General features: G+C 42.2%; 4 protein-coding genes across 8 annotated transcripts; 3 read left to right on the top strand and 1 right to left on the bottom strand.

The window, feature by feature from the left end:
* Positions 1-31,586: 31,586 nt before the first annotated feature.
* cx30.9 (connexin 30.9) lies at positions 31,587-38,856 on the top strand. Of its 2 annotated transcripts, none has more exons than XM_013135439.4 (3): positions 31,587-31,787; positions 36,484-36,929; positions 37,282-38,856. In XM_013135439.4, the coding sequence occupies exons 2-3, from the start codon at positions 36,540-36,542 to the stop codon at positions 37,690-37,692; spliced, it is 801 nt and encodes a 266-aa protein (XP_012990893.2). In that variant the 5' UTR covers positions 31,587-31,787; positions 36,484-36,539; the 3' UTR covers positions 37,693-38,856. The 2 variants fall into 2 exon arrangements, with proteins under 2 accessions (XP_012990893.2, XP_010896369.2); XM_010898067.4 differs by having other exon boundaries at positions 31,587-31,797.
* Positions 38,857-41,698: 2,842 nt separating this feature from the next.
* pef1 (penta-EF-hand domain containing 1) lies at positions 41,699-47,281 on the top strand. The gene is made up of 5 exons (XM_010898068.3): positions 41,699-41,794; positions 42,435-42,843; positions 43,877-44,032; positions 44,984-45,127; positions 46,141-47,281. The coding sequence occupies exons 1-5, from the start codon at positions 41,774-41,776 to the stop codon at positions 46,371-46,373; spliced, it is 963 nt and encodes a 320-aa protein (XP_010896370.1). The 5' UTR covers positions 41,699-41,773; the 3' UTR covers positions 46,374-47,281.
* Positions 47,282-47,407: 126 nt separating this feature from the next.
* smim12 (small integral membrane protein 12) lies at positions 47,408-49,979 on the top strand. Of its 4 annotated transcripts, none has more exons than XM_010898070.4 (2): positions 47,408-47,480; positions 48,492-49,979. In XM_010898070.4, the coding sequence occupies exon 2, from the start codon at positions 48,565-48,567 to the stop codon at positions 48,841-48,843; it is 279 nt and encodes a 92-aa protein (XP_010896372.2). In that variant the 5' UTR covers positions 47,408-47,480; positions 48,492-48,564; the 3' UTR covers positions 48,844-49,979. The 4 variants fall into 4 exon arrangements, with proteins under 4 accessions (XP_010896372.2, XP_010896374.2, XP_010896373.2 ...); XM_010898072.4 differs by having other exon boundaries at positions 47,428-47,480; positions 48,523-49,979; XM_010898071.4 differs by lacking the exon at positions 47,408-47,480 and adding an exon at positions 47,492-47,711 and having other exon boundaries at positions 48,523-49,979.
* Positions 49,980-60,920: 10,941 nt separating this feature from the next.
* Positions 60,921-64,428, bottom strand: cx39.4 (connexin 39.4). Its single transcript, XM_010898073.5, has 2 exons — positions 64,314-64,428; positions 60,921-62,064 (listed from the first exon to the last, which is right to left on the bottom strand). Exon 2 carries the CDS (start codon positions 62,040-62,042, stop codon positions 60,921-60,923), a length of 1,122 nt encoding a protein of 373 aa, XP_010896375.2. The 5' UTR covers positions 62,043-62,064; positions 64,314-64,428.
* Between the last annotated feature and the right edge of the window lie 7,661 nt (positions 64,429-72,089).

Raw genomic sequence — 72,089 nt, 5'->3', positions numbered from 1 at the left:
AACATACGAGAGAGAGTAATCAACGAGGGAAGGTGGGGAGGAAATGACAAGAGAGGTGATGCTGGCTGGTCAGGGTAGTTTGTGTAAAGGGGCAGTTAGACGTGTAAAATCATAGACGTCAGGGAAGGTGTGTTGCATGACACTGCAGCAAAGTGGGTTTATAAATCTCAAAGAGCCTTGACCTGTACATCTCTTTCAAGGGGAGATGGTTTATAATTGATACATAATACAGTGGGTTCATAAAACGTTAATAGAGAGGGTATATAATGCATTATATAGAGGGTTTATAAAAGGTTGATTGAGAGGATGTATAACAGGGTGATAAAGAAGGCTTATTACAGGTTGATAGAAGGGGTTTATAATAGATACATAGTAGAGAAGGTTTATAACAGGGTAATAGAGAGGGGTTATAAAAGGTTGATAAAGGGGGTTTATAATAGATACATAGTAGAGATGGTTTATAACAGGGTAATAGAGAGGGTTTATAAAAGGTTGATAGAGGGGGTTTATAATAGATACATAGTAGAGAAGGTTTATAACAGGGTAAGAGAGAGGGTTCATAAAAGGTTGATAGAGGGGGTTTATAATAGATACATAGTAGAGAAGGTTTATAACAGGGTAAGAGAGAGGGTTCATAAAAGGTTGATAGAGGGGGTTTATAATAGATACATAGTAGAGAAGGTTTATAATAGGGTAATAGAGAGGGTTCATAAAAGGTTGATAGAGGGGGTTTATAATAGATACATAGTAGAGAAGGTTTATAACAGGGTAATAGAGAGGGGTTATAAAAGGTTGATAGAGGGGGTTTATAATAGATACATAGTAGAGAAGGTTTACAACAGGGTAATAGAGAGCGTTTATAAAAGGTTGAAAATGAGGGTGTATAATAGCTACCTAAGCGAGAGGGTTTATAAAAGATACATAATGGAGGGGGTTTGTAATAGATACATAATAGAGAGGGTTTGTAATAGATACATAATAGAGAGGGTTTATTACAGGCTGATAGAGAGGGTTTATAACAGTTTGGATGTAGGAATGTTGTGTTCTGTTAAGGAAGCTCAATTTGTCCACTGCCTTTTGTTAAGTCTTGAAAAGATTGATATTAGCTTGTGTGGTCCTAAAGAGCTTTATAAAGTTCCACTAATAAAAATGTCGCAATTTAATTATTATGTTTAGTGAGACAGAGTGAGAGTTGTGCTGTGTATCACCAAATTATGTTTATGTTGAAATTAATGGCTATTACACAAAATGTTCTGAGAGCCTCTAAAACTGCATTGTCTTTCTCATGCTTTTTTTTGTAAAAGCAGATGCCAGTTTAGTCTAAAATATAATGATAAAACACCAGAGGCACAAAAACTAATAGATCAATAATTATATAAATATCCTAAAGATTCATGTCCATTAGTTGTTTGACAGTGATAATTGTTTCACAGTCCCGGTCAACTGTATTAAGTTAGACCATTAGTACATTGTTGGATTGGTTTATATTCCAGTATGTCTCTGCATCTCTATTCCATCAACATTTTGTAGGTAAATGTAAGCAAATAAAATATAGGAAGTGCAGAATGGAGCTCTTTAAGTCTTCGAGTGTGCATATACTTTAATCATCCATCAACATGAAACAGATTATTTCCTTTTTTCCTCCAAAAAATAAAATGTTAAGATAATATTTAGTGTGCCACTTCCGGACTTGCCTCTCTAGGAAGCATACTGCAAAATCAACTTTCCTAACACTTTTCTGAGGACTCCATTTATCAAAACCTTTGGGTGCCGTGTGATGCTCTTCCCAGGTGTTGAGTGCAATACTTCAATATTGTTTTAGAAGGTGACCCCACAAAATGTTTGCGGATCGATCCTTCAGCTTTGCTGTACAAGCTCTCAGTCTTTAAAAACCCAACTCAATATGCTTCAGCTAAAAACTAGCGACCCATTCCAAATGAACCCAGTTACGAAAGGACCTGTTCCATGTACAAAAGAGTAGTCCATCAGTGTGTTTGAACATATTTAATAAGATGTCATTAAAATGCTGTCAGCTCCCCTTTAGTATAATAGCTTTGCACATATATTTCATGAACTCTGACCTTTAATTAATCAAGAATGGGTCCGGGTGGGTCAAGCGGGTAAAAACACATTTTAATTGCACATACCTGACCCATCACAACCCACTTCAAATCCCACACAGAACAAATCTAAATGTTGCACCCGGATCCACTTGGTTCCTGGGTCGGGGTCTCTGAATGGGTCTGGTGGACCTGAGAAGGGTCTCTGAATGTTGGGTCTGGTGGACCTGAGAAGACCTGCACCTTCAGCAAACCTCACCTTGCTATTAAGGCACAAAAACGTTGACATGCTTGTTAAACTCCAGACTGGACTCACCGTTTAAGGGACATTGGGGGTGGGGAGTTTTCTGGGGACAGGTGCTCCAGTCAGGAGTGGGGAAGGTTTAGGAGGATTGGTCAAAGGGTTGGGGACAATCTACCCTGAGTTTTTGTTCAGGGGTACGGTCTCTGAACGCCTGGCGTTGAATTTGAGTTTTACACTTTGATTAAATGTGTGGATGTCTGATTGCAGTTGGCTGGTGTGTGTTTTCTATTGTGTTCTTTGGACGTTTAGGTTGGCATGCAAAAACCTGGGATTATGTTTTAATAGTGTGAGTTTGTATACATGTGTTTCTGGTGAGTTTGTAGTGCACTGGAATATGGGTTTGTATACTGTGAGATATGTTTTTGTTGTGTGTTTATGGTGTATTATGTTTGTGTATGGACTGTTGTAATACACCATGAGTTGTTTGGGAGGTGGGTGTGTTTGGGGTGGGGGGTAGTTGGAGATTTTTTTATTAATGACCAACAAATAATCAAATCTCTCTGTCTCTCTGTTTTACCCTATCAATCTCAGTGGTGCCAATAAATTAATAATTCTCTCTCTATGTTTCTCTATCCCTCTGACTCTTGATTCAATCAATTTAAAGCCCTTTATTGGCATGGGAAACATTTCTTAATATCTTTCACTCTCTCTCTTTTTCATTGTATTTATAATTTTCTCTCTCACTCTTAGTCAATTTCAATCTCTATTTCTCTGTCTCATTTTGTCTTAGCCTCTCTATCTAATGATGAAGCTAATTACAATCCTCCATTTATTTTTCTATCTCTCTCAATCTCTCTAATTCAAATTCCTTGTGAGTTCCACCAACTGTTAGTTAAAGTAAAACATACACTAGATTAATTGGATTAATTAGCTAACAGAAGATGATCTGTAAAGTTTATGCCAGGGTTCTGGAGAGGAGAATACGGCCGATAGTAGAACCTCGGATTCAAGAGGAACAATGTGGTTTTCATCCGGGCCGTGGAACACTGGACCAGCTCTATACCCTCTACAGGGTGATGGAGGGTTCATGGGAGTTTGCCCAACCAATCCACATGTGTTTTGTGGATTTGGAGAAGGCATTCGACTGTGTCCCTCGCGGCATCCTGTGGAGGGTGCTTCGGGAATATGGGGTCATGGGTCCTTTGCTAAGGGCTGTCAGGTTCCTGTACGACCGTAGCAGGAGCTTGGTCCGCATTGCCGGCAGTAAGTCAGACTTGTTCCCAGTGCATGTTGGACTCCAGCAGGGCTGCCCTTTGTCGCCGGTTCTGTTCGTAATATTTATGGACAGAATTTCTAGGTGCAGCCAGGGGCCGGAGGGCGTTCCGGATGCCTCCTGAACTACTATGTCTCCCAGCTGGCCTGGGAACGCCTCGGTGTCCCCCCGGAAGAGCTAGAGGAAGTGTCTAGGGAGAGGGAAGTCTGGGCATCTCTGCCTAGACTGCTGCCCCTGCGACCCGGCCCCGGATAAGCGGAAGAAGATGAATGAATGAAGATGATCTGTATATTTTTCTGTATGTTTGCTGGTTACGTGCATGAGGGACAGAGACAGAACGGGGTGTTTTAAGGCTCTGAGCTAAGGTAAGCTTGAGCTTAGCCAATTTTGGGCCTCATTTCCAAAGCTTACTGATCAGCCCTATCAGTCCTCACTCTATATCCTTTGCCTGATGCTTTGTAAGCACAGGAGAGAGGTTTGCGATCTGAAAGAAAAGAGGCATATTTTTCTATTTTGTCTTCACCTCTTTTACAGCCTTGTTCCTCTATCTCTCTGGGTCAACGTCTACCCTGGGGGGTGCTGAGGGGAGAACAGTCTGATGAACAGTTGGTTTTTGTGTGCGTGTTTGTGGGGAGGGTTCATCACCTGACCTGAGATATACAAGTCAGATGCTGAGATATTATGTAATACACCTTTGAGCCTGTTCCACAGACATTTACCACTCCCCCTAAAACCAGTCACCACAACCCCCCCCAAACACAACGTCTGCCTCTTCCTCCATGTCTCCCCTCTCTCTCTCTTTCTCTCCACCTACCTATCGCCCCCACCTCCTTTTTCTCTCCTCCAAGCTGTCACCGCCACCTCCCAGTCTTTCTTTTCCTCCCCATCTCTGGCTCCATGTTCTAGCTCTTTCTCCCACACTCAGCCATGCTAAAACCCTGTAATAACATGTTAAAGAAGCCAGCCGAGACGACAACACTTCTTACTGTGTCAGTATGCATGCCAGAACTAACAATTCATTACTATTTTTTTTAACTAACCCTAAATCTTACATTAACCCCAACCTCAACCGCTAGGCCAAAATGTTTTTGCTTGTGAGGCCAAATGTCCTCACATCACCTGACTTCAGGTACTCATAAGTAGAGTAAAACACATAGACACAGAGAACCTCCCACCTGACACTTCCACACTGCTAACTCAGAGACACAGCATCCACATGCCGATCCTCAGACACACACAAACACACACACAAAGCAAGTCAGTTAGTCTGCTCTCTCTCTTGCTCTAACACACACAAACACATGTAAACACACCTATACACACACACACACACACACACACAAACACTCAGTTATCATTTTCAGCTAAAGAGGTACCAGTCCAACTTTTGTTCAACACTAATTGAGTGAATCCTGCCCGCATTCCAGCTCCAGTTCTGTAAGGTGAGTGATACTATTCAATGGGTTCTTGTCCCTGTACACAATGAAAGTGTCTGGACAGTCGCAGGCCTGGTAATGTACTTAGCCCAGAAAGACGAGACCCTTGACCTGCTGTAGACCATAGAAATAGAATGCATAAGACCAGTTAAAGGCAGCCTCTGCAGTTTTAGTCAAGCAGGAATTAAAAGCAGGAAAAGTAGCTGTCTGAGCTGTCATTTGTTAACTCAATGCACCTGTCATTTCATTACATGAGCCATATTAATTAGCATAATCTGACAGAACATTCTACCTCTGGAGTATTCAAATGTTAACATATGGTATCAGGATTTCTGAATAACGAGTACTGATGGAAAGTTTTGCTAGAGCATTGAAAGGCAAAAAAAGGTTTTGCTCATAACTTGACTAATTCCATCCCCACAGGTGGCATGGTGGCAAAAACATCATGCTATGGGGCTACTTCTCAGCGGCAGGATTGGGAGACTGGTGAAGATTTACAGATGTTGTCCTTGAAGAAAACCTGATCCAGAGATTAGAGAACCTCCGACTGGGGTGAAGATTGATCTTTTAGCACGTCAACAACCTGAAGCCCACAGTCAACAGCCAAAGACAGTACTGAAGTGACTTTAGGACAAGTCTACGAAGTCTGTGATTGTAAGTCTGTGAATGTAAGTCTGTGAATATCCTTGAGCATTTTGGCTTTTTGGTTATGGGTTTTGAGTCTAGATTAATGGTCAAAACAATACATGTAATCTATTATATAAATTCAGTCTACTGCACAACAACATTTGTAGAAAATTCACTGAAAAGAGCACATCTTTGACACATTGCATTAATTTGAGTCAGCCACAAAGAGGGCACAACAAACCCCCTCCTGTTAAACTAAAAAGTCATGGTTCTATTTACCAGCATCTTATTCAGCATAGGATGCTTGTAAGACTTTGCTTCAAGCAACATCCATTTGTCACTGAATGTCATACCAATATCCTATTTCATAATAGATTGGTGATCTAGTTGCACAAGTCAGTGCTCATTCTCCAATTGGATGATTCAAACGAGCTAATCAATAAATAGTTCTGAAGCTATTTTTTTCTCACCTAAGCAGACACCCTGTAATTTGCTTGCATAAAGATCTGTTTATCAGATCAATAATAAATTCAAGGGGTTAATTACCACACCGTGTCTCTAATTATCGGTCCTGAACTGGTCCTATACTGCTATGTCTGGTATGTGCCTATTTGAGCTCCATGTCATCAGAACCACTTACATGCAAGATTGTAATTTAATGGCTGACACTGTGACAGTGATTCTATACATATAAACAACATATTACTGTACATATTTAGCCCCAAATTGGACCTTTAAACATCAGTTTGTTAATCACACCCAGACTGCATTTTTTATTTCTTTGCATATTTTGGTTCTGTGAAGCTTTCTGTCATAACAGTATATAATCAACACACTGCGTTGTGGTATCATGGGTCCAGTCATTAGTTCATAGCACTAGTTTTTTTAATGCTGCCAGCTGCTTGATCCGTTTTTCTCAGTGAACATTAAACAAGCAATGTTTGGATGGAGCCCTGATCTGGAGGGTCATGAATGAATCCTTAAATTAGTCACCAAAAATGTAGCCTGTAAAAAAAGACATTAGGAAATTGATAGCATTAGTCAAGGACCTTATTTTTTGTAATTGTTGATAGCATTTATAAAGAAAAGACACCCGCTAAACAGTATAGAATAAAAGTGTAAATTGAATATGCATTACGACCTTAAGCTAATTTCATTTGGACTTTCACATGACATTATACATTGGCATTTAAACTAATATTAGATGATGAAATAAAGCTTTGTGAAAATTTGAATACCGTTATAGGTGACAAAAGCATCTGATTAATTAAACCTGTATCCATGTGAAGATAGCAGCTATCTCACCCCAACACTAATTTCTAATGTTCTTATTATATAATGTTTCTAAAACCAGCAAGCAATGAAAAATGTGGTAAATAGTGTAAATACATGTTCTATTTTACTGAACATGGTTTGTATGAAAAACTAGTTAAAGAAATAATTCTGTGTTTGAGATGTTTATACATGTGGTTTTACCTCAGCAAGCACAACAGACAAACATATCACCCATCAACTCAAATGGCAGGAACCAAATCAAAGCGCAAAACCAGACTTGCCAGCTAATGATAGCATTTTCATCTGTCTGGAAGGACATTTCCTGAAATGATGATGATGGCAAAATAAATCAAGATAAAACATGAGAGAGATTGCATAAAAAAACATGGGTTCTGATTGTCTTTCCTAAACCTACTGGGAGCTAATGCTACAAGGCAATCAATCAATCAATCAAATTTATTTTCTAAAGCCCATTTTACATCATTTCTCACAGAGTGCTTTTATACAGCACCCAGTCTGAAACCCCAAGGAACAAGCAACCAAAGGGTTGATGTCAAGTGGCCCTTTAAAGGGGGTGACCAGTCCTCTTCTGGCTGTGCTGGGTGAACATGAAGAGATCACTAAATTCCCCAAGCACATAAACAAAGACTTTACAGCAAACATAATACATAATAAAACAAAAACTAACAAAGTGTAGCAAAAGCAGCCAAATATTTCTTAGCTTACAGTGGATATAAAAAAAGACTACACACCCCTGTTAAAATGCCATGTTTTTGTGATGTAAAAGAATAAGACAAAGATAAATCATGTCAGAACCTTTTCCACTTTTAATGTGACCTATAATGTGAACAATTCAATTGAAAAACAAACTGAAATCTTCAAGGGGGAAAAATAAAAACCTTACAATAAGTGCTATGCTGGTTGCATAGGTGTGCACACCCTCTTATAATTGGGGATGTGGCTGTGTTCAGAATTAACCAATCACATTCAAACTCATGTTAAAAAGTCATTACACACCTGCCATCATTTAAAGTGACTCTGATTAATCCCAAATTAAGTTCTAGTAGGATTTTCTTGACATTTTCTTAGATGCATCTCAGAACAAAAGCCATGGTTCGCAGAGAACTTCCAAAGAAACAGAGGGATCTCATTATTGAAAAATATCAGTCAGGAGAAGGGTATGAAATAATTTCCAAAGCATATGATATACCATGGAACACAGTGAAGACAGTCATCATCAAGTGGAGAAAATATGGCACAACAGAGACATTACCAAGAACTGGACGTCCCTCCAAAATGCATGGAAAGACGAGAAGAAAACTGGTCAGGGAGGCTTCCAAGAGGCCTACAGCAACATTAAAGGAACTGCAGGAATTTCTGGCAAGTACTGGCTGTGTGCTACATGTGACAACAATCCTCCGTATTCTTCATATGAATGGGCTATGGGGAGGGTGGCAAGACAGAAGCCTTGTCTTACAAAGAACAACATCCAAGCCCGGTTGAAGTTTGCAAAAACAAACATCAAGTCTCCCAAAAGCATGTGGGAAAATGTGTTATGGTCAGATGAAACCAAGGTTGAACTTTTTGGCCATAATTCGAAAAGGTATGTTTGGCACAAAAACAACACCGCACATCACCCCAAAAAAAAACATATTCACAGTGAAGCATGGTGGTGGCAGCATCATGCTTTGGAGCTGTTTTTCTTCAGCTGGAACCGGGACCTTAGTCAGGGTGGAGGGAATTATGAACAGTTCCAAATACCAGTCAATTCTGGCACAAAACCTTCGGGTGTCATGGTGCGGTGAGCAGCAGCGCCACCGTGCCATGTTTTCACAAGTTCCCATATCTCACGAACACATCCCGGACTGTCACATGTTTCCAATCTTCCACACCAGGTCCCAATCTAGCTCGTTTGTATGTGTATATATGTTTCCCCTCTGCTCCCCACATTGTGGATCATTGTTGCTGTTGCTTGTCATTGTTGCTGTCTGTTAGTATACCGGTGAGTGTTGTTAAATTACTGTTGAATGTTGATTGTTAAGACGCGTTGTCGCGCACTTTATTTTCATCAGTAGTTAGTTTCGTTTTCCGTTCGTGTTTGGTTTGTTTGTTGTTTTAATAAAAACCCACGAACGAGAGTACTGCCTGCGCCTGGTTCCTCCAACACTACACCGCGACGAGTTGTTACAGAATGATCCACCAAACCTGGAACCAGCAGGCAGTCCCTCCAGAGAGGGTATATACCTGGAGGGGCGATTGGGGGTCTGACTCCCTCTCCTCAGATGACGATGAAGCGGTCTATGAGAGAGTGGAGGAGGATCCCCTTGGGGAGCAGTGCTGGGGGTTGCCCCAAGACGGGTTTGGGGTGCCGCTGTGGGGCATGGACCAGTATGGAGTGGTCAAGCCCCTCACCAAAGAACAAGGGGAGCTGGTGAAGGGTCTCCTGCAGGACATGCAGGAGGCAGGAGGGTCAGGACGTAGGCGAGGCCGGAGGAAGAAGAGGGCGAGGTGCCCAACGCTTGGTCCGAGGTCCCCCCAGGAAAATTTTAGGGGGGGGCTGAGAGGGTGCCCGAGGGAAGTCCCGACGGCGCCCCCTCTATGTCCGGTGCCTCCTCGACCCCGTGCAGGCTGGCCAGGCTGTAGGCTGGCAATTAGGCGCACACCGCTTCCTGCTCCGCGGCCTTCCGCCGCCCCTGTCCCTGCGCCACGGCGCCGATTGCCCCCTGCTGCATCGGAGCAGCAGCCAGCACCTCCTACCTGCCAGCAGCGGCAGTCAGCGCCTCCTGCTGCATTGGAGCAGCAGCCAGCGCCTCCTACCTGCCAGCAGCGGCAGTCAGCGCCCCCTGCTGCATTGGAGCAGCAGCCAGCGCCTCCTTCCTGCCAGTGGCAGCAGCCTGCACCGCCTGAGGCCGAGGAGGAGTGGCCTGCACCGCCTGAGGCCGAGGAGGAGTGGCCTGCACCGCCTGAGGCCGAGGAGGAGTGGCCTGCACCGCCTGAGGCCGAGGAGGAGTGGCCTGCACCGCCTGAGGCCGAGGAGGAGTGGCCTGCACCGCCTGAGGCCGAGGAGGAGTGGCCTGCACCGCCTGAGGCCGAGGAGGAGTGGCCTGCACCGCCTGAGGCCGAGGAGGAGTGGCCTGCACCGCCTGAGGCCGAGGAGGAGTGGCCTGCACCGCCTGAGGCCGAGGAGGAGTGGCCTGCACCGCCTGAGCTTGCCGGGGTTTGGCTGCCACCGCCCCTTCCTGTCCCGGCCGCCCCGGCACCCCTTCCTGTCCCGGCCGCCCCGGCGCCCCTTCCTGTCCCGGCCGCCCCGGCGCCCCTTCCTGTCCCGGCCGCCCCGGCGCCCCTTCCTGTCCCGGCCGCCCCGGCGCCCCTTCCTGTCCCGGCCGCCCCGGCCCCTTCCTGTCCCGGCCGCCCCGGCGCCCCTTCCTGTCCCGGCCGCCCCGGCCCCTCCTACGGCTCTTCCGGCTACCGACCCACCGTCGGCTCTTCCGGCTACCGACCCACCGTAGGCTCTTCCGGCTACCGACCCACCGTAGGCTCTTCCGGCTACCGACCCACCGTCGGCTCTTCCGGCTACCGACCCACCGTCGGCTCTCCCGGCCTCTGACCCTCCGCCGGCTACCGACCCTCCGTCGGCTCTCCCGGCCTCTGACCCTCCGCCGGCTACCGACCCTCCTTCGGCTCTTCCGGCTACCGACCCTCCTTCGGCTCTTCCGGCTACCGACCCTCCTTCGGCTCTTCCGGCTACCGACCCTCCGTCGGCTCTTCCGGCTACCGACCCTCCTTCGGCTCTTCCGGCTACCGACCCTCCTTCGGCTCTTCCGGCTACCGACCCTCCGTCGGCTCTCCCGGCCTCTGACCCTCCGCCGGCTACCAACCCTCCGTCGGCTCTCCCGGCCTCTGACCCTCCGCCGGCTACCGACCCTCCGTCGGCTCTCCCGGCCTCTGACCCTCCGCCGGCTACCGACCCTCCGTCGGCTCTCCCGGCCTCTGACCCTCCGCCGGCTACCGACCCTCCGTCGGCTCTCCCGGCCTCTGACCCTCCGCCGGCTACCGACCCTCCGTCGGCTCTCCCGGCCCCTGACCCTCCGCCGGCTCCTGTTCTTCAGCCGGTTCTGCCTCCCCGGCCTGTCCCGACGGCTCCGCCACCCTGGTTAGTCGCGGCTGTTCCGCCCCCTCGGCGGGTTTGTGCCGATGGGGGTACTGCGCTGCCCCGCCCCCCCTCCCTTGGGCTGGGGTTCGTCTTGGCCCGTCCGGTGGCCGGGCCTTTGGGGGGGGGTACTGTCATGGTGCGGTGAGCAGCAGCGCCACCGTGCCATGTTTTCACAAGTTCCCATATCTCACGAACACATCCCGGACTGTCACATGTTTCCAATCTTCCACACCAGGTCCCAATCTAGCTCGTTTGTATGTGTATATATGTTTCCCCTCTGCTCCCCACATTGTGGATCATTGTTGCTGTTGCTTGTCATTGTTGCTGTCTGTTAGTATACCGGTGAGTGTTGTTAAATTACTGTTGAATGTTGATTGTTAAGACGCGTTGTCGCGCACTTTATTTTCATCAGTAGTTAGTTTCGTTTTCCGTTCGTGTTTGGTTTGTTTGTTGTTTTAATAAAAACCCACGAACGAGAGTACTGCCTGCGCCTGGTTCCTCCAACACTATACCGCGACGAGTTGTTACATCGGGTGTCCGTTAGAAAGCTGTAGATGAAAAGGAAGATCACCTTTCAGCACGACAACGACACAAAGCACACATCCAAATCCACAAAAGCATGGCTTCACCAGAAGAAGATTAACCTTTTGGAATGGCCCAGCCAGAGCCCAGACCTGAATCCAATTGAACATCTGTGGGGTGATCTGAAGAGGTGCTGTGCACAGGAGATGTCCTCGCAATCTGACAGATTTGGAGTGCTTTTGCAAAGAAGATATTGCCACGTCAAGATGTGCTATACTAATAGACTCCTACCCAAAAAGACTGCTGTAATAAAATGAAAAGGTGCTTCAACAAAGTATTAGTTTAAGGATGTGCACACTTATGCAACCAGGTAATTGTGAGTTTTTTATTTGAAATGTTTCCCCCTCAAAGATTTCAGTTTGTTTTTCAATGGAATTGTTCACATTATAGGTCACATTAAAGGTGGAAAAAGTTCTGACATGATTTATCTTTGTCTCATTCTTTTACATCACAAGAACCTGGCATTTTAACAGGGGTGTTAAAATGCCAGGTTCTTATATCCACTGTATCTGGAAACTTCTTACACAGTGTTGGAAAAGCATTCCAGGTCATCTCCTCATGAAGCTCATTGAGAGAACGTCAAGAGGCTACAAAGCTATTTTCAAGCCAAAGGGTGGAACTTTTAAGTAACTAAAATATAAATGTATTTGGAGTTGTGAAACAAAATTTAAATAAAAAAAATTTTCGTTCACCACACAATGTACTGGATAGTGATGTACTCACTGAAGGCTACGTTTTCCTTCACATTCACTAGAACTTATGAAGAATAACAGTGCCTGATGGGAATTCAGTAATCTTCCTGGACTAGTGAAGGAATTCTGTAAAACAAGGTGATAGAAAAGAACAAATGGGGAAAATGTTAAGAGAATGGGGTGGAGAGATTTAGATAGAGAGAGGTGGAGATGCCGATAAAGATGGATCTGAAGAGAAAGAGAAAAAAGGAATGAGATGGGGAGTGATATTAGATGTACATTCAGAGACAGAAGGAGAGAGAAAGCGAGAGCCAAAGCAAAAGTGAGAGAGAGAAAGAAATTGAAAGAGAGACAGAGAAAGCATAAAATAGAGAGAGCAAAAGAAAGTGAGAGACTGAGCGCATGAAAGATATGGAAGTGAGCAAAAAGGAGACAGAGGCCTTAGATGGCAGCAAAGCAAGTCAGTCTAAAGCATAGAGGATAACAAGAAAGGAGGGAGGACAGCAGATGGAAGCAGGAAAGAGGAGAGGGGAGCAGGAGAGGGGAGTAGGAGAGGGGAGCAGGAGAGGGGAGCAGGAGAAGGAACCAGGAGAAGGAAGAAGGAGAGGGGAGCGGGGGGGAGCAGGAGAGGGGAGCAGGGGTTAAAGAGTGGATCGATAAGGCTTTAGCCAGACACTCCAGACAGTACCAGGATGCTGGTTCCATCCTCCACCCTCACGCCCATTGATCTTCATTACAACTCAGCTACAGAGTAGACCAGAGATGACTGGAGGCATGGGGATATGATCAGGGACACAGAGACGGGATATGATCAGGGATACGGAGAGGGGATATGATCAGGGACACAGAGACGGGATATGATCAGGGACACAGAGAGGGGATATGATCTGGGATACAGAGAGGGGATATGATCAGGGACACAGAGACGGGATATGATCAGGGACACAGAGAGGGGATATGATCTGGGATACAGAGAGGGGATATGATCAGGGACACAGAGAGGGGATATGATAAGGGATACAGAGAGGGGATATGATCAGGGACACAGAGAGGGGATATGATCAGGGATACGGAGAGGGGATATGATCAGGGATACAGAGAGGGGATATGATCAGGGATACAGAGAGGGGATATGATCAGGGATACAGAGAGGGGATATGATCAGGGATACGGAGAGCGGATATGATCAGGGACACAGAGAGGGGATATGGTCAGGGACACAGAGAGGGGATATGATCAGGGACACAGAGAGGGGATATGATCAGAGACACAGAGAGGGGATATGATCAGGGATACAGAGAGGGGATATGATCAGGGACACAGAGAGGGGATATGATCAGGGATACAGAGAGGGGATATGATCAGGGACACAGAGAGGGGATATGATCAGGGACACAGAGAGGGGATATGATCAGGGACACAGAGAGGGGATATGATCAGGGACACAGAGAGGGGATATGATTAGGAAAGGGGGGAACGAACGACTGAAAGGTGCTTGATTGAACAGCAGAAGCTCTACAGTAATATCCCCGGTCCCCTGCCACTGGGCCTGATTCAGTTCCCCTCCGTGTTGGAGAACAAACCACATCAGAAGCTGGGTGGTTGCTTACGCCCATCCTTGATTGTTTCCCAGAAAGACGTTGAGGAGAGACAAAGCCGGTATATTCTCCGTTCCCCCCGCTCACTCAACTCTGTAATTACTTTTAAGGTGTGTGTGTGTTGTGTGTGTGTGTTGTGTGTGTGTGTGTAGACATCTAAAGGACACACACAGTAGCACCAACGAAGTAGAAATAAATGTCTGGACTACAGTACATAAAGGAAAAATCTTCATCAAGACACAAAATAAGGCTTGATGTACACTGGCAGATTCTGTTATTCATTGTTCCAATAGCAACTTTATTTCCATTAACCTAAGATGACCTCTTTTCTAGCTCTTTACAAGCTATGTAGGCTAAAACTAAGAAATTGTTCCACTAACTCAGTGAAAAACAGGCATTGTTGACCTATGTAAAAATGCATTCATTGATTTTTTTTGTTCTTGGAAGGTTTTCAATTGGGTCTTCATTATAATGTTGTGTACAGCTAGTATTATTTGGATGTTGTTCTATTGCTATACAGACATGTCCTCCTCCTCACTCATCTCCTCCCCTCTTCCTCCTCACTCATCTCCTCCCCTCCTCCTCCTCACTCATCTCCTCCCCTCCTCCTCCCTCCATCCTCCTCTGTCCTCTTGCCTCCTCTTCTCTCCTTCTCATCTCCCCTTTCTTCTTCCTCTTGTCTTTTCTCCCCCACCTGTCTCCCCTTCCTTTCGTCCTCCTTTCAGCTCCTCTCTCGCCTTCTCCTCATCCTCTCATCCTCTACTTGCCTACATCGATCTGTTGTTACTTTTCTATCACTTGAACAGAGAAACTAATTAAGAGTTTGTTTCCACAGTGAGTTTCCATCATGCAGTCAGACAGAATGGAAGACAGACAGGAGTTAGATACATGTTGGATAAAAAAACAGCGTCTACTCTGTGTTGTATAGATATATGAATCTGTATATTATTGTCTATATGTTTCATTTTTTCCACTCATTTCAGCTCAGTGTATATAATTTGGAATGAATGACTGTCTCCAGACATACTTTATAAAATGTGTGTTTGCATTTCAATAAATCTCCAAATCTGTTGCTATTTGTTGCTGTCTTTCTCTAGTCTGGATAGATAAAAGTTATAAATGAATGTAGTATTTGTAGCTGTCTTTCTCTCCACTTCAATCCTTACATTCACCCCTCATCCCTCCCTGCATCCCTCCATTCCTCTGTTTCACCCAACTCCCTCCCATTAATCCTCCCATCCCTCCATTCCTCTGTTTCATCCAACTCCCATCAATCCTCCCATCCCTCCATTCCTCTGTTTCACCTAACGGCCTCTCATTTATCCTCCCATCCCTCTGTGCATCTCTCCATTACACTTTTCTTCCATCGCTCCATCTCTCCCTCCTCCATCCCTACATTTTGGAGACCCACCAACAGACCATAACCTGATTACTTAGCATGTCTCAGTTATCGCCTAATTGCAGCCCTATTTCTGATAGCAGGGACAGGCCGGAAGTGGGTCTGGGTTAGTCTACAGAGTAATGCAGTCTGGGAAATGAGTGTCAAAGGTGACAGCTGAAGATATACATAAAAAATAAAATAATCCTGGAAGCAGCATAGCAAATAAACAACTACAACTGCAGTCAAGATGGGTGCTTCTATTTTCAACAAACAAGAAGACAAGGAAATGCCTTTCAGAAATATTGCCCCCCCCCCGGGTAAAAATAAACTAAAAAGGCTGTCATAAAGAAAACACAGTGGAAGATTAAAAAGCTGTCTGTGTGGCAAACAATGCCTAAAGGTCACTTCTTTGAGAAACTTTAGGAAAACCGGAGAAGTCCTTGGTCAGTCTCTGGCAGAGTCATCTGGCACCAAATGAAGAACCTTGACTGGGAGAAATGTTTTAAGAGTTGTAGGGTGTGTTGCACCTTAAAATCCCTTATGGCGGAAGGCAACAAGCAGAAGAGAGGAAGAATGGTGTCTTAGCTCAAACATGCAAGACTTCTTCTCAAGGTTAAAATGTTTGCTTTGGTTGTTTGTTGAATGATCAATTCCTGCCTCTCATATAGCACACAAATATTATTTGAAAACTGCAGTTTTCATTGGCACAGTTCAGTTAAATGTACAAATCCTGTCAACTATGTTGAAATTAAAATGGATGTCAACCACAATATATCTTATTTTTGTAATTGCAGAATAAAAAAAAACTGTAATATAAAACCAATATGAAACTGTGTCTCAGCAAATGTACATCAAATTTAAAATTAGGTTAAAATTGTGTGTAAATATGTATGTTATTGGATGGTTGATTTGTTTTGTAAGAGATGCCTGCCCCCCTACCGTTCTTAGTCATAGATTATAACTCTTTGTATTCACAGTTCAAACAGGCTTTTCATGCTCTCAGTGTCCAATTTATAATGTGCGCCTTCAATAGGTTAGCCTGGTGCTGACAGTCCACTGCTGTCTATGGAAGATAACATGAGCAGGCGACACATGGCGTGATGACACCTTAACACATCAACAACCAGGCTCAGTATACTTTCCCAGTTGAGTTCAACCCCGGGGGGGGTCATCGTCCTTGGGCTGGTAGCACCATTATCAACTTTTCATTTGGTGGAGAATAATTTCAACCAATTGAAAACAGAGATTTTGTTGGTGTAGTTTAGATGAGTCATCTCGCCAACTATTCTGAACCCTCACAAGCACACACTTTCTTCTCCGGGAAATTACGTGAGGTGAAGAAAGTGGACCCCCAACAAAATAATAGTATTTAAAATCATAGAAATAGCTGCGGGGGCATGAAAGAAGTTCCTTTGCACAAGGTCGCTTCATAGAAACGAGGCGATTTTCCCAAGAACTGCGAATGGAGAAAGGTTGGATGTTGTGTGAAAGGTTCAGAGTGGTTCTGTGAAGATGGAGCGTTTAATGGATCAAAGATGTTACACAGGTGATGTGAAGGCTGATCCACGGCCCATGAAAACTCACTCACTCAAATTCAGCTCACAAATTAAATATACAATTAATACAGGACCATAAAAGCTCTATATTAATGATTTTCTTGAAATGTTGTTTCATTGTATTATGTAATTATGAAAACCCTCGAAAACTACAGAAATGCTGATGTTTACCATTTTCATTCTGTAGGTACATTAAATGGTTATACAGTATCAAAGGAAGTTACTAGACATGGCTACTAGACATGTCGAGAAGCAGAATGTCCATGTTTTGTGTGACATTTGTAAAGACATGTAGGTGTAGTGGAGTTATGGTCTTCTTGTTCTTATTCAGAGTTTATTTTGCAACTATAAAGTGTATATCACCGCTTTTTGAAATGTTAACCGTGATTTCAAACAGTGTACCATTTCTATCAGAAAGATCCATATATATAATGCTGTGAGAAATACACAATACTCCTGTTCTGAGAAATGTAAGTTATTCCATGCTATGTACTACTCCCTTCACAGAACAGCACAAACTGTCTCTAACCAGAATAGAAAGAGTGGGAGGCCCCGGTGTACAACTGAGCAAGAGGACCAATACATTAGAGTGTCTAGCTGGAGAAACCGATGCCTCACTGGTCCTTAACTCATTAAATAGTACCCACAAAACACCAGCCTCAAAGTCAACAGTGGAAAGGCAACTCTGGGATGCTGGACTTCTAAGCAGAGTTTCAAAGAAATATCTCAGACTGGACAATAAAAAAAAGACTAAGATGGGCTGTCTCTAAAAGAACACAGACAATAGAGAGAGGATGATTGGAAAAAAGTGTTGTGGACAGACTAATCTAAATATGAGGTATTCTGATCACAAAGAAGAACATTTGTGAGATGCCAGTCATCAGATCTCAACCCTATAGAGCTGTTGTGGAAGCAGCTTGACCTTACGGGACATGCAAGAAGTGCCCAGCAAGCCAATCCAATTTGTGGGAGGTGCGTCAGGAAGTATGGGGTGAAATTGCATCAGTATACGTCAACAAATTGACAACAAGGATGTCAAAGGTTGTAAAATGAGCCAGATTGAGGTAAATTGCAATGCATATAATGTAATATACACCGTTCAGCCATAACATTATGACCAGCTGCCTAATATTTGGTAGGTCCCAACTTTTGCTGCCAAAACAGCCCTGACCCGTTGAGACATGGACTCCACTAGACATCTGAAGGTGTGCTGTGCCCCAAGAAGTTAGCAGCAGATCCTGCAAGACCTGTAAATTGCGAGGTGGGGCCTCCATGGATCGGACCTCTTTGTCCAGCACATCCCACAGATGCTGGATAGGATTGAGATCTGGGGAATTTGGAGGCCAAGTCAACACCTTGAACTCGTTGTTGTGTTCCTCAAACCATTCCTGAACCATTTTTGCTTTGTGGCAGGGTGCATTATCCTGCTGAAAGAGACCAATGCCATCAGGGTGCACATAGTCTGCAACAATGCTCAGGTAGGTGTTACGTGTCAAAGTAACATCCACATGAATGGCAGGACCCAAGGTTTCCCAGCAGAACATCGCCCAAAGCATCACACTGCCTCATCCAGCTTGTCTTCTTCCCATAGTGCATCCTGGTAACATGTGTTCTCCAGGTAAGCAACACACACCCACCCGGCCAGCCAAGGGATGTAAAAAAAACATTCATTAGACCAGGTCACCTTGCTCCATGGTCCAGTTCTGATGCGCATGTGCAGATTGTAGGCGCTTTCAGCAGAGGACAGGGGTCAGCATGGGCACCCTGACTGGTCTGCGGCTTTGCAGCCCCATACGCAACAAACTGTGATGCACTGTGTGTTCTGACACCTTTCGATCAATACCAGCATTAACTCTTTCAGCAATTTGAGCTACAGTAGCTCGCCTGTTGGATCGGACCACACAGCCAGCCTTCACTCCCCACGTGCATCAATGGACCATTGCCTCCCATGACCCTGTCGCCGGTTCACCACTTTTCCTTCCTTGGACCACTTTTGATAGGTACTGACCACTGAAGACTGGGAACACCCCACAAGGGCTGGAGGTGCTCTGATCCAGTCATCTAGCCATCACAATTTGGCCCTTGTCAAAGTCGCACAGATCCTTACACTTGCCCATTTTTCCTGCTTCTAACACATTAACTTTGAGGACAGAATATTCACTTGCTACCTAATGTATCCCACCCACTGACAGGTGCCATGATAACGAGATTATCTGTGTTATTCACTTCACCTGTCAGTGGTCATAATGTTATGGTTGATGGGTGTATCAGTGTTATTCACTTCACCTGTCAGTGGTCATAATGTTATGGCTGATGGGTGTATCAGTGTTATTCACTTCACCTGTCAGTGGTCATAATGTTATGGCTGATGGGTGTATCAGTGTTATTCACTTCACCTGTCAGTGGTCATAATGTTATGGCTGATGGGTGTATCAGTGTTATTCACTTCACCTGTCAGTGGTCATAATGTTATGGCTGATGGGTGTATCAGTGTTATTCACTTCACCTGTCAGTGGTCATAATGTTATGGCTGATGGGTGTATCAGTGTTATTCACTTCACCTGTCAGTGGTCATAATGTTATGGCTGATGGGTGTATCACTGTTATTCACTTCACCTGTCAGTGGTCATAATGTTATGGCTGATCAGTGTATATATATTATATTATATGTGCATATCATACCTGATGATGAAGAATCCCGTTGCAAATTGCCCAACAAAACCAATTTACCACAGAGTGCATGTTCACGAGAGTGCACGTATGTGTATTTGTCCGTAGTGGAGAGAGGAAACTAGAGAGCTCTCGTGTTTCGCCTCTCAACCCTTTTCAGAGTGCTTTTTCCCTACAAGCTGTTCGGGATGCTTTTCAGGGCCAGAGATAGTTGTGATGAGTGTTACTGTAATCAATGCTCTTCCCAACCACTTTTCTCAGATATTACGCTCCCGTGCCAAACGCTGCCCTAATCCCTAACTAGCACACTACCAGCACCAGGTCGGATGGGGGACTCTGTGCTGAGAACAGGGTGCCATTTGGGGCACAGAGGATATCAGTGACTAGGAGTCAGCCTGACTCTGATCACGCAGTGTTGTAGGATGGGATTGGACGTGGCAGAAGGAGGTGGGCCGCGATTGGACTTGACAGGGGGTGGGGCATGACTGGACGGGACATGACCTCCTGTGCGGGTCGGGACGACATCCTTCAGTGTGGCAGGTGGTGTCACAACACTTTCAGACGAACGTCTGTTTCATTCTCACAGAGAGAAAGAGACTGGGGGTGGGAGGGGAGGGGAGAGCAGGTGGAGGGTGAGTACACAGTTTTGGAGAGTCTGTTGTTGGATGTGACAGGAGGTAAAGAGGAGAGCGGGATGTAGTGGATGTGTGGTTTGGGGGGAAGTCTTAAACCTAGATTCTAGTCCGCTGAGACATGATGGGCCAACTGGGCCCTGAGACATGATGGGCCAACTGGGCCCTGAGACATGATGGGCCAACTGGGCCCTGAGACATGCAGTAGCCGCCCCCTTCTTAGTGATTATCTGAGAAGGAAGAGTTCCACGTTTTTTTTTTTTTCAATATCAAGAAAAGGCAGAGCAGTGCTTCCCAAAAGTATTCACATTTTATTGTGTTGAAATCAAACATGAAATCAAAATAGATTCCAATCCATTTTTGCCACTGATCAACACAAGAATTCCATAATGTCATATCTGCAAATTGTTTTAAATTATTTACAAATATAAAACAGAAAATAGTTGTTTGCATACGTACTTACCCCACTTGCTTCACATGACACAGCTAGCTGTGGATTAGCTGTGGTGCAACCAATTGTATTTATGTGCAATTAAGGTGTTTCACATCATTTCAGGTGAAATGCACGTGTCTCTGGGAGGTTCCAGAGTTGGTTTTAGGATAATTCCTAACAAACAGCATGAAGAATCAAAGCAACTCCAGAGTAATGTTCTTCAAAAGCCCCGATAAGGGTGGGATGTAAGAATTTTACCAGGCATTGAATATCCCCCAGAGGACTTTAAAATCCATTACTGTGGAAATATAGCACCACTGTGAATCTGTCTAGAACAGACCATCCTAAAAAACGGAGTATCATGGCTAGAGGCGCGTTAGTCATGGGGGCCACCAAGAGGCCAATGAGAACTCAAACTCTTCCAGTCTTCCTTGACTGTGTTGAGAGACACTGTTAATACTGCAACAACAGGTGCTACACAACAGTGGCCTTCATGGGAGAGGCAGCAAAACGAAAGGCTCACATCAAATCTCGGCTGGAGTTGGAGTGAAAGAAGATTCTCTGGCCTGATGAGACCAAACACAGAGGTTTTGGCCCCAACACTGTGCCCACCTTAAACTGAACATCAACCCCCAGATCACCACACCTGCCATGTGAAATATGGTGGTGGGAGCATCATGCTGTGAGAATGCTTCTCGGTGTCCGAGCCTGGAAGGTTTGTTAAGATGGAAGGCAGAATGGATGCAACAAAGTACAGAGAATTCCTGGAAGAAAACCTGCTGAAGTCTGCAAGTGACCTGGGACTTGAGAGAAGATTCATCGTCCAGCAGGACAATGACCCAAAATGTACAGTCAAAGCCACACTGGAGTGCATTAAAAAAACAAAAAGGTCAATGTCCTGGAGAGGCCCAATCAAAGCAGGGAACACAGACCATTACACACCCACACATTAGCTGTATAATCTGTGTTGTCTTTACTGTTGTATATCTTTAGTTTTGTTGTTAATATTTAAACATTTTATATAATGGTTAGGTTGCTTTATATGTTTTATGTTTTGCAAGGACCCCAGGAAAATAGCAGCCGCTTTCACAAAAGCTACTGAAGATCTGAATAAATTTAAACTTAAACATATACAGCCTTTTTAAATCAGTGCATATGAGGGAACCGGGCCCAGGAGAGGAAGAAACTTTACCCAAGATGTTCTCCAATAGATTTTGTCAGTTTACTCTCTCCTTTACCCCTAAAGGAACTTCATGAATCACTGGTGCCATCTAGTGGTTCAAATACACACAACTCTGTGTAGGATGGAGCACTGGCACCCTCATGTGGTTCAAATTCACACAACTCTGTGTAGCATGGAGCATTGGTGCCCTCATGTGGTTGAAATACACACAACTCCCTGTAGCATGGAGCACTGGCGCCTTCTAGTGGTCTAGTTTACTACAGCACGTGCACCTATCAAGGTCTCTCTTCATCTTCGTTTTTTGTTTTTTACCTTCATGTAGCTCTTACTATCAGCCATATCTAATTTATTTCTCTCTCTTTCTCCCCCTCTATCTGTACCTTTCTGTTTTTCTGTCTTTTTCTACCCTGTATCTCCTACAGGCTGACTATCGTTCTAACGGGTTCCGTGGTAATACAGCCATCTGAAACCACTTGGAGACGACACTTTTTCCACTTACAATGTTGTAGAAAGAGAAAATAAATAACACTGAGAACGTTTGACAGAGCAGCTTGAATGAAAAGGGAGGGGACAAAAGGAGGGCAAAATAGAGTGAGGGACAGAAAATAGAGAGAAAGATAGATGTGGTGGGAGGAGAAATAATGACAGTTTTTCTTGATTGCTTACAAGCATCGGTCAATACTGAAACCACAATAACAAAACCCTTCAAACAGTGTGCATTACCAACATGCATTGTTGCAAAACAGTTCCTGTTTTTCTCAATCGATTTGGTATATTTCTCCAATCTCAGGTAACTGCTCTCAAAACAGTTAACACAGCAAACAGTTAAGTATTCACTGCACAGTGAAACACAGCATTTTATTCTAGTTATGCATTTATTAAAATTCAATATTAACATCAAAACTAAAAGTGTGTTCTCTGTTGATTTGATAACAAATTCAGCTGAAGATACACAAAGAAATAAATGAAAATATGTTTTTCATTAAGTTCTTTAATGAGGAGTTCAGGTGTATAACAATGAGTTGTCACCCCACCAAAAAAAACATTATATGCAAATAAGTACATAGGTAAAAATTATTTGAATCAATTAATTTATTGATCATTCCTCTCAATTACATCTGGCCAGAGAATTTCATCAACATCACAGAAAATCTTTTCACGAGTCATGCATCGTGGGAAAAAACGGCTTGAATGCTGTATCCATCCTTGACATGCTTGTGCCCCAATACCTCCACAGGCCTCTTCCATCGCTTGAAGAAGACTTACTTGGTTGTAAGGGTTGAGATCATGTACTTTCCATCTCCAAGAGGAGAAGAATTCCTCAATTGGACTCAGGAAAGGAGAATATGGTGGAAGGAACACCATCCTGAAATGTGGGTGATTCTCAAACCACTCTGGCACTAGTGCTGAATGGTGGAATTGGACATTGTCCCAAACAACTACAAAATTCCACACCATTTGCTCCTGATCACCCTGTGGAAAGAGGATTTCATTGAGGAGGTTTAAAAAATATAGGAGCCTTGCTGTGTTGTATAGTCCCAAGACAGCATTGTGTGCCACAACACCAGTTGTAAAAATTGTGGCACAGAGAGTGATGTTGCCTCCTCGTTGTCTAGGGACATTGACTGTAGCACGATGGCCAATCACATTTCTCCCTCTTCTCCTTTTTTTCTGAATATTGAAGCCTGCTTCATCAATAAACAGGTACTCATAATGAGTTGCACTGCTATCCAACTCCAAGTAAAAAGAACACAAGGTACAATACAGTAAGTTAGTGTTTTACAGTAATGGCATTGATTGCAGTCAATACTACTGTGAAACTGTTGCTGAAGTTTGAGTTCACAATTTAAGGCAGCAGTATACATACAGTGGAGCAAAAAAGTGTTTAGTCAGCCACCAATTGTGCAAGTTCTCCCACTTAAAAAGATAAGAGAGGCCTATAATTTTCATCATATGTACACTTCAACTATGAAAATCACATTGTAGGGATTTTTATGAATTTATTGGTAAATTATGATGGAGCATTAAGTATTTGGTCAATAAAAAAAGTTAATCTCAATAATTTGTTATATACCCTTTGTTAGCAATGACAGAGGTCAAACGTTTTCTGTATGTCTTCACAAGGTTTTCACACACTGTTGCTGGTATTTTGGCCCATTCCTCCATGCAGATCTAGAGCAGTGATGTTTTGGGGCTGTCGCTGGGCAACACGGACATTTTCTATGGGGTTGAGATCTGGTGACTTGCTAGGCCACTCCAGAACCTTGAAATGCTTCTTACGAAGCCACACCTTCGTTGCCCGGGCGGTGTGTGTAGGATTATTGTCATGCTGAAAGACCCAGCCATGTTTCACCTTCAATGCCCTTGCTGATGGAAGGAGGTTTTCATAAACAATCTAATGATACATGGCCCCATTCCTTCTTTCCTTCACACGGATCAGTCGTCCTGGTCCCTTTGCAGAGAAACAGCCCCAAAGCATGATGTTTCCATGGTGTGCTTTGGATGCAACTCAGCATTCTTTCTCCTCCAAACACGACAAGTTGAGTTTTTACCAAATTTCGGTTTCATCTGACCATATGACATTCTCCCAATCCTCTTCTGGACCATCCAAATGCTCTCTAGCAAACCTCAGATGGGCCTGGACATGTACTGGCTTTAATAGGGGGACACGTCTGGCACTGCAGGATTTGAGTAACGAGTGGAGGACAGAGGAGCCTCTTAAAGAAGAAGTTACAGGTCTGTGAGAGCCAGAAATATTGCTTGTTTGTAGGTGACCAAATACTTGTTTTACCGAGGAATTTACCAATAAATTCATAAAAATTCCTACAATGTGATCTTCTGGATTTTATTTCTCATTTTGTCTCTCATAGTTGAAGTGTATCTATGATGAAAATTACAGGCCTCTCTCATCTTTTTAAGTGGGAGAACTTGCACAATTGGTGGCTGACTAAATACTTTTTTGCCCCACTGTAGATATGCCTAAATATTTTCACTTAGGAAACATTTAGGAAAATTTCTCCTTAGAACACGATCAATTGTGGAGAGACTTCATTGGTGAATATTGTGGAACAGTTGATTGTCCTGTATTATTCTTTGCTCAATTTCTTTGAGGCGGAGGGTGTTGTTCTGGACCACCATGTCACTAATGGCATGCTCTTGTTCAATTGAAAGAAGTCTTGTTCGTCCACCTGAAGGTTCTCTCTTTTTTGGAGGAGCAGGAACATTTACTGTAGAAATCTAGACATATGTCAAACAAGACTACATGGACTCTCATTGTAGAAGTAGAATGATTTAGTTACCGGTTTTCCCTCTGAAATGTGCAGATAATTGAAGCCTCTGTGGATCTGTTTATATTGGGCTGAACTCTCTGCCCAGCTTCTCTCAGTGAGTGACCATGATTTATGACATGGTCAATAAGTGTGGTTCTGATTTCATTTGAAACACGTGTGTACCCTGTCCTTCTACCTCTCCTTCATCCTTTTACACCTTGTCCTCCTCTTACACCTTCCTCTCTGTCCATCTCTTCTTATATGTTCTACACTTTCTCTTTCCACTGTACCATTGCCCTCCAATCTATCCATCTCTTCTCCCTCTACTCCTCTATATTCTCCTCTTCCTACGTCCTCAGCTCTTCTTTCTCTTGCTCCTACATCATCAGCTCTTCTTTCTCTTGCTCCTACATCCTCAGCTGTTCTTTTTCTTGCTCCTACATCCTCAGCTCTTCTTGCTTGGTCATTTATGTAATGATCCCTGTTGTTAGTGTTTTTTAGGTAAGTGTGTTATGAGTGACAGTGTGTGTTTCTGAGTGAGAATTTTTGCCAGTGTTTTGGTGGAACAAGCTTGTTTTGAGACATGTATGAAGCGTTTTGGTGGTTTTAGTGAGTTTTGGGGGTGAAATTAACTGTTTTGCAACAATGCATGTTGGTAATGCACAGTGTGAAGAGTTTTGTTATTGTGGTTTCAGTATTGACCGATGCTTGTAAGCAATCGAGATAAACTGTAATAACTTAGGCTCATAGCCAACTCAAAAGTAGCATATACAAAACACAGGATAAAAATTTAAAAGGACAACATGTCTTTTTGATCTCATTGTGGATCGGTCACATTCCTTTAGACAATACAGATTCTGTGTTCATTAATTTATTTGTTTCACTTTCATTTTGAGCAAAACTATGTATTGGCTGAAACACATGTTCAAACAAATTTGTCACATGCTTTTTCAGAACAAGTGTAGACGAGAGAGAGAGAGAGAGAGAGAGAGAGAGAGAGAGAGAGAGAGAGAGAGAGAGAGATGGACAGAAAGATAGAAAGAAAATGTGATTGGCACAGCTGTCAGGCTTTAAAATAGTTATTTATTTCAAAAATGGACTCAAAACTGTCTGTTCGGTCAAAATGACATTTCCTACCATCCATTGTTGATTCAAGCTTCCGTGAAGAAGCGGTTCCTAAAGACCTGATGATGTCTGACCTTACTGCATGGAGGAGGTGATATGAGATGGACAGAAGACCTTCCTAAAGACCTGATGATGTCTGACCTTACTGCATGGAGGAGGTGATATGAAAAGGACAGAAGATCTTCCTAAAGACCTGATGATGTCTGACTTTACTGCATGGAGGAGGTGATATGTCCTGATGTCCTCACCACAATAGTAACCTGTGTTAAGTCCTGACCACTGAGGACATTTAGCCTGTTCACACGTGTGTGAAATCAAATGTGATCCCAAAATGTTTCTCGCAAGTATAGTGAAACAAGTGTGTGTGTGTATGTGTGTGTGTGTGGGGGGGGGGGGGGTTAATGTGTGTGTGTGTGTGTGTGGGTTTGTATGTGTGTAGGTGTGTGTGGATTTGTATGTGTGTGTGGGGGGGGTTGTATGTGTGTGTGTGTGTGTGGGGGGGAGGTTGTATGTGTGTGTGTGTGTGGGTTTGTATGTGTGTGTGGGGGGGTTGTATGTGTGTGTGTGTGTGGGTTTGTATGTGTGAATGTGTGTGTGGATTTGTATGTGTGTGTGTGGGGGGGTTATGAGTGTGTGTGTGTGGGTGTGGGTGTGTGTGCGTGCATGTTTGTGTGTAAGAAGTAACCCATCTTTCATCAAAAGACAACTTAAATCACCACACTGGAATGTTTTAATTGTTTAAATTACTTAGGCTCATAGCCAACTCAAAAGCAGTATATGCAAAACACAGGAATTTTAAAAGGACAGCATGTCTTTAATCTCATTGTGGATTGGTCACATTCCTTTAGACAATAAAGATTCTGTGTTCATTAATTTATTAGATTCACTTTCATTTTGAGCTAATCTGTGTATTGGCTGAAACACACATCCAATCTATTCTCATTTGTCACATGATTTTTCACAACAAGGGTAGACTAGAGAGAGAGAGAGAGAGAGAGAGAGAGAGAGAGAGAGAGAGATGGACAGAAAGATAGAAAGAAAATGTGATTGGCACAGCTGTCAGGCTTTAAAATAGTTATTTCTTTCAAGACTCAAAACTGTCTGTTCGGTCAAAATGACATTTTCCTACCATCCATTGTTGATACAAGCTTCTGTGAAGAAGCTGTTCCTAAAGACCTGATGATGTCTGACCTGTCTGCATGGATGAGGTGATATGAGATGGACAGGAATGGAGAAGGTGCACACACACACATGCATACATATCCTTTGTTAAATGCACGTAAACAACAATTTTAGATACAAAAGAAACTCTTACTAAGGAAGGCACTTTATTGACGTCCTGACAGGAGAAGACTCAAAGTCCTGGACCTACAGGATATAAACACTGTTAAACCTTAAATCCCAGAGTGACTTTTTAACTTGTGAAGTCTTGTCATCACCATGAATGCATTTGTTAGTGACAAAAACATGCCTTTTACATTTTTTAAATACTCGTCCAATGGACTTCACCGATGTAGATATTGAGTTGGTATTTATCAAAAAATATAAGCCCTTTCAGAAAGCAATGCAAATACAAACCAGGCATGCTACGTTTCTTGTGCTGGAGTCCGAGGCAGTTCCAACACTTACAGTCGCAGCACCAAGCAAGGATCATCTACTGGTAAGTAGCTAGCTTACTAGTAGCATTAGAGATTGTCATGCTACGATAGCTAGCTAGCTATATAATGGTCGAAATATGTGTATATTTTTACGGTTATAAAAAACTTATATTTAACATAATTATTGGCGAGTTTGGTTGAAAAATAACAACACATAACAGCTTAACGATCCTTCAGGATTGTTGCTTATTGAAGAGAATGTAAATAAGGCTTTACATGTTTTAATGCAGGCAGTTGAAGCTCATTCATATCACTTTGAACCACAACATTTATTATATTTCCAAGCATTCTCTGTCGCAGGTTCTTTTTCTATAACAATGAAATGTTGACTTATAGGCTAATTTCCCAAAATTCTTCAAAATGAAATATCCAATCAATCGGGCTGAGGTTGTCCGGGTTGTCATCCAGACCCCTCCCACCTCAGACTCCTGCCACCTCAGACCCCTCCCACCACAGACCCCTCCCACCACAGACCCCTGCCGCCCAAAGATCGCGGCCAAAGATTCTCTGAATCTTTTTATGATATTATGTACCATAGATGATGAGATCCCCAAACTATTTTACATTGAGGAACGTTATTGTTAAATTGTGGCACTATTTGCTCACACAGTTTTTCATAGATTGATGAACCCCTCCCCATCCTCACTTCTGACAGACCCATCCTCCCTGGAATGATCATTCAATAACCAAACATGTTACTGACCTGTTGCCAATTGACCTAATTAGTTGATTTTCAACCAGGTTTAGTTTTTTGCATTACACAACTTTTCCTTTATTTTGTTGCCTCTGTCCCAACTTTTTTTTTTTTATTAAAGAATATATATATATTTTATTTTTTACATATTTTACATTGTTTCCAAGTTATTTTAGAGTGTTTTGTCACTTGTATATACTATATACAGTACACCGAATGTGTAAAGACATTAATATTGTATTCATCACAGGATACACCAGTGAAATGTTTTGTTACAGTATAAAGTGATCTCCAAAAATATTATTAAACAGAGTTGACTGGTCACATTCCTGGTGATAAAACCTGCATGGGTGTTGTTTAGTTACATTTTGATCTAATCTATGTTCTTACAGTCTATTATTCTTTTACTTTCATTTTCAATTTCATTATGTTGATTGTACATTTAGAAGTAGAATGTTTGCCAAATACTTGTTTGCCAAATACTTAACAGGTAACAATAACAGGTGTAACTTCATAGACTGGAATAGTATAAGCTACTCCAGGGGGGTTTAGGGTGGGGGGATAGTACTGTGAGTATTATGGACTACAAGTCAATACAATACAGACGGGCAGGAACATTTAAATGGGGAATATCTCAGGCACTCCACACCAAGGTTATGATCGTTAACGAAAACGAACGAAAAAATGAAATCTAGGTGGGAAAAAATATTGTTGTTAACTGAAATAAAAAAAAAACGAGGCATTACAAAAAAACGATAACTAACTAAAACTGTAATGTGTGGTTGACAAAACTAACTAAAATAAAATTATAGAGTAAATGTTCTTAGTTTTTGTCTTTGTCAAAGCTGTTTACATATTTGTGCCCATATGTACATTTTATGTACTGGTTTTATTGTTGAATAAATATTTTCTAAAATTGTATGATGTTTTTGTTGAGTTATTATTACACAATACTTTTTCTGACCTTTTTGAATCTTGCCCCTGACAAATAGCCCATATTACAAAAAAAGACTAAAACTAACACTAAAACTAATAAAAACTAAACTAAAACTAAGCATTTTCAAAAACTAAAAACTAAACTAGCAAACCCACTTTAAAAACGAATTAAAACTAAACTGAATTTGAAAACAAAAAGTCAAAACGAAATAAAAATAAAAACTAATAAAAAATGCAAAAATATAATAACCTTGCTCCAGATACTTCTGAAAAAAAAAACATTTTTGAAACATTAACTTAATAAACATTTATCTCAAATGTCTTCTGGTCATGTATGCTAGTAGTACAATAAACATTTATCTCACATATCTTCTGGTCATGAATGCTAGTAGTACAATAAACATTTATCTCAAATGTCTTCTGGTCATGTATGCTAGTAGCACAATAAACATTTATCTCAAATGTCTTCTGGTCATGTATGCTAGTAGTACAATAAACATTTATCTAAAATGTCTTCTGGTCATGTATGCTAGTAGCACAATAAACATTTATCTCAAATGTCTTCTGGTCATGTATGCTAGTAGCACAATAAACATTTATCTCAAATGTCTTCTGGTCATGTATGCTAGTAGCACAATAAACATTTATCTCAAATGTCTTCTGGTCATGTATGCTAGTAGTACAATAAACATTTACATTTGTGATCTGGGTGTGACACTATCGGCTTCAAACGCTCTCCGCTGGAGACCAGGGTGAACACCTCACCTTCATGTCTCCACTTCACCTGTCTTTGAATCTTACTTTGAATTTAAAAAGCGTATATTTTAACTTAAAAATGAAATAAGGAGTGTGAGTCCCACCTAGTGAAATTCATGTTATAGGGATGTATAGAGGGAACTTCCCTGTCTGAACTTTTCCTCAATGCAAATTAATTTGATTGACACAAGAAATATGTTAACTATGAAATAAGTCCTGTTTAAAGGAGCTAGCTAAAAGGAGGACCAGTTTAAACACAAATAGTGAATATAATCCTTCATAGCAGGAGGGATTTGTGTATTGAATTCACAGACTGATACATTTTTATTTGACTCTTAGGGAAAACAAATGAATCATTTCTTGAATTGCATCAGTCTATTCTGCCAAGAATGCCTTATCCTGTCATGCAATGTTTGGTCACATAAAGCCTTTTTTTCTGGTTTAAAAAAGCATATAAATATTACTTTATTTGACTATATTACATTTCATTATCCTTGCTTTATATCTGTAAAGTACTTAAAATGCTGATAAAATTCAATGTCACTGATGTACTTGATTATTACACACTGTAAATGAGTCAGTAGGCTGTGTAACTCCCTATATGGGATAGAAATTACAATGCATTTTGGTGGTTTACTTTCTAAAGTGGTGGCCACTGTGTTACAGAGCAAGTACAATATCTTAAATGTCAGGTTCTAATTTAAAAAAAATGTATTTAACAAAGTCCTGCAGTGAATTCTTCATAAAAGCTCATGTGGCTGCATTATTTAAATATCAAACTCATATTTAATATACTGTAAATGCAACAGGATTTGTCCCACAGGTTTTGTGTGTATGGCACCCTTATAGGCCTTAATTGTCCTCAAATATTTGCATTTTTTTGGTGCCCGTCAGAACAGTAAAATCTGTACACACACACACACAGACACACACACACATGCATACACACAGACAGATACACACACAGAGACACACGCACACACATGCATACACACAGACAGACACACACACACAGACACACACACACACACGCATACACACGGACAGACACACACACACACAGACACACACACACATGCATCCACACAGACAGACACACACAGAGAGACACTATATTCAAAGTATCATCTGTATTTAAATACAATGATTTGCATCAGTCTTGTGCTGGAGCTGGATGGGTTTTTATATCTCCAAAATGTAGTACAGCTAGTTCTCTCTCTCTCTTTCTCTGTCTTTCTCCCTCGCTCTTCATTTACAGCCTCAGCTCCAGGGTTTTCCTAAAATGTAATTTATGCTCTGCCTCCAAAACGTAAGAGCATTCTTGGCTGTGGACCTCTTACACATATCCATAGTGACGGCTCTGGAGGGCATGCTGCTGTCTCCTGTCCTCCCACCCAGGTACGCCGGGGCCCTTCCCTAATCCCTCCCACAATCCTGTCCCCATCCACCTGATCTGTCTGCCCGGGCTCACAATGCTCACAGCACCAACCAGGGAGCTTCTCATCAGTGGCAGAACTGTAACCTTTCTGCACTTCTGATGTGCCTCTCCGTCAGGTAAGACCAGGTCAGATACTCTCTTGTTTTTCAATATTTTAACCAGAGGAAGCTAGGAGTGCTAGGAGAGAGCTAGGTGTTTTTGGTACTTTTGCCACACCTGCCTCCAGAGCAGTATCCATGCTTGAGTGACACACAAACTTTAGACTCAACTGATGAGAGGACAGGCTCTTGTTGCGTTCTAAATGATATCCTATCCCCTATTTAATGCACTCGGTTCTGCTAGTACCCATAAGAATTGTTAAAGGAATAGGATCTGTTTTGGAGAAAAACACTGTTTCAGTTGGAAGAAAGAATATGAAGGGAAATACCTGGGGTTAGAAGAGATATCAGAAACATGCGAAACTGTCTGGCATCGCCAAGACACACACACAAACATACACACAATACAACAGGCTTGTACTGAAATGAACCCTTCAACGCCATCAACACAAATGTTTGACAAAGGATGCAAAATGAGCTGTATTGTAAACACGATGAGAGAGAAGGAATGGGAGAAAAGAGAGGAAAAAAGAGAGGAAAAAAGAGAGAGAGGCAGAAGGAGGTAGAGGAAGAAGGAATGAGAGGAAGACGGAATGAGAAGAAGCAGGAATGAGAGGAAGGAGGAATGAAATCAAAACTGAAATGAATGAGAAAGATGTTAATTCTTCCTTTCTTCTGCCCTTTTAAGCTCATGTATATAAGTCTGTTGACTCATCACATAACGTTTGGTTTGGTGCAGCAGTAGAGAGCTTGTAGAACCAGTATGGTTGTTCACACAGACAGTTTTAGGTTACTGAAATATGAGCCATTAGGAACAATATCAGTAAACATCATTCCATACATACTGTCAGTAGAGGAAGCATGAGAGCATCAGGGACTTTTGAGAATCACGCTAACATCTATTTCAGGGAAATCTGTTCCAAAACAGGCAACATTAAAATGACATGTATTTTTGAGTTTTAGTCAGGTAAAACGAAATAAATGCACCTGGTCCCATGTAGTCCCAGATCAAACAGTTAGGATTTCAATACTATATTTAACCGTGTAATGACTGCCTATGAAGAGGATGTTCTGTGAAAACAGGAAGAGTGAAGGTATATCAGAATCTGAAGGCAAAAACAGAACAGGGGCAGTGGCACATGATGTTAACATGGAGTCCAAGAAATGTTTTACAGATTGGAGGTAACCAGTGAAGAGTATTAGGATACATCCCATGTTAAATTATTGCTGAAGGTTGGAGAAAACCAGATAAGAGTATTAGGATACATCCCATGTTAAATTATTGCTGAAGGATGGAGAAAACCAGATAAGAGTATTAGGATACATCCCATGTTAAATTATTGCTGAAGGTTGGAGAAAACCAGATAAGAGTATTAGGATACATCCCATGTTAAATTATTGCTGAAGGTTGGAGAAAACCAGATAAGAGTATTAGGAAACATCCCATATTAAATTATTGCTGTAGGTTGGAGAAAACCAGATATGAGTATTAGGATACATCCCATGTTAAATTATTGCTGAAGGTTGGAGAAAACCAGATATGAGTATTAGGATACATCCCATGTTAAATTATTCTTGAAGGTTGGAGAAAACCAGATAAGAGTATTAGGATACATCCCATATTAAATTATTGCTGAAGGTTGGAGAAAACCAGATAAGAGTATTAGGATACATCCCATGTTAAATTATTGCTGAAGGTTGGAGAAAACCAGATAAGAGTATTAGGAAACATCCCATATTAAATTATTGCTGAAGGTTGGAGAAAACCAGATATGAGTATTAGGATACATCCCATGTTAAATTATTGCTGAAGGTTGGAGAAAACCAGATATGAGTATTAGGATACATCCCATGTTAAATTATTCTTGAAGGTTGGAGAAAACCAGATAAGAGTATTAGGATACATCCCATATTAAATTATTGCTGAAGGTTGGAGAAAACCAGATAAGAGTATTAGGATACATCCCATGTTAAATTATTGCTGAAGGTTGGAGAAAACCAGATATGAGTATTAGGATACATCCCATATTAAATTATTGCTGAAGGTTGGAGAAAACCAGATATGAGTATTAGGATACATCCCATGTTAAATTTTTGCTGAAGGTTGGAGAAAATCAGCTGATGGGGAAATGTTCTCTATATATTTTACTCTCTATATATGTATTGGCTATATATTTAATCTCTGTACTTTGCATTTATTCTTGTATCTTATTACCTCACATAAGTGTTTTAGGGTAAGACAGCGGGTCCACCTCAATTCCATTTTAAATTTGCTAAATGGTCAGTTGGGTTATCTATAGATTTTGCTTACCAGCCTTGAATGACCCCCTGACCCTGACCCCTCCCCTCGGGAAATATTGAGTAATGACTGATCTTTGTTCCTACCACATCCATTGCTGAGGTGATTGGAAGTATTGTTTCAGATTTCTGAAATTAAAACCAGGACATTTCCAGTTTGGCAGTCAGAAAATCATTAATATCTATGAAATAAGAAAGGGGGACAATCCCGGTTTCATGTATTTAATCTAACAGGTACACTGTGATAAACAGAGAAAACAATAATTTTACAGAAATACTACAGACAAGACAGAACTGTCCAATCTGAACAGCCATTCAATGGTCCTGGTAGTTTGGGCAAGAGAACCTGAGCAAAATTGAAAAAACAAAGACAATAGTATATGTGAAATACTAAACAACATAATGAATAAATATATAATTAAATAAGATGATGAGATTGGAACCTACTTCATATACTTCTTTTCAGGATTGCTTGTGTCACTCTTAACGTTTTCTTCTCCTCTTTTCTCCTCTTTTCTTCTCTTGTCTTCCTTTCCTTCTCTTAACCTTTAATCTTCTACACTCTCCTTGCTTCACTTTTTTTACTCCCTTAATTTCTCCTTCTCACTCTCTTCTACTTCCTCTCCAATCTTTAATAATAAGTAGTACACTATTAGATACAAATACTTCCCAGTGCTTGCCTCGTTTTTGTATTTTGTCTCATAAACATTGTTTGGACTAAAATTGGCAACGAGCATCTCAAATGACTGTCACTTACCTGGCTTGAAAAGGCTTTTGTGGTGATGTGGATTCACTTGACACTTGTTATTTTCTGCCCGAGTTTTCCACAGCAGTTTTCTCTGATGCTAATGCGAGCGTGTAGAAAAAGAGTGAACGAAGCTGCTGCCTTGCAGCCCCCTCTGCTGGCCAAAACAAGCACTCCGCGATAGAGAAGTCGATCGGTAGGGTATGCTGCCAGGTCTTGCCTGCCACGTAAAATACTATTTCACTATGTGGCCTGTTTTTAACGCTTTCAGCCGGGGGACTGCTTCAGCCGTTGACAGGCTACCAAAAACGGGGACAAACCCTCTCATATGTATTAGTAGAAACATTTGAGCTGTTTGCTGAAGGAGCATATGATTGATGGTACAGTAGCTATGGTTGGTATGGACAGAGATCACCTCTGCTAAATCTGTTGAATGGACATGAGCTTTTCAAGTATAACTATGTTTACATTTGATTAAGTGGTAGATGATTCAAAATGTTTTTTGTCAGGTATACACTGTTGTTGAGAACACCAACTGAAGCGTATAGGCTTTAAAGGCTTGACTGCATCCCAAATGGCCCAGTTCAAAATAAGGGCGCTATATAAGGCTGAGGAAGCCTCTGGACATGCAGGCATTATTCAATAGAGATCTTTCAAGCTTACAAACTATGTTTGTGGAAAATGCAGCCCCTGGTGTATTGTAAATGGTTATGTTTGCAATGAAATATAAGGAATGGCTATATCAAATAAAGGGCTCTCTCTTTCCCTGCAGTCTGCTGAAACAAGCAGAGGCTGTCAGATAAAACTAGGAGTCTGGAACAAACATCCAGGGCATTCCAAATGGCACCCTATATAGAAAAAGTGCTCTACTTTTGAGCACAGACTGGACACTACAGTAGGTAGACAGTTGGAACCCACACACTCACACTGGAAACAACAACACTTTGAAGCACACACACACACACACACACACACAAATACATGCATGCAAGCACATATGAACACACACAATAGCTACAACTAACAGACATTTGTTAAATATTTTGTATTAAATAGGGCAAATTAATTCCTTTTTACTTTGCCATCTAACTCATGTTTATTGTATTCCCATTAGCTGACACCATGGCAACAGGAAGTATTCCCAGGGGGTCCAGCATTTGATGAAAAAGACAGGCCACTAAAACATTACAAATAACATGCATTTTACAAAACATAATTAGACATTACAGACATAATAATATAAACAAAAACAACATTAAAGACATAATAATATAAACAAAAACAACATTACAGACATAGGAACATAAACAGGATAAACAACTGTGCAGAGTAACTGTGTTGATGCGTCCCAAGTGTCATAATATATTGGTTTCAACCAGATTTTGTCTAATGCAATGCCCTGTCTAGTGTGAACAGACAGCCACACTCCGGATAATCACTTATCACCTGAAGCTAGGGGGATGATGGATGTCCTTGCCTGGGGGGGTGTTGTCCTGAAAGATCCCCCCTGCTGATTGGTTTGCCTAATGATGACATCAGTGTGTAGTGTTACTGTGGGCATCCGACCCTCCAGCCTGTTGAGAATCAACTGTTGTTTTTCACAGAGAACTTAAAGTACCAAAGAGCACCCTCCGTCCAACAGTATCTCCTGACACAGTTGTCTTTTTTCAGTGGCTGGAGATCCAACATACCTCTGTCCACCTGAGCAGTCCCTTTGTCCTCCCAAGATGAACTGGGGAACCTTCCAGGCCCTCCTCGGCGGCGTGAATCAGTACTCCACTGCATTCGGACGGGTCTGGCTATCCATGGTGTTCGTGTTTCGTGTCTTGGTGTTCGTGGTGGCCGCCCAGCGGGTTTGGAGCGACGAAAACAAGGACTTTGTCTGCAACACGATTCAGCCGGGCTGTGTCAATGTCTGCTACGACCACATCTTCCCCATTTCACACATCCGACTGTGGGCCCTGCAGCTCATCTTCGTCACGTGTCCGTCCCTGATGGTGGTGGGTCACGTGAAGTACAGACAGAAGAAGAACATGCAGTACACAGCCGTACATGAAGGGAATCATCTGTATGCCAACCCAGGAAAGAAGAGAGGCGGGCTGTGGTGGACATACCTAGTGAGGAAATATAACACACATGCCACCCATCCCAACCACAACGCCAAATACATTCATTTTATTAGTGTGACAATGGAAATAAAGGGTGTTTTTAAAAAAAAATCCCTTTGTTTAACATCTAAATAAACATTGTTTAGGCACAGATATAGGAAAACATCAAGTCTGGTTTTCATTTTGATAATATTTGATATATTTTGGTATTTGAAATGTAGTTCAAGTTCTTTTTAACATCTAACAGTTGAAATCAATATGCTATTCTAAGCCAACGGTATTGTCAGTTCATTCTACCTTGTCCCATTAAATACATGTTTACGATGATGATGATGTAGTCTATTCCCTTTCCTCCCTGTAGGTGAGTCTGGTCTTCAAGGCTGGCTTTGACGCCGGCTTCCTCTACATTCTGTACTATCTGTACGACGGTTACCACATGCCACGTCTCTCCAAGTGTTCTCTGAAGCCATGCCCCAACACCGTTGACTGCTTCATCTCACGTCCCACCGAGAAAACAATCTTCATCCTGTTCATGGTGGTCTCGTCAGTGATCTGCATCGTCTTGTGCATCTGTGAGATGTGCTACCTCATCGGCAAGAATGTCCAGAAGCGAATTATAAGAAAGGAATTGGAGAAGAGGAGGAGGTTGGCTGAGTGGCACAAGGACACGTCCCTGGTGGGGCCGAGTTTGAAGTCGAAGGCTACAGTGTCTGTCTGGGAGGACCCAACTAACACAGCCTCCATACAGAACCTCGCCACCAGGGAGACTTAAAGGCTCCAACCAGAAGTGGAATAACCGGCGTCATGTGACAGGGGTGGAGCTAGATAAGGAGATGGACGGTAAAAGGTTTTTCCATCTTAGGTCAGTGAAATGGATACAATTAACTTTTGGAGGAGTTGTGATAACTTGAATTGCTTTCACATTCTACTTTTAGAGAACTTTTGTGAAAGAGTTATACCAACTAAAATACCCAACTTAACCCCTGGCACTCAAGGAAACCACTGTGTGGAGGGACTGGTGTCATTTGTGTGAGCTACCATCCACTGACACTGGGTCAACTCATATTCTAACAACGGGGAAAAAAAGAATGTGTATTTGGAGCTAACATCTCTTTGTACATATTATATGCCAACGTTTCTCACAGTTACACAGTGATTGAACCGTCACATTCTCCGCTCCACTTTCTCACTGGTGGGTTCAGCACACACTGACAGCCTCCTACCTGAGAGACTGTTCCTGCCAGCTTCCCACCAATCCACCTTAACAGGAATGAGCGACTGTATGTCCATGTGTATAACACTGTCTGCTGTAGAACTGCACTGACTGGAAATTTCCCATCTGCAGACCGTACCTTATCCATACTTTCATTGAATTTCATAATAAATGTATAATAAATATATATAATAAATGGCATGTATAGAGCTCCGGAAACAATTGAGAGACCACTGCACCTTTTTCTTTCCTTTTCAAAAAAGTCGAAAAGGAAGGTTTTGAGTGAGGAACAGAAGGGTTAAATTAAGAGACCACTGCCAATTGAACACTTCTGTTAGTCACTCAAAACTATCCTTTTTAACTTTATTGGAAAGGAAAGAAAAATGTGCAGTGGTCTCTTAACTTTTTCCAGAGCTGTATATTTCTGAAGAAACTAACAAATCAGTTGGGTTAATGCAAAATGCAAAACTCATATTCAAATGTCTCAGTTTAGTTTTAATAGACCTAGCTCTTATATCTGCACTTTCCAAAGGCACAAATTCCCAGAAAAATACAAACTCAATCCTTGAATGGATTGGGTTTGTTCTAAAATGACCCTCAGAATTTGCTGGTACTTCCAATCAGAGCACTTTATTGCCATTCTGACCGCACTTTCATTATCTACATTTATTGTTTTGTTTTATAAAGTTTAAAAAATCTGTTTAAAGCTTAAAAAGTCTGTGGCTCTTTTCTTCGACATATCAGAGGTCATAATTCCCCATTCATAACCCGCACCGTGTACAAACCACACCATTTTTTTAAAAGCTTTGTGTGTATACAAACTCAAGTATTAACTGCACCCATATATATACTGCATTTGCCCAGAGAGTTACAACTTGTACAAACACTGCACATGTTAAAGATCTGTTAAAGATCTGTTAAGGATCTGTGTTAAGGATCTGTTAAAGATCTGTTAAAGATCTGTGTTATGGAAATGTCTTGAACTGATGCATCCTTATTGATTAATGTATTGAGTCCCCATGTTTAGATAAGAAAAGGAATGTCGGTTGTGCTGTGGTAAAGGAAGAAAAGTGAATCTTTAGCAGCATGGGGGTAGATGCAGAACAATGGGTCTTAGGACAGGATAGAGGAAGATACACAACAGGGGGCAGAATGGATAAGGAACATGTTGTTTTTGTTGTATGACCATACCTACACCAAAACAATCCTGTTAGGTACCTACACCAAAACAATCCTGTTAGGTACCTACACCAAAAAAATCCTGCTAGGTACCTAGACCAAAACAATCCTGTTAGATACCTAGACCAAAACAATCCTGCTCGGTACCTAGACCAAAACAATCCTGCTCGGTACCTAGACCAAAACAATCCTGTTAGGTACCTACACCAAAACAATCCTGTTAGATACCTAGACCAAAACAATCATGTTAGATACCTACACCAAAACAATCCTGCTCGGTACCTAGACCAAAACAATCCTGCTCGGTACCTAGACCAAAACAATCCTGTTAGGAACCTAGACCAAAACAATCCTGTAAGATACATATAACAAAACAATCATGTTAGATACCTAGACCAAAATGACTCTGTTATATACCTAGAACAAAACAATCCTGCTAGGTACCTAGACCAAAATGACTATGTTATATACCTAGAACAAAACAAGCCTGTTAGGTACCTACACCAAAACAATCCTGCTAGGTACCCAGAACAAAATGACTCTGTTATATACTTAGAACAAAACAAGCCTGTTAGGTACCTAGAACAAAACAATCCTGCTCTGTATTTTGACCAAAATGACCCTGTTAGATACCTAGAACAAAACGACCCTGTAAGACACATAGACCATAAACATTGTGTTAAATGCCTAGACTAAAACGACCAGTACCACTACATATGAAGTGAGTGTGGTTAATTGCCACCTGTTGTTGATGAAGCATGGGACACAGGAATTGTGATTTGATTTGAGTTCATAAAATTTATGTTTTTATAAAATGTTGAGAATTTTTTTGTACAAACATCTAGTCATGACCGAAATAATAAGATTCAAGCGGTTGAAATGGGTTTTCTCAGAAGGGTGGCTGGCTTCTCCCTTAGGGATATGGTGAGAAGCTCAGCCATCCGTGAAGAACTCGGAGTAGAACCGCTGTTCCTTTGTGTCGAAAGGAGCCAGTTGAGGTGGTTCTGGCATCTGGTAAGGATGCGCCCAGGACGTCTCCCTAGGGAGGTGTTCCAGGCACGTCCAGCTGGGAGGAGACCTCGGGGTAGGCCCAGGACTAGATGGAGAGATTATATTTCGACACTGGCCTGGGAACGCCTCGGGATCCCCCAGTCAGAGCTGGCAAATGTGGCTCGGGAAAGGGAAGTTTGGGGTCCCCTGCTGGAGCTGCTGCCCCCGTGACCCGATACCGGATAAGCGGATGAAGATGAGAGATGAGATGAGACAAAATCTAAAACATCTCAAGTCAACCTAAGCCAAACTACCTCAAAGTTGGGCGGCTATTGTGAGTGTGCTGGTACTCTGAGAAAATGTCTTTTTTATTTTAATAATATATTTTTTATTTTTTCACGGTCCATATTAAATAAGTAATTTCAGGAAATATTGAATACCAGTACCATGGAACTTATATAATGCCTTTCAAATAACAAAAAATATGATTGTTATTTGATTATTACTTATTAAACGTGCAAACTCATTTTGAAATGTTTACTATGTTTATTGTAAATAGCGTTTTAATTTCCATCTCTGTATCCTCAGGAGAACATGGAGTGGACATCAAACCAGCACTGATCACCCCCTATACATTATCAAAAGTAGTTCTTCCAATGAAATAATATAATAGGCACAAAAACTGTAGTTTTTAGTGTATTAGTTTTATATATGCAATAAATATGTTCATTGTCTTAGTTGTGGAAGAATGTTAAAGACCAACAAAGTTTATGTCTTTCGTTTATTAAGTCAGAGGTCATGTAGTGGAATATTGAAAAGAGTGGAAGACTGAAAGGGAGATTAAAAGTTATTTTGGCCTGTTTTGTTTGCTTTATCAGATTCTGTTTTAAAACATTTTATAAATATAAACATTTTGCATTTCCTTCTAGAGGAAAACATCTGTAACTGAAATTAGGCCTGGGTGGCCAAGGCTTGGAGACCTAGATACAATTGTTATGATGGCTTGATTTATTAAAGCTAAACTTGCTGTATGAAATAAGGATTTTACTAATACTGGTGCTGCTATTACTACACAGCTAATACCACTTCTGAATCAACTACTGACTTCCCTGGTCAAGGTCGTGTGGTAAATGGACAACTTGAAACAGAAGCTACGAGGTCGTGTGGTAAATGGCCAACATGAAACACTTTTTCGCATGACACATCACAAACAGGTTACATAAATATAAAATGTGAATCGAATTAATGATTAAGGAATAGATATACGGAATATACTGTATCAAAGTTTCAGGGCTTTCGTAGTAATCATTAGTTCCAACGCTGTCATTTTTTCCACTTTCACGTCCAATCAGAAGCAATTTCCGTGGGTGTGACTTTAACAGACAAGAGAACTGGGCCAATCCGTTTTGGGAAGGCGGGGTTGAATATATGATTTGAGACCGGTTACGTAAGTTCCGAAGTTATTTTCGAAATGAGTTTCAACTACGGCCAGGTAAATATGACGCTTCCGGGTAAAATATATTCTGTATTTATTTCAGCTACTTACTTTTCTGCGTTATCACATTTCCAGATTTCCCTGCTGTTTGTGGTCTACTTGTTGTGGTAAAACGAGTTATAGCCTACGGGGAACGACTGCTCTACTGTAACTACCACAAAAAGTTGCAGTACAATAGCTACTGTAGTAGCTAGCTAGTTCGTTAGCAGTAGCATCACGCTGGTAATATGTAGTGGTTTCGTCGCAATTTAGCTTGGTTTTGTTTTATGGCAGAGTGATACGATGGTAGAACTAGTAGGCCATAGCAAGCATTATCTCGTCGCTATTTTCACTCGTCACTCAATAAATAATTCTAGCGTCATAGTAAATAAGTGCTTACGTTAGCTAGCCCTGCGGCTAATCAGTGTCATTTGATTTGCAGTTTGGCATGTGCCTTTCTTTAATAACGACCGGAATAGAACAGCTATTAAAAAGGGGTTTGTGTTCAGTTATAGTAGTGTACTGTGTTTTATGTAATTGTTTGATAAATGTTAAGGCCATATTAAGCTACTTGCTTCTACTAAAAATGTAATCAGCAGTTCTGACTGCTGTGATTTCTAGTAAGCAACTGAGCGTTAGTTCCTTTCCACCTTGGCAGGGCTATCCAGGACCAACTGGAGGTGGTAACTTCCCTCATCAGCACCCACCTCCAGGTGCTCCGTATGGGGTTAGCGCTCCACCCGGTGGCCCCTCTCCCCACGGATCTCAATACGGGGGAACCGCTCCCACATCTGCACCCCCAGGACAATATGGAGGCTCGGCCCCGTCTGGGTATGCGCCATATGGGGGTGCGGCTGTCCCTCCAGGGGGTCAGTATGCTGGAGGTGCCGTTCCAGGAGGACCCTATGGGGGGTACGGAGCCCCAGGACAGGGGGGGCAGTTTAGGCCAGGACCTGGGGGAGCACCAGGGGCCCCATATGGAGGAGGGCAGGCCCCTGGGGGGCCTTATGGTGGAGGTTATGGAGGACAGCCCCAGGGAGGGCCCTATGGACAACAAGCCCCAACAGGTCGGTGGTGGAAAATGTGTTCATATTATTGTAATAATCTACACTTTACTGTGCTCTGCTATTAAATTACACATTACTGTACTCTGGTGGTAAACTACACATTACTGTACTCTGGTGGTAAACGACACATTACTGTACTCTGGTGGTAAACGACACATTACTGTACTCTGGTGGTAAACGACACATTACTGTACTCTGGTGGTAAACGACACATTACTGTACTCTGGTGGTAAACGACACATTACTGTACTCTGGTGGTAAATGACACATTACTGTGTTCTGCTGTTAAACGACACATTACTGTACTCTGGTGGTAGACTACACATTACTGTACTCTGGTGGTAGACTACACATTACTGTACTCTGGTGGTAGACTACACATTACTGTACTCTGGTGGTAAACTACACATTACTGTACTCTGGTGGTAGACTACACATTACTGTACTCTGGTGGTAAACGACACATTACTGTACTCTGGTGGTAAACGACACATTACTGTACTCTGGTGGTAAACTTCATATCATGTTTGTGTATAACAGCGTTGACCAGCATTTAGACAGTGTCTCTGAGTAGGACGGGTTCTCTTATGTCCGTCTCTGCAGTGTTGGTGGACTGGTGTGTTGCCGGGTGGAGATGAGTGTGTGTGGTGACAACAGTGTCCCATGTTGTAGCTGAGTCACCGGGCTACCCGCCTCCCTCCCTCACTCTTTCACTCTACATTTCTCCCTCCCTCCCTCACTCTTTCACTCTACATTTCTCCCTACCTCCCTCACTCTTTTTCACTCTACATTTCTCCCTACGTCCCTCTCTCTTTCGCGTTACCTCTCTCCCTTCCCGTTTCTCTTTTTCACACTAACTCCCTGTCTACCCCCTCTCTTTTTCTTAGTTTTTCTCACAGTATACCTCCCCCTGTTGCTCAGAGATGACACAACCCATGCAAGGCATTTTCCAAGGCATGCACGGAACCCCGGTCAGTCTGTGGTACCATGGTTCAGCCTGTCATTACTCTTCATCATTCCTTTTCTTCCTCAGGTAACATTCCTCCTGGAGTGAATCCGGAAGCTCACCAGTGGTTCCAGACAGTGGACACGGATCACAGTGGCTCCATCAGCCTGAAGGAGCTGAAACAAGCCCTGGTGAACTCCAACTGGTCAGCCTTCAACGATGAAACGTGCCTCCTCATGATCAGTGAGTGATGAATGGAAGTGTTGAAGCAGAGACAGTTGGAGAAGGTTTGGATTAGACCTGGGTGATAAACAGCAGGAAGGGAGATGAAGTCATAGTTCTGTTTTATGTAGATGTCCTACTCAGTCAACCGTTTCCTGCTGAGAGGTTGAGGACTGGCCTGGGTGTTGAATTATAAACTCATTCAGGTCACAAGTACCACATTTATGTGTGATATTAGATTTGGTTTAGTCGTTTCCCAGTAGATGTCATTTATATGTAGGAATGTAGAAATGCTCAAATAACAAGGCTAGTATTGACAACACACTGTTTATCCAAACCAGCCCCACGCCTTCACCCACTGTCACACGACAGTTACGTGTTAATGACAGAACTCACAGGGTAACTTCCAGAGAGTGGTGAGGGAATGAATGCATCTGTCAACAGCACACATTGATGTGAAGAATGCAATTCTAACCATTTCTATATAGAAATGTCTTTTTAGGCAATAAACGTAACAGTAATAGGTAAACTTAATAGATAAGTTTAATTTAGAAGTTTTTTAAATATCTTTTACTAGTGGATGGGTGAGGATGATTTTGGATTTAGCTGTCTTGAACAGTCTTGCTTTTGGGTTCTTACCCCTTTTCTGCCAATATCTTGAATTTTACTGACAGAGACATTTACAGTTATTCTTAATGTGACTCATTTGTAGAAATCATTTAATTAAGATCTTGCTATAAAATAAATGTGTCAGTTGTTCAATCTTGTAAAAATCTAATTACGGAGTATTTGAACCTGAAAGACACAAGCAATATTTTCCATCTGGTCAGCTTCTTCTCTATCTAGATCCTAATGGAATAAACATGTTTTCCTGACAATGACAAAGCAGCAGGAAACAGCACAATTAGATCTGACATCAGACTGCATTTTATCCTCCTGTAAGTTAAGGTGTATCTCTCTTGTTTATCCCAGACATGTTTGACAAGACCAAGTCTGGTCGTATGGACCTTTTCGGGTTTTCCGCCCTGTGGGTTTTCATGCAACAGTGGAGACAGCTGTTCCAGCAGTATGACAGAGACCGTTCCGGCTGTATCAATGGAACCGAACTGCACCAAGGTGTGTGTTTCTGCATGCCTGTTAGTTAGCACAAAATGTCACAAAGTATTGGTCTTCACCAGTCGGATCAGCTCTGAGATCTGATGGACTGATGTGTACCAATCTCATTTGATTGGTCAGAAGACCAATTGGTGGAAACATGTCTGAGTTGGGCAGGCAAGGTAAGTGACTGGGAAATGTAGATTAATCTAATAGTCCAGTGTGCTATGAACGTGGAAACTGGCAGCATTGGAAAATAACATCATTAATAAAGATGGCCAGTGTTTTAACCTCTACCTTTCCTCTGCCTTCCAGTGTTTTAACCTCTACCTTTCCTCTGCCTTCCAGTGTTTTAACCTCTACCTTTCCTCTCCCTTCCAGTGTTTTAACCTCTACCTTTCCTCTCCCTTCCAGTGTTTTAACCTCTACCTTTCCTCTCCCTTCCAGTGTTTTAACCTCTACCTTTCCTCTCCCTTCCAGTGTTTTAACCTCTACCTTTCCTCTGCCTTCCAGTGTTTTAACCTCTACCTTTCCTCTCCCTTCCAGTGTTTTAACCTCTACCTTTCCTCTCCCTTCCAGTGTTTTAACCTCTACCTTTCCTCTCCCTTCCAGTGTTTTAACCTCTACCTTTCCTCTCCCTTCCAGTGTTTTAACCTCTACCTTTCCTCTGCCTTCCAGTGTTTTAACCTCTACCTTTCCTCTGCCTTCCAGTGTTTTAACCTCTACCTTTCCTCTGCCTTCCAGTGTTTTAACCTCTACCTTTCCTCTGCCTTCCAGTGTTTTAACCTCTACCTTTCCTCTGCCTTCCAGTGTTTTAACCTCTACCTTTCCTCTCCCTTCCAGTGTTTTAACCTCTACCTTTCCTCTCCCTTCCAGTGTTTTAACCTCTACCTTTCCTCCCTTCCAGTGTTTTAACCTCTAACTTTCCTTTCCTCTCCCTTCCTTCTTTTACCTTCATCCCTTTTTTCTCCCTACACGTCAAATTCTTTTTTCCCCCCATTCATCTGTTTTTTCCTCCTCTTCCCTCTATCCAGCCCTGTCCCAGATGGGTTATAACCTGAGTCCCCAGTTCACTGACACGGTGGTGGCTAAGTATGCCGTGCGGCCCGGCCAGCCAGCCTCCATACAGCTGGACAGGTTTATCCAGGTGTGCACCCAGCTGCAGAGCATGACCCAGGCCTTCAGGGAGAAGGACTCTTCCATGACAGGAAACATACGCATGAGCTACGAAGACTTCCTCTCTACCACCGTTAGTAGGCTGATGTGAGGATGCCGATGGAAATGTCCACCGATGACCCAGCGGTACGAAGGCCAAGTTAGCCCGAGTCCCTGATCGGTTGTGCTATGATGCCTACTCCACCTTACAGCAGTGGAGTAGGTAAGAGAACAAGCAGATCTGGGACTGGGCTATACCAAGGGGCTACCTGAAGCCAACATACCCTGAAATATTAAAGGTAAATCAAGACAATGAGGCTGTGGAAGAGATAGGAGATCCAGTTGTTATCCGTTTCCATGTCTTTGTTGTTGTAACATATTGTGTTTGACTGCAGTAGACTGCCTAAATTATGATGAGGTGCCAATAAAAGCAGTTACCTCTGTAGGTATGTGCTTTGACCAACATGCTCACAACCAGAATGAGTGAGCAATAAGGGCTTGATATTGCATGGTTGAAAATCAATGTGCCATTTAAACTTCGTGTCAGTTTGCTAGGGCCTGTTGCCAAAATACGTTAAACCTCATCACTGACATGAAAGCATGTCCCATGGATATTTTCTCATTTAATCCAGAAGTAGGTTTAAGATGGGTTAATGGAAAGCGAATCTGAAAGTGTACCTGGGTAACTTGCACATGTAAATTATATTTTATACTTGGTATGCTCAATGTGCTGTTTTATTGTGAAGACAAATCATGTTCTTTCGAGACATAATTACTTTTATTGAAACATTATGGGATTTTGGTTATTTTGCTTATTTGAAACATGTTTATAGTATAACTGCAGTGCTTGATAATGGTGGTTGTAGCTATGGTTGATTTATAAGTGCTGATAATCAGTGATTTTTGTTTTTGAAGAATTACATTAACGACCAATCTTTTTCATGTCTTTTCATTTGGGTAATTTAGAATATTGTTTTTTTTACCACATACTCTCACTATAATAATAAAATGTCAAATGTTGCTTAAAATGCGTTGTTTTTAATCGTGTGAAAAATATTTTAAGTTATTTGTTACAACCTCTGGGTGTCGCGCTAGGCAAAACTATCATCAAGGCGACGTAAGGATTGGATAAGAGATTCTAGTGTACAACCAATGAAGATGATTCGGAGGAGGTATTTTCAACTACTCGTATTGTTGCGCCGGAAGCACGTTTTCGAAGGTGAGTGGATGGTTGAAATTAATTGTAAAGGAAAATCACAGTTTTCATTGAATGTACGATCGGTGTTTGATGTTGTACCAGTGAATGAGGTGTGGAGCTTGATGTTCAAAGTACGCAACCTTAAGCGTTTGGAAGTTTAGTTAGCCGAGGTGACACCAACATATTACTGTATAGCTAACGTTGGCTAGCTAATGCGTGACGTCTTTCGGATGACTCCAATACCCTTGCCTAGTGAGTTCTTGATTCTTTACTGTTATGTAATCTATATAGCTAACCAGTCTGCTGTCACAATAAGTGAATTCGTTTCGTAATCCCGATATGCGTAGCAAGCGAGCTATAAAATGGCTATTTTTCATGTAGTTTTGACTCAGTCGGTTAAGTTCCAGATCTTGTAGTTTTTGTACTGTGGTGCGCTTCAGTGCCGGTTAAACAAAAATTATACGTTAATACCAGAGGCGTCGCTAGGAGCACAATACATTCGGGGCTGAGTTCACCCTCCCGCCCGGGACAGGAAGTACAGGATTTTGAATGTACCCCGGACGCCCAGGGCTAACGACGCCACTGGTTAATACTCCAAAATTGTTACGAAATCTGACCAAAGCTTTATCCTTTATATCCAAAATGCCCCTGTCTTTTTTCATCTGAGGAGCTGTCTGTGTCTTACCAGTCACTACTCTGGCCTTCCGATTCTGTTCCCCAGCTAAGCACTATATATACAGTGTATTTCTTATCGTGTCTTGTAGACGTATTACTTCGTTTTTTCCAAATGCGTTTATATATTTTTGTTATATGTTATCTTCAGTACTCGGTCGTGCGTTTGATTATTTTTACGTGAGGCGGATATATCTATTCCTTGTGACATAGCTAATGGGAATCATAGATAAATCAATATCCTAGCCCTTAACAGTTTGCCTCTTGTCACCAGAGGAGTTTGCTTGCTTTGCAAATGTATCCCAGAGAAACCACTGCAGCTATTAACCTTACTAACTCCTTTCCATGTCATTCTTCCAGTTAAACCTTTCTATGTCCCCCGCCACACCAGCCTGGAAACAGTGAGCCTATTCCAGTCCCGGAAACCCCGACCATGTGGCCCGTGTTATGGATGTCCATGAGGACCTATGCCCCCTACGTCACCTTCCCAGTGGCTTTTGTGGTCGGGGCGGTGGGGTACCACCTGGAGTGGTTCATCAGGGGTGACGCCGTCCCTAATCCGAGGGAGGAGAAGAGCATTGTGGAGCTGAGGGAGGAGAGGAAGCTGGAGGAGGGGGCTGGACGGGATGGCACCCAAGTCCTCAGTCTCAAGGAGAAGCTGGAGTTCACCCCACGGGCAGCACTGGACCGCAACCGACCTGAGAAGAGCTAACCCTGCCTGGGTGGACGGAGGACGGTCAACTCCCTCTGGCGCTGGAGCCCTGGGCGTAAGGGGCTCACCAAAGAGATTTTCAATAATCTTCTGTTCAGCATACACACATTGGCCAGGCTTTCTCCCACATGCTTGCCCAAACTACTGCAAGCTGTTCTGAAGACATTATGGTCATGGCCTCCTGTGTAACTGGGACTGGAGGGTTCTGGGATTTTGGGGGTTTATGTGGTCTCTCCACCCCGTTCTCCCTCTAGACTTCCAAAACACCCACTATAATCATGTTCACTAAATAAAAAAAAAGTCGTCTCTTTATAAAAATGTAACGTGTAAGTCCCTGGTCACTCAAACGGCTGACTGTGGCTTTAGCTGGTGGTAACTTCTGACTTCATTGTCTGGCGTCCTGTTCTTGGACCTCATTGGCTGACATCACTGTTGAACTCGTGTGTGGAGTCGTTTTAGAGGCTGAATATTCACACCTCAGATTGGATTTGTGATTCTGTCTCACACACACACACACAGGCTACTGGTTACTCATGTTTCATATGATCCGCTGCACCACATAAAGTCATAGGGAGACTGATTATCTCTATTTTAAAGCGTCGCGTGTTGGTCCCTTGTCACTCCCCACTGGTGCCTTTAGGCTAGTGAGTTTCACAGCTCAGTTCGGCTCCTCACATGACCGAAGAAAGAACAAAGGGCCCTTAGTGTGCCAGAGTGAGGCTTCCAGGGTGTCTTCATGTTTTAAAAATCTCTTAAGACTGTCGATGTCATCAAACAACTAAAGCCAATTTCAGGCGAGTGCTGAGGTATTACAGATGTTGAAGAAAAGGACCTAATCAGATGGCTTTGAGATGTCTTCTCCTTTAATCCTCTGTTAAATTAAAATGAGTTCCAGTCAGCGTGCGTGACTGGGGGGGGGGGGGACATTTGTGTTTGTTCTCGTTTTGTCGTTTTGCCTCATTGCTTTGTGGCCTTTTCTGTTGCTGGGATTTAATACAAAGAATGAATTGGCCTATCAGTATGTCTGAGTTGGCTCAAACTCAATTAAAATGAACTTGGTATGCTTTCATTTTGGAAAGTTTGGAAAGGTGCATTGGTGCACGTATGATTAAAATGCATGATTTTAAAGCTGCAAAGCGAGCCATTTTTGTCCTTTTTTGCGTGTTGTATGATGATCATGTCTTCATGAAATTATAATAGAGATGGGTTGTTATAATTTTTTAATATAACATAGCTGTGCACATATAATATATAACATGTAGTTATATCCATAGATTGCATATATAATGTAATTATACCCATATATTGCATAGATAACATGTTGTACCCATATAATAGTACTTATTACATTTAGTTGTACCTATATAAAACGTATAGCATGTGTTTATACCCATATATTACGTATATGACATGTAGTTGTACCCATATTTTGCATATACAACAATCAGCCTTAACGTGACCACTGACAGGTGAAGTGAATAACACTGATAATCTCATTATTATTGCACCTGTCAGGGAGTGGGATATATTAGGCTTATATTAAGTTGATGTTAGAAGCAGGAAAAATGGGCAAGTATAAGGATTTGAGTGACTTTGACAAGTGCCAAATTGCGATGGCTAGATGACTGGGTCAGAAAATCTCCAAATCTGCAGCCCTTGTGGGGTGCTCCTGGTCTGATGTATCACGCTTCCTTTTACATCACGTGGATGGCTGAGTGCATGTTGCTTACCTGGAGAACACATGGCACCAGGATGCACTATGAGAGAAAGGCAAGCCAGCGTGCGCAGTGTGATGCTTTGAGCAATGTTCTGCTGGGAAACCTTGGGTCCTACCATTCATGTGGATGTTACTTTGACACGTACCACCTACCTAAGTGTTGTGGCAGACCATGTTCACTTTCATGGCAACGGTATTCCCTGATGGCATTGGCCTCTTTCAGCAGGATAATGCGCTCTGCCACAAAGCAAAAATGGTTCAGGACTGGTTTGAGGAACACAACAACGAGTTCAAGGAGTTGACTTGGCCTCCAAATTCCCCAGATCTCCATCCAATCCAGCATCTGTGGGATGTGCTGGACAAAGTGGTCCAATCCATGGAGGCCTCACCTCACAACTTACAGGACTTGAAGGATCTGCTGCTAACATCTTGGTGCCAGATACCACAGCACACCTTCAGAGGTCTAGTGGAGTCCATGCCTCGACAGGTCAGGGCTCTATTGACGTCAGAAGGGGAATTTATACAATATTAAGTAGGTGGTCATCATGTTATGGCTGATTGGTGTATAGCATGTAGCTGTACCCATATATACTATGGTGATGTCATGCGTCACATGTCTGGAAAACATCCAATCAAATGCTCTGAATCCTGCAAAGGACAGTGAGATGAGGGCATTCCCCCCAAAACCACTGGAGGTGGTCCCAGACTGGCACCCAAGGATCCGTGCTCAGGGCCCACACCAGGGTTACTGTGGCTGCCTGAACTAACAGGAATGGCATTTTAGTTGGTGAACAGACATTTTCAGATGACATTTCTCATGGTGGAGGTCTTTCTGACGGATTACCTATCCATTACCTATCCATGTAATATTACTCATTATGATCTACCAGGTCCTCCCTATCAAAGTAATATTATCCTTTATGATCTACAAGTTTTCCCTGTCCATGTGATATCATTCATTATGATCTAGGATCAGGTCCTCCCTGTCCATGTAATATCCATAATGATACAGGATCTGGTCTTCCCTGTCCATGTGATATCATTCATTACGATCTAGGATCAGGTCCTCCCTGTCCATGTAATATCAACCTTTATGATATAGGATCAGGTCCTCCCTGTCTGTGTAATATCAACCATTATGATCTAGGATCAGGTCCTCCCTTTCCATGTAACATCATGCATAATGATCTAGGATCTGGTCTTCCCTGTCCGTGTAATATCATCCATAATGATCTAGGATCAGGTCTTCCCTGTCCGTGTAATATCAACCATTATGATATAGGATCAGGCCCTCCCTGTCCATGTAACATCATGCATAATGATCTAGGATCTGGTCTTCCCTGTCCGTGTAATATAATCAATTATGATCTGGGATCAGGTCCTCCCTATCCGTGTAATATCAACCATAATGATATAGAATCAGGACTAGATCTAGGACTAGGTCTTGTCATTCCATGATCTAGGATAAACTCTCCCCTGTTCATGATATCTTAGTAATTATGATCATGGATTTGTTCATGTAATATCATCCATTATGATCTAGGATCACTTCCTGCCAAGCAGTCTTATTCATTATGGTATAGGTTCAGGTCCTGTTGTCCACGTAATCTCAATCTTTGTGATCTAAAACTGATCACAGATCAGCTCCACTACCTTTGGACAGTTTATGAATACGGGCCCATTTTCGTTTTCTTACCCCTTCGGGGAAGCTGTGTCATTCTATTCCTGACGGAAAAATACCAAAAGGCCTTCTGGTCATGTGAATTTTTATTTTCATCTGTGATGTCACTTTCATGGAATTGTCAAAGGATGCCAAGGGAAACACTGTCACATCCTGATTTAGACGTGACTTATGTTATCACTTGAGTCTGTTGATCTTTTGAACAACAGCTTCACCCATGTTCTATCATAGCCAGTGGCCACATTGAACAGAGTTCTTACCACCATAAATCATCAATCTACCCCTCCATTTTGCTTTCACTTTTCCTCTGTTGGACTGTATGATACACTTGTCTTTAATTCCACTTCTCCAGCACTTCTTGTGATTCATAGAGAAGAGAGAAGTCCTTGTCATCAGTCCTCCAGGCAATCCTCAGGGTTGTAATGGAGCTAATGTAACCTTTCTCTGTGCCAGGATGAAGTGGCATCATCAGCCCTGCCAACCTGTTCCAGTACTGCCAGGGGGTTACGCCTGCTAGATCTTCACAGGAAATGTGAATGAGTGTGTGGGAGGAGGAGAGTGTGTGTTGCTGTGTGTGTGTCTATGTGTGTGTGCATACTGGTGCATGAACGTTAATGAACGTGCTGTATCTCATCATCAGTAATTTCCCCTCCAGAGATTAGAAGAACTGTAAGTTGCTCCATTGTCCCAGTCCAGTAATCATTGATCTAAATGTTAAATGTAATGGAGTTTTTGTGTGTGTGTGTGTGTGTGTGTGTGTGTGTGAAGGGTTGAAGCTAGTCATGTAGAATAGTCATAGTCATGTAGAATAGTCATGTAGAATAGTCATGTAGAATAGTCATGTAGAATAGTCATGTAGAATAGTCATAGTCATGTAGAATAGTCATGTAAAATAGTCATGGGAACACTGATCATCCAGCTAATGAACTGTGCTCTATATACATGGATGACAGTGTGTGTGTGTGTGTGTGTGTGTGTGTGTTTGGATACATCTTGGTACCCTCCCAGAAGGTAGACAAGCCCATTGTTCCCGAGTCAGAGAGGGACTGATGTCTCCAACTCGTCCAGTCAGGATGTGGATCAGAGCGCCATAGGGTCGCCTGGACTCGCCGTGCAAAAACAACCACCATCACCTAATTCTCACACACTCCTATGATCATTCCCACAGTCCTGCAGAACAATGGAGCGTTTGCCTGAATCCTCCAGTTTCCACGGCCTTTGTTAGGTTGGTTCCCATAACTTATAAGAACATGTAGCCCTGTCCAGTTCTGATCCGAAGGTATTGTTAAAGATACCGCTTGCGTTTGTCATTAAGTGTTCTCTGGGGGGTGATTGGTACCATTCTACTGCCCAGCCATGAGGACGTGATTAGGGTTTCAGGAACTCCCTCCATGGGGGTGTCCTGGTCATTCATCCAGTCCTCGTGGGGGTGGGGGGGTGACCTCCTGCGTGGGGGGGGCTGGTCCTCATTCACCCTGTCCTCCTTCATCGGGGGGGGCTGGTCCTCATTCACCCTGTCCTCCTTCATCATGGGGGGGGTGGGGGCTCACCTCCATTCCCCCGTCCTCCTGTGTGGGGGGGCCCTGGCCTTCATTCACCCTGTCCTCCTTCATCGGGGGGGGCCCTGGCCTTCATTCACCCTGTCCTCCTTCATCGGGGGGGGCCCTGGCCTTCATTCACCCTGTCCTCCTTCATCGGGGGGGGCCCTGGCCTTCATTCACCCTGTCCTCCTTCATCGGGGGGGGGCCCTGGCCTTCATTCACCCTGTCCTCCTTCATCGGGGGGGGGCCCTGGCCTTCATTCACCCTGTCCTCCTTCATCGGGGGGGGCCCTGGCCTTCATTCACCCTGTCCTCCTTCATTGGGGGGGGCCCTGGCCTTCATTCACCCTGTCCTCCTTCATCGGGGGGGGCCCTGGCCTTCATTCACCCTGTCCTCCTTCATCGGGGGGGGCCCTGGCCTTCATTCACCCTGTCCTCCTTCATTGGGGGGGGCCCTGGCCTTCATTCACCCTGTCCTCCTTCATTGGGGGTGGCCGTGACATTGGGACTCTGATGCTATGACAATACAACAATACCCACCCCACCCAACCAGTGTCATGGGAAATAAAAAAGGAAAACAGGAAATAGATAGGGACCCACTTCCTGTCCAGCGTTCTAAATCCTAAGCATAGAAACAGGTGGGATGGGCTGGTTAGTTTTCAACGAGTTCTTCAAAAGGTGGAATGAGGATTGAAGTTTGAAAACTTTGTTTAGAGATACTGAGAGAGAGAGGGGCCTGTTACTCTCTGAAATGCATAGGTGCATGCGTGTGTGCATGTGTGTGTGTGTGTGTGTGTGTGTTTGTGTGTTTGTGCATGTGTGTGTGCATGTGTGTGTTTGCCTGTGTATCCGCACGTGTGGGTGAGAGAGAGAGTGAGACATTTTTGAACTGTTATCTCTCAAAAGGAAACCTGAGTCCAAACAAAATTGTAAAAAAAAATGACAATTTGTTATTTTCAAAATGTTTGATTGTGGGTCCATACAACATAGAAGAATAACTGACCAGGGAGTCGTTGTGTGTTTACGTCCTTATTGTCATTTTCCTGCAGTCTGTGTGTGTTTGTGTGCGTATGTGTGTGTATAGATGTGTGCGTGTGTGTGTGGGTGTTTGTGTAGCAGCGTCTGTTATGGCTTCAGCAGTTCAGAGAACACCAGGATTCAACACAGCAGGAAACCAGAGACCAGGACAGAGACCTGGACAGAGACCAGGATTCAACACAGTGGGAAACCAGAGACCTGGACAGAGACCTGGATTCAACACAGCTGGAAACCAGAGACCTGGACAGAGACCTGGACAGAGACCTGGACAGAGACCTGGATTCAACACAGCTGGAAATCAGAGACCTGGACAGAGACCTGGACAGAGACCTGGACAGAGACCTGGACAGAGACCTGGATTCAACACAGCAGGAAACCAGAGACCTGGACAGAGACCTGGACAGAGACCTGGACAGAGACCTGGACAGAGACCTGGATTCAACACAGCTGGAAATCAGAGACCTGGACAGAGACCTGGACAGAGACCTGGACAGAGACCTGGATTCAACACAGCAGGAAACCAGAGACCTGGACAGAGACCTGGAGCCCCTGTGGAACCTCTACAGTCCTTTGAACAGTCTTTCATGTTATGTCATGTCAGGGCCTTGGAGATTCAGGCCTTTTTAATGAGGAGTCTATTTAGTGTATTTACATGCCATTGTGACAGAGTTTAGAATGAACCGAAATCCCACTCCACAGTCAGCTAGGGCTCTACAACTGGTCCCTTTTGCATCTGATCTAGTCTGATCTGATCTAGTCTGATCTGTTAAAATGTGTCTTTAGGAGTTATGGTCTGGGTTGGATGTGTGTGTATGTGTGTCATGAGGAAATGCATCAGCAGACAGGATGCAGGAAACAGTGTGATGATGCATACCGTCTACAGCACAGTGAGGTCTTCACAGTTTAAGTCTGGTTTACTCTGCAGCACAGTGAGGTCTTCACAGTTTAAGTCTGGTTTATTATACAGCATAGTGAGGTCTTCACAGTTTAAGTCTGGTTTACTCTGCAGCACAGTGAGGTCTCCACAGTTTAAGTCTGGTTTATTATACAGCATAGTGAGGTCTTCACAGTTTAAGTCTGGTTTACTCTGCAGCACAGTGAGGTCTCCACAGTTTAAGTCTGGTTTATTATACAGCATAGTGAGGTCTTCACAGTTTAAGTCTGGTTTACTCTGCAGCACAGTGAGGTCTTCACAGTTTAAATCTGGTTTTGCTAACACCAGCAGGGGCTAGTCAGACACTACCAATCGTCTCCCAAGATCTTCAAAGTAATTGTTGTTGGATTAGGGAATATCTAGCTTCTTGTTTAGTTGCAAATCGGCAGAGCTGTTTTAATCAGACCTCTATCAGCAGTTGAAATGTAATCTGGCAGGTTGGTCCTGGGTGGGAAATGTACTCATCTTCAGTATTGATTTATTCAAACATTTTAGCCGGATGAAATCTCTTGAGATGCATAATTTCATTGTTGAGATTGTCCACAAACAAATCCCTATAAACAATACTTAACATTAAGAAAATTCCCCAAAACGCATGGAGAATTCACAGAGAGATGATAGATGTTCAGCGTCACAGTTTCTGATGAATGTCCCCATTGTTGAGCCTAGTATTCTAAAAATTCATGTTCTTAGTCGTAGAGTTAGTGCATGAAAAACCTAAAAACATGAAAATAGGTTAAATTGGTTTTCATCAGCGCTAAGGTAATAACTGAATGTCTCATAGTCTTCCTGTACAACACCAATCTCATTATTTCTTGGTCTGTTAGAGCAGCAGATATTGACTTATGGAATGTACATTGCTCAGCACAAACCCACACACTCCCACAGTGGGTTGGTCTTCCTGTCAAAACAATATGTCTTCAATGTACATACTGTACTCGATTTACACTGATAAACTTTGACCCTGGAGATTATTTTGGGAATAATAGAGAAACAAATCTCTCTTTCTGTTTCATTTTGTCTCTCTGTCTCCTCGCGCCACTCTCCGGTGGTCTGTCCATCTCCACTGACAGGAGCGGGGAAACGGCTAAACATGCTCGTCTAAACTGGCCCAGATCGGACCCCGGTGTTCCGCCAGTGGTTCGGTTGGCAGAGAAAAAATGGGTCACCTTCTCCATCTGTTCCATGACCCCAGCGTTTAGTTTGTTTTTCACCTCCTCCCTCCCTAAACAGACACGCACACAGGCATAAATGTGCCCATGCTGGACTGAGATAACAGAAGAGAGTGCCGCGCCAGGCGCTTCAAATCCGCCGGTGTATTTGGCGGTTTCCCTCGGCCTTCCTAGACCATTCACACATCAGAGGAAGATCTGAATGATGTTGTTGTGCCTCTCTCCTCATTTCCTCAACATCCATTGGATGAGGTCCCCCCACTCTGACCTTCCCCAGTGGGATTTTAGGAGATATGTGGATGTGAGGTGTATGAAATGTAGATCTTCCACCAAGTCTACCCGAGTAGCACCCTATCACCTACATCTGATCAGATGTAGTGGACTACGTACAGTGCCTTTCAGAAAGTATTCAGATCCTTTCACTTTCTCCACATTCTGTTCTGTTAAGGTACATTTGTAATTTGGTTAGTTAGTAAAACTGGATGGCCGGTTCTATGGTGGTTCCAAACGTCCTCCATTTCCCCATGATGGAGACCACTGGGCTCACGGGAACTGTCAATGCTTTCAAGGATTATTTCTAACTCCCAGATGTATGCCTGCGACACAATTATATTTTGGAAGACTACGGAGAGTTACTTGGTATATTTTTTTATCTGACATTCAATCGTGAAGTGTGGGACCTTATATACACTGTTGTGTGCCTTTCCAAATAATGCCCAATGAATTGAATTTGCCACCAGTGGAAATCAATCAAGTTCTATAGACATCTCAAGGGTGATCAAAGGACACAGGATTCATCAGATATCAATTTTTGAGTGGCATGTCAAATGATCTAAATATCTACGTATGTACATGAAATATTTCATTTTCAACAATTGCCATAATATTTTAGATATCTTTGTAGGATATCGTTTGTAGATTGATGGCACAAAGTATATATGTCACCTCTCTCTCACACACACACACACACACACACACACACACACACACTGAAACTGTTGAGTTCTGAGTACTTCAGTTTATTAGGCCCATATACCGTTATGATGTGAAATGTGGCCTGGTTGGAGTATTTCCATCTTCTATCACCTTTCACAGGCATGTTAACAGTCCATCTATCCCCTTGTCACGAGAATCACTTAAATTATCAGTGTCAGCAGAATACACCAAACAGTATTTTCTGCAGTTTTACTCTTTTCTCTAAAGATTTCCTATTGAGTGTGTTTTTCCAGATAAAACAACAACCTTTACAGTATGTAGTAAGAAAACAACATCCAGTATTTGAGGTGTCAGAACATCACTATTGAACAATATCAACTATAGAACTATATAGCCTATAGAACCATATTAACTATATTAACTACGAAACTATATTAACTACAAAACTATATTAACTTCCAAACAATATTTACTACCAAACTATACTAACTATAGAACTATATTAACTACAAAACTATATTAACTACAAAACTAGCCCTAACCCGAACCATGAAGCTGTCCTGAGGGAGTATCTGGCACTACATAAAATACACTAATGCAATCAAATACATTTTGTTGCTAATCTTTGACATATCCAAGACTCTAATCAACACCAAAGCCCCATCGTCCTACTATTTAGTATATGGAAAATATAATGTTTTTAATGATTTTTTGTAATAAATAATGAGGTAATTCAAACAATCAAGCTGGCATTTAAAGGGTTAAAATCCTGAAAATTATTGAATGCTTGGTTGTCTTGAGCAGGTTACAAGTTGTTTAAGAGGTTTATGAAAAAAAAAAGCGGAAATGTATTTATAAATATTTTATATACGTTTATTGTACGTGTACATTTTTGTCCACGAAGGTGTCCAAAGGGTAGTAAATTTGATGGGTGCACAAGGGTTAACTATATTATCTACAAAACTATATTAATTATAGAACTATATTAACTACAAAAATATATTAACTATAGAACTATATTACCTATAGAACTATATTAACTACGAAACTATATTAACTACAAAAATATATTAACTATAGAACTATATTACCTATAGAACTATATTAACTACGAAACTATATTAACTACAAACTATATTAACTACAAAACTATATTAACTATAGAACTATATTAAATATAGAACTATATTAACTACAAAACTATATTAACTATAGAACTATATTAATTACAAAACTATATTAACTATAGAACTATATTAACTACAAAACTATATTAATTATAGAACTATATTATTAACTACAGACCAATATTAATTATATAACTATATAGCCTATAGAACTATATTCACTATAGAAATAGAACTATATTCACTATAGAACTCAATTCATTTTAAAACTATATTCACTACAGAACTATATTAACTCGATAGCTCCATAGGCTGGAAGGGCGACTGCTTGTTTATGTTTAAGTAGTAGAATACACCAGGTGAAAAACCACATAAAAGGAAGCAAACTTATTCAGTATTTTGAATCCAAAGGACAAGTATGAATGTTGTTGATCTTATATTAAAAACTGATTTAATTTACTATTTTGTTAATTAACATTTTAGTGGTTTTGATCACCTAAAAATACAATTCCAATTAAGAGTGAATTTAACACACTAACCAGCTAATTAAAACTGCCTGAAATTAGCTTTATTAAAACACAGTTAATAAATATGATAAATGACATTTTGTACAAAACTTACTTAAATACGTATTATGACGATAAACTACACATATTCACCAATGTCCTTTTTAATAGCTTAAAACTCTCTCTAACAGTTAATTTAGCTGCACCACATGCATTTATAACTGTATGAACAATTGACAGGGAGTACAATTCAAATCCTTCACAGTGTTAACAGTCACTCTTACATAACTCTGCATACTCCCATTCCTATCCTTCATTGGTTAGTGGCAACCGTCATTCATGGTCCGTGTTCTGGTCCCCCGCTTCTGGCCCCTCGCCTGACAGTGAGTTACCGCAGAAGAGGTGAAATCTGTGAGCTGGATGTGTGTTTGCAGGCCTGCGTCCATGTGTCTCTGTGTTTGGCCCTAGTGGTCTCAGAGGAAGTGCAGGGCTGTCCATTCCACTGGCCCTAGCAGCAGTCAGAGGTCACAGTAATCCTCTGGCGAACGTGCTTAAGAACACAAACTCTGCATCCCAAATTACATTCTATTCACCATATAGTGCAAAACCTTTCACTAGGGTCCAGTGTTTTTTGTAGGGAAGAGTGTGGTTTGGGACAGAGGCATATTTCCTCCTCCATGCCTCACTGGGGTCTGTAGGCTCTCCCAGGCCAGGGTTTTCCATGGTCATATTCAGCCAGTGGCAGGCTTATCCCGGTCCATTGTCACATTCAGCCAGTGACCAAGTTATCCCGGTCCATTTTCACATTCAGACAGTGACAGGCTTATCCCGGTCCATTTTCACATTCAGACAGTGACAGGCTTATCCCGGTCCATTGTCACATTCAGACAGTGACAGGCTTATCCCAGTCCTGTTTCCTGAAATCAACATGACAGGGCATATAAACCAGCTCCTTCTACTGTGTCCTCATCTCACATTTCCAGGGTTCCACTGTCCTGTTCTCCCCTGTTCTCAGTGTTCAACTTCTAATTATATTTGTTTCTGACTTGCCCCTGAGGAGTTTCTCTCATGTTTCTGTTTAAAGAAGGAACATCTAATCTATTCTCTCTCCGCTGCATCGTTTTTGCCTTCAAGGCACAATGTGTGTTTTACAGTACAAATGTTGTATTCTTGGAAGTGCTCTCCAGTCCACACACAGGGACTACTGTTTTTCTATAGAGGCAAATGTCTTATATCATCATCCCTGTGCCATACATATCCTTCTCCATAACACCTTGGATGGCCCGTCCTGAGATGACAAGTGTTTAATTGAACAACTCAGAAGACCATGTGTGATTAATGTAATAAATCACTGCTGAACTGGTCTGCTAGGTTGGTTTGATGTCAGTTCCTCTCCAGGAACGTGGTTGCCTAGACTCCCCTGCCCTCACACATAACGCTGTCCATTTTTTTTGCTGTGTCCTCCCTGGGTAACGGGTTGTCTCAGCTGTTTCATCGGGTGGGTTCTCTCTTGGGAATGTGTGGCCCCCATGCAGGTCAGATAGCTGGGTAGGTGTCCCCCAGGGTCCACCCTAACCCCTGACCCCATATCGACAGAACTGTGACTGGGCTTGGTGTAACCCCCCTCCCCTGCTGGCAAATACAGATGTTCCCTCTCCTGGTAAGAGGGAGCTTGTACCATCTCAACCTCCTGCCCTGGAGCTCCAGGCCACGGTCGGATCCCAGTTGCCCCAGAGAATGTGCACTGCCCCTGGCCATAGCGTTTCTCCAGGCAGTGGGTGATGGCCAGCTGGAGAAGGTAGAGCAGCTCCACCAGGTTGAGAACGATTGAGACAGCAGCAATGGCCTGGGTGTAGATGGTGAAAATGGTCTTCTCTGTGGGTCTTGAGACAAAGCAATCCACTGTGTGAGGACAGGGGTCCCGGACGCACTCAAACCGGGCTGGGATGACGAATCCGTACAGACGCCATAATCCCACGATGAATCCGACTTCCAAGATGACCTTTAGGAAGATACTGGCAGCGTAGGCACAGAGGATACGGCCCTTCAGCTTTGGAGCTTCTGGTAAGACTTTGACAAACGTTTCACCTTTTCCTCCTTTCTCCTCCTCAAGTTCTTCAATCTGATCTCCCCTTTTAACTTCCCGATTTCTCTCCCTCTCCTTCCACATCCGTCTCCCCTGATCTCCTTCTCCACCCCCATCACCCACTCCCACCATCGCCTCCACTCTCTTCTCCCTCGCTGCCCTCATGGCCACATAGCCATAGTAAAATATTGTTGGCGTCGAAACAAAAATGACCTGGAGAACAAAGTAGCGGAAGTGCGATATGGGGAAAGCTTTGTCGTAGCACACAGCCGTACATCCAGGCTGCTTGGTGTTGCACTCGAAGTCGGTCTGTTCGTCATCCCAGGCCGACTCGGCAGCGGTCCCCAGGACCAACATGCGGAACAGGAAGAGCACCGTCAGCCAGACCCGGCCCACTCCGGTACTGTACTCCTGTCCGTCCTCCAGCAGGTGTTCCAGGAACGACCAATCACCCCTGGACATCCTCTGTCACCTGGGAACAGACCTGCAGATGCAGAGAACAATGTACTGTGAGTGTGAATACATTAAAACTGTGCATATATAAAATATATTTCTCTCTTTCTCCCTGTCTGGTTTTCTTTCACTCTTTTCTCAGTTTTTCTCTGTATTACACACACACACACCTGTGGACAAAAGATTCATCCTCTGTGGGTGCCAGTGGTATTTATTTTGGGTTCAAAAAAACAATGGGTATTACCCTGGTATAACAATATGTTTCTAAAATATTACCCTGGTATAACAATATGTTTCTAAAATATTACCCTGGAAAAACAATATGTTGCTAAAATATTATCCTGGTATAATAATATGTTTCTAAAATATGACCCTGGTAAACCAATGTTTCTAAAATATTACCCTGGAATAACATACCTCTTCTATCAAATTATTTAAATATTACCCTGGAATAACATACCTCTATCTCAAATTATTAAAATATTACCCTGAAATAACATACCTCTACCTCAAATTATTTAAATATTACCCTGGAATAACATACCTCTATCTCAAATTATTTAAATATTACCCTGGAATAACATACCTCTATTTCAAATTAATTAAATATTACCCTGGAATAACATACCTCTACCTCAAATTATTTAAATATTACCCTGAAATAACATACCTCTTTTATCAAATGATTAAACTAACCCTAACCTCTGTAACAGAACTGACATCTTGTTTGAGTTTTTTCAACAGGTTCTGAGCGATCTAGTTTCTCTGTATAATAGTGGTGCCTTTTAATTGAAATGATTTGTGGCAGAACATATTCCTAATTATCTTAATTTATCTGTGAACTCACACTCATCAACTCATGTACAATGACTAGGGAATTTCCACATTTATGTCTTCAGACCTGAATCTGAAAGCATACAAATGACAATGCAACCCAACAGACTTTTTATGTTTTACAAAACACAGTTATCATACTCAACATATGCATTTTGTTATTTTTCCTCAATCCTATTGATTTGATTATATTTACATTTTGCATAAATACATCCTAGCTGGACACCATGGAAGCATTTAGAAATAGGGCCATGATTCTTCAAAACCATTTCTCTCTGTCCCATGGACTTACAGAACAAGGCTATGGTCTCTTCCAGGCTATAGTCTCTTCCAGGCTATAGTCCCTAAAACCACAAGCCCTCTCTGTCATAATGACATATTATACGGCCCATCTTAATGGTCCCTGGGGGCTGTTGTTGAGTCGTCCCCTGACATGTCTGCCTGATTCACACACACACACACACACACACACTGAATAAACATCCTGTGTACTGGGCCAACTCTTGACTTCCATTTGTGTCTTTATCTATCTCTCTCACACTCCTTTTTTATACAAGAGGAACTAGAAATAAAGAAAAATGTAATTCCATGTACTAGTTATGCTGCTACAGTAATCAATATGAGGCCTCATCTCTATGTTCACCTGGGTCCCTGTTCCTCATCCTTATGTTCACCTGGGTCCCTGTTCCTCATCCTTATCTTCACCTGGGTCCCTGTTCCTCATCCTTATCTTCACCTGGGTCCCTGTTCCTCATCCTTATCTTCACCTAGGTTCCTGTTCCTCATTCTTATGTTCACCTGGGTCCCTGTTCCTCATCCTTATGTTCACCTGGGTCCCTGTTCCTCATCCTTATGTTCACCTAGGTTCCTGTTCCTCATTCTTATGTTCACCTGGGTCCCTGTTCATCATCCTTATGTTCACCTGGGTCCCTGTTCCTCATCCTTATGTTCACCTAGGTCCCTGTTCCTCATCCTTATCTTCACCTGGGTCCCTGTTCCTCATCCTTATGTTCCCCTGGGTCCCTGTTCCTCATCCTTATGTTCACCTGGGTCCCTGTTCCTCATCCATACTCATGGTGTAATTTTGTTTTGATATTCTGGTTTTGTTGTGGTATACGTATTTAACTTCAATATATTTTTAGAAAAGGTTATGTTATCAAGGCAATATTATTAATTGATTAATTATTCAATGTTCTTATAAGTATACAAACCCGAAAAGTATAGGCAAAACCCATTTTAATTTAATCTGACATTTTAACCCGGCCACACAGATTATTTATACATCCTATCCACATTGCCTGTCACATCTGTCTCCTTTCATGTTATGCTCAACCGACTGTTGTTCCTACTAGAATACGTTTTGAACCATGAACTTAATCACATAGCAGTATTTCATAAAAATACTTTAGAAGTGTATGTTAGTTATTGAAAGCGACGCATCCTTACCTGTCAATGGAAAATTATGGTTCTTTATTGACTTCTGTTCTTAATGCTCCGTATGCGTTCACGCACCCTTGAGTTTTGTGGTCTACTCCGCGAGCGGTGGGATGTACAATCTTCAACCAGCACTGTTATCGGAAAAAGTAAGGGGAATGTTCCCATGCTTTTTATTGGCCAGCTTCCCGCAGGAACTTGGTCCAGGAAAAGGGAAGAATTCATTGTAAAATAGTTGTCACCAGTTTACTGAGAAGCGCCCGTCGCAGGCGACCTCTTAATGATGGTCTTTAATGGAGGTTCTATTTTTACGCCGCACGAATAAATAAAGCCTACTAAGTATGCGTTTCTCATTAAAGTTAAACAACAGCTATTGAACGTGAACGTGAGTAGGCTAGTGAGGTTTGATAAATAAAATGCCAAACACGTCCTGTATACATTAGATTGGACACGTTGTTTTCTCGTTGACAGTAAGTAATATAATAAGTAATAGTGGGTAGTAGTAATAATAAGGGTACATATATTTGATAGTTAAACTTTTTTCATGTAATGTCACGTTGAGCCACACAAAGGCGCCACTTACCGCTTTTCTGAGAATGAAGTAGCACGGCGTACTTTATGACCTTTCAATGTGATTATCTGATAGACATGTTCAGTGATATCTTATATTGTTATCACTGAACATGTGTATGAGGTAACTAAAAGTTCAAAAGTTGTCCTGTGTCTGAAGATATCCGATATCCGGCCAATCAATGAAATTTATTTATAAATCACTTTTTTACCTCAGAGGTTGTCACAAAGTGCGTTTACAGACACCCCTGGCGCAGCACGGTGAAGCCGGGCCGGGTGCAAGCTTTCCTTACAGGCACCCCCATCCCCCCGGGACGAACAATTACAATGCGGTATACACTCACCTAAAGGATTATTAGGAACACCATACTAATACTGTGTTTGACCCCCTTTTGCCTTCAGAACTGCCTTAATTCTACGTGGCATTGATTCAACATGGTGCTGAAAGCATTCTTTAGAAATGTTGGCCCATATTGATAGGATAGCATCTTGCAGTTGATGGAGATTTGTGGGATGCACATCCAGGGCACGAAGCTCCCGTTCCACCACATCCCAAAGATGCTCTATTGGGTTGAGATCTGGTGACTGTGGGGGCCATTTCAGTACAGTGAACTCATTGTCATGTTCAAGAAACCAATTTGAAATGATTTGAGCTTTGTGACATGGTGCATTATCCTGCTGGAAGTAGCCATCAGAGGATGGGTACATGGTGTTCATAAAGGGATGGACATGGTCAGAAACAATGCTCAGGTAGGCCGTGGCATTTAACCCTTGGTAGCCTATGGGGATTTCGGCCGGATTTCACTACTTGGACATTTTGGGTCCTAGATTCATTTCTGTAACAGATACAACCTAATATGATGTATCCTGGTAATAACAACCCCTCTGGCTACAATAAAAACACATAAAAACAGACTTCTGGGTCACTATTTATAAAACTCATCTGTTAGAAAGGCAAAAAAAAATAATCTGCCATTCAGCATCAAGATTTGTTTTTGAAAGCATTATGAGGTTTTGTGTCAATTGTATTTCCTCATACTTTCATGCCTTTACTATCAAATTACACTGTAATTGGGTTGAAAATAATGAAATAATAGAAGGTAAAAAATATAGACACCCCCAAAAAATTTGGTTGTTCTACCTAGAAATAAAACACTATAAAATGAAAGATTATAACCCTATCTAACTTTTTTTTGGGTGTAATGACACAAAACGACCACTAGATCGCTAGTTACATTTGGACTTATATATTTTATAAACTCAGAAAAATTACCAACTTCTTCCCAAAAACTCAAGAACACCCCCATACTATGTGGACTAAATATTTATTTTTATATCATATTTATAATACAAACGATGTATTATGGTTCAAAACATCATATATAGTGATGTACACCCTTGTAATCCCTATTCTTGTCTACACATTAGCCTTTCTAAGATGCATGTTCAATGTCGTTGCCTGGTGAAAAGTTCCCATAGCAACCCAAACAATACACAGACAACCCAAATTATACATGGAACGCTTCACGAAAGTGGCTACAAATAATATACCATTGGAATCGGACGTTTATGGTCGATTCTATTTTTCTGAATGTTTATGCAAATGAGCACTGTCCGCGGAACTGCGGATGTCGACTTTGAATGGTTAAACGATGCCCAATTGGCACTAAGGGGCCTAAAGTGTGCCAAGAAAACATCCCCCACACCATTACACCACCACCACCAGCCTGCACAGTGGTAACAAGGCATGATGGATCCATGTTCTCATTCTGTTTACGCCAAATTCTGACTCTACCATCTGAATGTCTCAACAGAAGGGACTGCCGCATACTGGATGTTTTTCCCTTCTTTGTAATCCCTAGAAATGGGTGTGCATGAAAATCCCCGTAACTGAGCAGATTGTGAAATCCTCAGACTGGCCCGTCTGGAATCCAACAACCATGCCACGCTCAAAATTGCCTAAATCACCTTTCTTTCCCATTCTGACAATCAGTTTGGAGTTCTGGAGATTGTCTTGACCAGGACCACACCCCTAAATGCATTGAAGCAACTGCCATGTGATTGGGTGATTAGATAATTGCATTAATGAGAAATTGAACAGGTGTTCCTAATAATCCTTTAGGTGAGTGTATACGCGTGTGAAGCCGATCCTGGCATATAATTACCTCACAGCAGACGTCTAAGATAGCCACATAGAACAACACAACATAAAAATCAAAATGCAAAAAAGAATAGAGGCCAAGCCCGGGCACTCCACCCACCGCGGCCCCTGGTTCGGCCACACCCTCGGCACCAGTGACAGACACCCAGTCTGAAACTCCAGAGAGCAAGAAACGACAGAGGTGATGAACAATTGCTCCCTAGTAGCCTCGTAACTTAGGAAGCAACCTAGAGAGAAACCATTCTCTGAGGGGTGACCAGTACTCTTTTGGCTGTGTAACGGTTGAGGTTTATAAGACTACATGACTGTTTGGGCCACATATATGTTTTTTTTTTCTGTTTAAGTTAGTGAGATTATTTTTTGTTTTCAGGACCAGGTTGCTTGCATACTACTTTTTGGTGATATTTTCTACTTTTTAAAATATTCATCTTTTGTTACACTTTTTAAGCTTCCATTGACTTATTTTTTCAATGTATTTTTTCAATGGGATTTTTAATTGTCTTTTCCACATTTTATTGTGTTACAAGATGAAATCCAAATGGATTTAATCGTGTATTGTCTGTCACTGATCAACTTGTAAAAATGGCATAGACTAAAAAATCACAAATTATTGTTCCAAATAAATGACTGAAGTGATCTGTTCAAACCAGCCTTTCTCTTTCAGTGACCAAAGTTTCCATTTCTACTGGTCATTTTGTCTGCATGGAGCAGATAAAGACGTAATCACTGTTCAGTGATGTCTGAGCTGATGCCAAAAATTAAATACATTCAGGTGGTCGACACCCCAGCTGATCGTGGTGTAATACCGAACATCTGGACGAGCCAAACTCAGCAATGTAATCTGGTTACTATATTTGTCACTTCTAGATTACTTTTCTAATTCCCATTTAGAGACATTTGAAGTGACCCAGCAGGGTGGCGCCAGGGAGGTCCGGAGGTCCAGCTGCTGGAACACTGAGGAACGGGTTAGAATCCGACCCATGAAAAGTGAAAAGAGTGACGGACATCTAAGGATCAGTCAATGTTAGAACTTACATAGCTGGTCATAAATGTATGCTCTTTTTTATTTAGGTTTGGTATTTTTCTAACATTGCATTGTAAATCAGTATAATATAATTGGGCTATATCTGTCAGTTTCCAGTTATTCCAATCCAATAACAAAGGATTTAGCCTGTTGTTATAACCTTACCACAGACCTAGACTTATTAGCCTGTTGTTATAACCTTATCACTGTCCTAGACTTAATAACCTGTTGTCATATCCCTACCAGAGGCCTTGACCTATTAGCCTGTTATTATAACCTTATCACTGTCCTAGACTTAAAAACCTGTTGTTATAACATTATCCCTGTCCCAGACTTAATAACCTGTTGTCATAACCCTACCAGAAGCCTTTTATTTATTTATACCAGAGAGCCTGTTATTATAACCTTACCACTGACCTAATTTTAATAAGAGGAGAACATCTGTTTGACTTCACTGATCTAACCGATTTTGCTAATGAATAACAGCCGCTGCTTTTCCTGTTTATGGCTATTTGGGCTGACCGTGGACCCAATGAAGCGATTTGGGATAGAAAGAAAAGGCACAGGGCCTTGCTAACATGGGACACAATTGTCGTTCTGCCTTATGTAACGTAAGTCTTTAAGTTATTAATACAAAGCAGCTTAAGTGGAGAGTTCAGAACATTCTGGATACTTGAGGCCCTGTCACCCCATTAAGGTACTGTGGGTGTTGACTTTGATCAGAAGGAGTTTAGAGGCCTGGTGCCAAACGTCTTCCTCATTCCAATGAAGTGCAATAAATCATGTTTAAGGGTTCCCACTAACCTGCAAAACATGTAGGGTACAATTTGGTGCACAGATTGAAAGTGCCTTACATTGTAAATTGGAATAGAATGGCATTAAACCGAGTGAGGCTGTGTGAGTCACAACATGTGAGCCTGTGTGTGTGTGTGTGTGTGTGTGTGTATGTATGTGTATATGTGTGGGTGTATGTGTGTGTGTGTATATGTGTGGGTGTATGTGTGTGTGTAAGAGAAAAAATAATGTAACTTTTTTTAATAATGGTTGAATTTCTGGTATTTTCCCCTTGTGTTGACAATGCAAATATAATTTAAATAAAGTCCCTTTGAACTGAGCGAGAGAGGGATTGAGACTAAGGTAGGGGGGAGGGAGAGAGATTGAGACTAAGGTGGGGGGAGGGAGAGATTGAGACTAAGGTAGGGGGGAGGGAGAGAGATTGAGACTAAGGTAGGGGGAGGGAGAGAGTAGAAGAAAAAGAAATGGAAAGAAAGAGGAAGGAAATGTGAGAGATTATGAAAGACTATTTGAAGCGCTGTGACTGTGTGATTTGATTTTAATTATTCATCATACCCCTTATATGAGAATCTAAATATATTTGACTAATAATGCATTTCGTCATCTAAATATATTTGACTAATAATACATTTCATTATCTAAATATATTTTACTAATAATGAATTTGATCATCCAAATATATTTTACTAATAATGCAATTCATCATCCAAATATATTTTACTAATAATGCATTTCATCATCCAAATATATTTTACTAATAATGCAATTCATCATCCAAATATATTTTACTAATAATGCAATTCATCATCCAAATATATTTTACTAATAATGAATTTCATCATCCAAATATATTTTACTAATAATGCATTTCATCATCCAAATATATTTTACTAATAATGCATTTCATCATCCAAATTTGTTTTCCTGTCGTCTGTCTCCTACCTCTGTGTTTGCCGTTGATCAAATGGGCCAGACTATGAGCTGGCGTTATCCAGTAAGACTGTGAGTGGAGACATTAACATGTATAACAAGGCTCATTTATAACTCATTGTAATGGGCCCCAGTTGATGTCAACCTGCACTGGCTTAAACCACACGTGTGTCAATGGACATCAGCCTAATGAGGTTTGGAGTTTGGTTGTTAGTCTATGTATCTGTTTAAATGAGGGAATAGAGGCCTGGACACTGGGCCATAAATGCTCTGTTTCTTGACCATTAAAGCGCTGTCACCTTAATGACACACAGTTAGCAGAACCGCATCATTAAATGTGTGAGTTTCACGCAGAACTGGAATGAGGTTCTATTTTTATGGCCCCATGATTAGCAGCTAAACTAAAGGACCATGACGACAAACTATCTCACCAATGTCCCTTATCAGACTTCAAAATACCTGGATTACCGGGAAGATGGTGATGCATTTAATTAGGAACGGTGTGTGTGACAAGAGAACATTTATAAAACCTGCCTGTTTCTCTTTCTATTGGTTGTTCTGAGGACGTAGAAAGTGTGCAGTGGACTAAGCTGATGAACATAAGGAAATATATTCAGATGCCAGACACCCCAGCTGTGTCTATGTGTTTGTTTTTGCCGTAACACGTAAGAGGAGCTGGCCAAGAAGTGCAACTGTCTATTGACTGACTGACTGACTGACTGACTGACTGACTGACTGACTGACTGACTGACTGACTGACTGACTGACTGACTGACTGACTGACTGACTGACTGACTGACTGACTGACTGGCTACTCATTGTTAAATAGCCTAGGGGTTTGCAATGCGGACTGCCACATGGTTGACTGGGGTTCAAACCTCACCACGGCTCTAACAAATTAGGTGTCAGGATTTGTTCAGGATAGACTAAAACTTTGCTGGCTACAAGCTTCAGCAGCTGCATTATAGTAAGCCTATAATAAAACTGTTTATGAGCTTTGGGTCATGACCGAAAGGACAAGATCCCGGATACGGGCGGCCGAAATGAGCTTTCTCCGCAGGGTGGCTGGGTGATCCCTTAGAGATAGGGTGAGAAGCTCTGTCACCCGGGAGGAGCTCAGAGTAGAGCCGCTGCTCCTCCACATCGAGAGGGGTCAGCTGAGGTGGCTTGGGCATCTGTTCTGGATGCCTCCTGAACGCCTTCCCGGGAAGGTGTTCCGGGCCCCTCCCACCGGGAGGAGACCCCGGCGAAGACCTAGGAGTCATTGTTTTCATTATATGTACTGTATAGCTATTAGCTAGCCATCTACAGTAATATCTTTCTAGTTTAACGCATAACAGGACAGCATTGCAATCCTGTTATACCTCTTGTTGGTTTGGATGTTATATAATGTAGGGAACTAGTTTGAGAACTGTGGAGATTCGGCAAATTGGTTTAACAATGCTGAAGTAAACAGACACCACATCTCTACGTATCATGTGATACAACATCTGCTGTTTGAATAGGTTAGTGGTTAACAACACAGTCTGCCACATAGGAAACCACATATTGAATCTAGCCAGGGCAACAACATTCATCCCTTCTAATCACGGGCCAGTGGAACGACGCTTGCCTGGTTCCTTTTCTTGTTAAGTAAAATGTAATGGTGAAATGAATAGGAGGATATGCAATTAAATGTTACATAATGATGGCTTACAGATAGAAACTGTCTTTAAGACTCTTAATATGAGACCCCCTTTGTGGCTCAGTGTTACGAGTCAGGTAACAAAGCAGAGGACTGAGGACAAACCCCTAGGGGGCCCAGTGTTTAGAGTCATGTAATTAAGTAGAGGACTGAGGACACACCCCTGGGGCCACAGTGTTAAGAGTCAGGTAACAAAGCAGAGGACTGAGGACACACCCCTGGGGGCCCAGTGTTTAGAGTCAGGTAATAAAGTAGAGGACTGAGGACACACCCCTGGGCCCACAGTGTTAAGAGTCAGGTAATAAAGTAGAGGACTGAGGACACACCCCTGGGGGGCCCAGTGTTAAGAGTCAGGTAACAAAGTAGAGGACTGAGGACACACCCCTGGGGCCACAGTGTTAAGAGTCAGGTAATAAAGTAGAGGACTGAGGACACACCCCTGGGCCCACAGTGTTAAGAGTCAGTAAGGAATGTTATTGCCAATTATCACAGCAGAAGGTCTCCTGTCAGAAAGTCCAGTGCATTTACATAGGGTGGTGTCCAGACCCAGTGCTCTGAGCTTGAAAGATCGCATATAAGAGATTTAAGTTGTAGAGGACTGATCAAACTAGCGAAACCAACATT

Source organism: Esox lucius, chromosome 10 (genome assembly GCF_011004845.1).
Source record: "Esox lucius isolate fEsoLuc1 chromosome 10, fEsoLuc1.pri, whole genome shotgun sequence".
NCBI classification, from domain to species: Eukaryota; Metazoa; Chordata; class Actinopteri; order Esociformes; family Esocidae; genus Esox; species Esox lucius.
This window is presented reverse-complemented; position numbering and strand designations above follow the sequence as displayed.

Excerpts from the sequence above, each read along its gene's own strand:
- cx30.9 (XM_013135439.4), top strand. The coding sequence starts at position 36,540 with ATGAACTGGGGAACCTTCCAGGCCCTCCTCGGCGGCGTGAATCAGTAC. Across the intron at positions 36,930-37,281 it reads GGCTGTGGTGGACATACCTA|GTGAGTCTGGTCTTCAAGGC; the intron begins GTGAGGAAATAT and ends TCCTCCCTGTAG.
- smim12 (XM_010898070.4), top strand. The coding sequence starts at position 48,565 with ATGTGGCCCGTGTTATGGATGTCCATGAGGACCTATGCCCCCTACGTC.
- cx39.4 (XM_010898073.5), bottom strand. The coding sequence starts at position 62,042 with ATGTCCAGGGGTGATTGGTCGTTCCTGGAACACCTGCTGGAGGACGGA.
- pef1 (XM_010898068.3), top strand. The coding sequence starts at position 41,774 with ATGAGTTTCAACTACGGCCAG. Across the intron at positions 42,844-43,876 it reads TGGACAACAAGCCCCAACAG|GTAACATTCCTCCTGGAGTG; the intron begins GTCGGTGGTGGA and ends TTTCTTCCTCAG. Across the intron at positions 45,128-46,140 it reads TGGAACCGAACTGCACCAAG|CCCTGTCCCAGATGGGTTAT; the intron begins GTGTGTGTTTCT and ends CCCTCTATCCAG.